Source organism: Cervus canadensis, chromosome 4, assembly GCF_019320065.1.
Source record: "Cervus canadensis isolate Bull #8, Minnesota chromosome 4, ASM1932006v1, whole genome shotgun sequence".
In the NCBI taxonomy this organism is placed as follows: Eukaryota; Metazoa; Chordata; class Mammalia; order Artiodactyla; family Cervidae; genus Cervus; species Cervus canadensis.
The window spans coordinates 653,829-725,917 of NC_057389.1; the positions used below are offsets into that span (position 1 = coordinate 653,829).

Here is a 72,089-nt window from a genome sequence, read left to right on the forward strand (position 1 = left end):
TAAGGGATAACAAACATTTAATGAGCTAATGATTTTGATTGGGGTGACCTTGGAGAACAAAAGATCCTCCAAGTGACTTGTAAAGCCAAGACCTCCCAGTCAAATCAAATGATCACTTATTGATCCAAGAAATTGATCAACGAAACAAGTAACCCTAGGGATAACAGCACAGACCTATTTTAGAGTTCATATTAACAACAGTGTTTACAACCTTGATGTTGGATCAGGACACCCGAATGTTGTGACCAGTATTAAAGGTTTGTTTTGTTCAACAATTAAAGTTCTACATGATCTGAGTTCAGACCAGAGTCATTCAGGTCGGTTTCCATCTATTATACAATTTTCCCAGTATGAAAGGACAAGAGAAATAAGGCCAACGTTAAATAAGTGCCTTAAAATAATGAATAACTTTATATTAATTAATAAGTAAAAATTTCCACCCAAAAACAGGCCTTATTTAAGGTGGCAGAAACTGATAATTGCATAAAACTTGAACCTGTATGATCAGAGATTTAAATTCTATCCTTAACAAACTGTTCATAATATTCTAATAGTTATTATGCCCATCCTCCTAGCTATACCATTCTTACCACTAGTAGAATGAAAAGTTCTAGGCTATACACAATTCTGAAAAGGCCCAAATGTAGGGCCATACAGCCTACTCCAAACTATTGGCGATGCACTCAAACTATTTATTAAAGAAGCCCTATGACCAGTCACATTCTCAGTTTCTGTACGGATCCTTGAACCTATCTTTGCCTTGAGCCTAGTTTAACCATATGAATCCCTCTACCCAAACCATCAGTTAAGTCGTTCAGTCATGTCTGACTCTTTGTGAGCCGATGGGCTGCAGCACGCCAGGCCTCCCTGTCCACCACCAACCCCGGGAGTTTGCGCAAACTCATGTCCATGGAGTCAGTGATGCCGTCTAATGCTCTCATCATCCTCTGTCGCCCCTTTCTTCTCCCGCCTTCAATCATTCCCAGCATCAGGGTCTTTTCCAATGAGTCACTTCCTCACATCAGGTGGCCAAAGTATTGGAGTTTCAGCTTTAGCATCAGTCCTTCCAATGGATATTCAGGACTGATTTCCTTTAGGATGGACTGGTTGGATCTCCTTGCAGTCCAAGGGACGCTCAAGAGTCTTCTCCAACACCACGGTTCAAAAGCATCAATTCGTCAGCTCTCAGTTTTCTTTATAGCTCAATACTTACATCCATACATGACTACTCTATAGTCCAACTCGCACACCCATACATACATGAAAAACCATAGTTTTGACTAGACAGACCCTTGTTAGCAAAGCAATCTCTCTGCTTTTTAATATGCCGTCTAGGTATTCTTTTCTTCTTTTCTTTTCTTCCAAGGAGTAAGCGTCTTTGAATTTCATGGCTGAACTCAACATCTGCAGTGATTTAGGAGCCCAAAAATATAAAGTCAGCCACTGTTTCCACTGTTATCCCATGTACTTGCCATGAAGTGATGGGACCAGATTCCATGATCTTAGTTTTCTGAATCTTGAGTTTTGAGCCAACTTTTTCACTCTCCTCTTTCACTTTCATCAACAGGTTCATTAGTTCTTCTTCACTTTCTGCCATAAGGGTGGTGTCATCTGCATATCTGAGGTTACTGATATTTCTCCCATCAATCTCGATTCCAGCTTGTGCTTCATCCAGTCCAGGATTTCTCATGATGTACTCTGCATATAAGTTAAATAAGCAGGGTGACAATATACAGCCTTGACATACTCCTTTTCCTATTTGGAACCAGTCTGTTATTCCATGTCCAGTTCTAACTGTTGCTTCCTAAACTGCATACAGATTTCCCAGGAGGCAGGTCAGGTGGTCTGGTATTCCCATCTCTTGAAGAATATTCCACACTTTGTTGTAATCCACACAGTCAAAAGTTTTGGCATAGTCAATAAAGCAGAAGTAAATGTTTTTCTGAAATTCTCTTCCTTTTTCAATGATCCAATGGTTGTTGGCAATTTCATCTCTGGTTCCTCTGCCTTTTCTAAAACCAGCTTGAACATCTCAATGTTCACAGTTCACGTACTATGGAAACCATTATATCTACTACTGTGGGCAAGAATCCCTCAGAAGAAATGGAGGAGCCATCATAGTCAACAAGAGAGTCTGAAATGCAGTACTTGGATACAGTCTCAAAAACGACAGAAGGATTTCTGTTCATTTCCAAGGCAAACCATTCAATATCACAGTAATCCAAGGCTATGCCCTCACCAGTATTGCTGTAGAAGCTGAAGTTGAACAGTTCTATGAAGACCTGCAAGACTGGAATGCAAAAGAAGGAAGTCAAGAAACACCTGGAGTAACAGGCAAATTGGGCCTTGGAGGACAGAATGAAGCAAGGCAAAGGCTAATAGAGTTCTGCCAAGTGAATGCACTGGTAAAAGCAAACGCCCTCTTTGGAAAAAAGTGTACTTAAAACTCAACAATCAGAAAACTAAGGTCGTGGTTTCTAGTCTTATCACTTCATGGCAAATAGATGGGAAAACAATGGAAACAGTGACAGAATTTTGGGGGGTGGGGCTCCGCCAGGCTTTAGCAGTTCATAAACTGTGAACTTCGAGATGTTCAAGCTGGTTTTAGAAAAGGCAGAGGAACCAGAGTTCAAGTTGCCGACATCCGCTGGATCATTAAAAAGCAACACAGTCCAGAAAAAGGTCTATTTCTGTTTTATTGACTATGCCAAAGCCTTTAACTATGTGGATCACAATAAACTATGGAAAATCCTGAAAGAGATGGGAATACCAGACCACTTGACCTGCCTCCTGAGAAACCTATATGCAGGTCAGGAAGCAACAGTCACAACTGGACATAGAACAAAAGACTGGTTCCAAACACGAAATGGAGTACATCAAGGCTGTATATTATCACCCTGCTTATTTAACTTATATGCAGAGTACATCATGACTAATGCTGGGCTGGAGGAAGCATAAGCTGGAATCGAGATTGCCAGGAGCAATAACAATAACCTCAGATAGGCAGATGACACCACCCTTATGGCAGAAAGTGAAGTAGAACTAAAGAGCCTCTTGAAGAGAGTGAAAGAGGAGAATGAAAAAGCTGGCTTAAAACTCAACATTCAGAAAACCAAGATCATGGCATTTGGTCCCATCACTTCATGGCAAATAGATGGGGAAACATTGGAAACAGTGACAGGCTATTTTGGGGGGCTCCAAAATCACTACAGATGGTGACTGCAGCCATGAAATTAAAAGATGCTTACTATTTGGAAAAAAAAAAAAACTATGACACACCTAGACAGCATATTAAAAAGCAGTGACATTACTTTGCCAACAAAGGTCTCTCTAGTCAAAGCTATGGTTTTTCAGGTAGTCATGTATGGATGTGAGAGTTGGACTATAAGGAAAGCTGAGTGCCGAAGAATGGATGCTTTTGAACTGTGGTGTTGGAGAAGACTCTTGATGAGTCCCTTGGACTGCAAGGAGATCCAACCAGTCCATCCTAAAGGAGATCAGCCCTGGATGTTCATTGGAAGGACTGATGATGAAGCTGAAACTCCAATACTTTTGTCACCTGATGTGAAGAACTGACTCATTTGAAAAGACCCTGATGCTGGGAAAGACTGAGGGCAGGAGGAGAGGGGATGACAAATTATGAGATGGTTGGATGGCATCACCGACTCGATGGACATGGGTTGGGTAAACTCAGGGAGTTGGTGACAGACAGGGAGGCCTGGTGTGCTGCACTTCATGGGGTCACAAACAGTCAGACACGACTGAACAACTGAACTGTACTGAACTGAAAATCACTGCAGATGGGGACTGCAGTCATGAAATTAAAATAGGCCTGCTCCTTGGAAGAAAAGTTATGACTAACATAGACAGCATATTAAAAAGCACAGACATTATTTGTCGACAAAGATCTGTCTAGTTAAAGCTATGATTTTTCCAGTAGTCATGTATAGATGTGAATATTGGACTATAAAGAAAGCTGAGCACTGAAGAATGGATGCTTTTGAACTGTGGTCTTGGAGAAGTCTTGAGAATCCCTTCGACTCCAAGGAGATCCAACCAGTCCATGCTAAAGGAAATCAGTCCTGAATATTCATTGGTATTCATTGGAAGGACTGATGCTAAAGCTGAAACTCCAATACTTTGGCAACCTGCTGCGAAGAGTTGACTTATTTGAAAAGACCCTGATGCTGGGACAGATTGAAGGCGGGAGGAGAAGGGGAAGACAGAGGATGAGATGGTGAGATGGCATCACTGACTCAATGGACATGGGTGTAGGTCGACTCCAGGAGTTGGTGATGGACAGGGAGGCCTGGAATGCTGCAGTCCATGGGGCCACAAAGAGTCAGACAGGACTGAGCAACTGAACTGAACCAAATCACTATTATTAACAGTCTCTTTCCTATCAATTTGAGCATTATACCCCTGATTCCAATATGACCAATGAATACATTTACTCTCAAATATTTTCTATCCCTAACACTAAGCCCTATACATATGACACATATCCTTATCCATCCTATTATCAAGTACTCTTCCACAAGCATAAGAAATGTGTCTGACTAGAGTTACTTTGAGAGAGTAAATAATAGAGGTTTAAATCCTCTTATATCTAGAATTATAGGAATTGAACATACCCCTAAGAATCGAAAGCTCTTTGTGATACCAATTTACACCACATTCTATAAGTAAGGTCAACTGATTAAACTATTGGGCCTGTACCCCAAAAATGTTCATTTATATCCTTTCTGTACTAATAAGTCCCACCATCTTTATCATTATCCTATCAACTATTTTCTCAGGATCTATTGTCATTATAATTATCTCCATTGATTACTTATCTGATTTGGCTTTGAAATAAATATATTAGGCATGATCCCCATCATAATAAATAATTCAACCCAGGAACAACAGAAGCATCAACTAAATACTTGACACAATCCACCACATCAATATTACTCATGATAACTGTCATTATTTATTATTCTCAGGCCAATGGACTGCTGCAAAACTATTTAATCCAACAGCATCCATAATAATAACAATAGCATTAAGAATAAAACTGGAAATATCTGCATTTCACATTGGAGTACCAGAAGGTATACAAGACATTTTACTAACATCTCGCTTAACCCTATGAACATGACAAAAACTTGCACCCCTGTCTGTGCTATACCAAACTTCACCATCAGTTAATTTAATAGTGAATTGTGTGCTGTGCGGAGTCGCTCAGCCGTGTCCAACTCTTTGCAACCCCATGGACTGTAGGCTGCCAGGACAAAGCATGCCCATGGGATTCTCCAGGAAAGAATATTGGAGTGGTTTGCCATTTCCTTCTTCAGGGAATCTTCCCAACCCAGGGATGGAGCCCAGGTCTCCGAAAGTCTCCTGCATTGCAGGTGGATTCTTTTACCACCGAGTGAGCAGGGAAGCCATAAAACAGGTACTGAAGGGCTCTAAATAGTCACAAGTTTGACAGAGCTTTAAATGACATCTGCCCTCAAGAAATGTCCTGGGGTATTTCATCAGAAAAGAATTCCAAACAAGGCCAAGTTGCAAGAGGCCAGTTTCAAGAGATAAGTTGTACTCACAAAGTGTAAAATAATAAAGCACATGGATAGATAGTCCACACCAATAATTATTAAATCAATGCCAATCAAAACTACAATAAGGTATCACCTCACGCTGGTCACAGTGGCCATCATCAAAATGATCTACAAAGAATAAAGATTAAATAAATAAATAAAATAAAACATCTGCAGAGAATATGCGGAAAATGAAATCCTCCTACAATCTTTTTCGGAATGTAAATGGTGAAGGCACTATGGAAAACAGCATGGAGCTTCCAAGAAGTACAAGACATAGAGGTAACATATGACCCTGCAATCCCACTCATGGGCCTAGGTCCTGAGAATGTGAAGTGAAAGTCACTCAGTCGTGTTCAACACTTTGCAACACTATGGACTATACGGTCCATGGAATTCTCTAGCCAGAACACTGGAGTGGGTAGCCTCTCCCTTCACCAGGGGATCTTCCCAACCCAGGGATCAAGCCCAAGTCTCCCACATTGCAGGCAGATTCTTTACCAGCTGAGCCACAAAGGAAGCCCAAGAATACTGGAGTGGGCAGTCCATCCCTTCTCCAGCGGATCTTCCTGTCCCAGGAATCGAACTGGGGTCTCGTGCATGGCAAGTGGATTCTTTACCAACTGAGCTATAAAGGGAAGCGTGGTCCACAGAAAATCACCATTCAAAATGACACGTGCACCTTGATTTACAGGGCAGCACTCTTTCAATAGGCAAGACATGGAATCCACCAAAAGGTCCAGTGGAAGAAAAGTGAGGACAAGGCGGTACATCTACACAGGAACACCACTCAACCATAAAACAGAGTGAAACAAGGATGCTGTCAGCAGCATGGGTGTGCTAAGAAATCATCACACCAGGTGAGGGAACTCAGAGACAGAAAGAAAAATATCATGAGATATCACTTATGGGCACAATTTATAAATTCATACCAATGACCTAATGTACAAAACGGACTTCACAGCCTGTGAAAATCAAATTATGAGTATCAAAAGAAAGAAAGAACAGATAACGAGTTTAAGATTTACATACACACTAAGATCTAACAAATTGATGAGCAAATAGGACCTAGTGAAAACAACAGGGAACTCTACTAGAGAGACTGTAATAATCTATATGAGGGAAAAAATGGAAAAAGAATAGATTCACTTCTATGTAAAATCAAATTCAGCTCCTGTACAGCTAAAACTAATAAAACAATGGAAATCAACCTGACTCCAATAGAAAATCAAAATTAAATTACAGAAAATCCATCTAGGGGACCCCAGACAGTGGCGACCCTACAGATTAGGTCTGTGATACACTATGATGTTAATATGACACCGCCAAAGGTTTTCACCCAGCAGAACACAGAGCAGCAACCCATTCAAAGGTGCCTGACCTCATGTGAATGTCACAAGATGAAGCGAAGAAAGACCACAGGTTAATCAGGGCAATATCCTCCATTCAGATGTTGGGAATCTCCAAGGGGCAAGACACACAGAGGTGAAGAGCAGACACGGGGTCTCTGGGCACAGGATCCGGACCCGTGTGGATGGGGTGAGACCCACACGGTCCCCAAACCCTGCATCTGGGGCTGCGTGACTCTTGGTTAGGACACCAGGTCCCTGATGGCTGGGCCCTAACGGCGGAAACGAGTCGGGGGTTCCTAGAAACTTCTCTCATCCCAGAGAAGTCCCCCTCTTCTGCCCTTTCGTTCTGTCTGATACTGTTTTGACAGCTGTCACGATAATGTTGAACACACTGCCTTGGTTCCAGCAAGCTCTGTTCTTTGTTTTCCCACTGAGGTATTGAGAAAACACACCAGGCGCGGGGCTAGAAGACGAGGGGCAGGCCTGGTCTCTGCTAAGCAGGGACGGCCAACGGGAAGGCGATCACATAGCAACCTCACCTGCTGCCCATCTGTTTTTTGCCTGATTCTTGTACCCTGGAATCAATTAGCCAGGTGAACCTGCCTCCCTACTCTAATTGAATCCGCTGAAAAACTGGAATAATTACCAAGTAGCCCACCTGAGGAGTCTCCATGAGCCTCAGGGCAGGTGAGCCTGGCAGGAGGAAAGACTAAGAGCCCTACTGCAACACTGACCCCTGGGAGGGCCATGGAACCCCACTCAGAGGAGGGCACATTACCCAGAGAAGCCCACCTCAGCTCCAGGCCCCAGACCTCTGAGCACTGACATTCAGACACAGGCACGGAGTTTTCCAGGACGGAGGCCAGGCCCAGTCCGCACCCAGGTCTCCACGTCCTCGTGCACACAGAACATGGTCAGGTGTCAATATTCTCATTGCAGAAAGCAAGCAGTCTTGTCTAAACATAATCAGTGCAGACAGGATTGAAAAGTCAAAGTGTTCATCGTTCAGACATGTCTGACTGTTTGTGACCACATGGACTGTAGCCCTCCAGCCTCCTCTGTCCATGGGATTCTGGTGGCAAGAATACTGGATTCAGTTGCCATTCCCTTCTCCAGGGGATCTTGCTGATCCAGAGATGAATCCAGTTCGCCTGCACTGCATGCAGATTCTTTTACCATCTAAGCCACCAGGGAAACTCCCAGACAAGACAGAGAGGTCTAAATCTACCATGCAGACAGAACTTGGTCAGGTTTAAACTAGCTTAAAGTTGCTCTCCCTGGAGGCACAGGTCATACACAAGCAGGGTCTCTCATCCCTGGACAGGGGCCTCACCCTCATGTGGGAACTAGCAAGTAAGTCTCTTAAAGAAAAAAATCACCACTGGGTCCCACATGTCACCCACATCAGGAAACCGAAAGAATCTTTGCCATTAAACACTTTAACAGGCAAAACAAAACTGTTACCAGTATCTTTGGCCATGTAGTGGTCAGGATCCAGGGAAGATCCAGGGATTTCTTAGAGTTGAGTCCAGTGTCTTGTAAAGACAGACAGACAGTGCCCTGATTCCTTCTCCCATGCTTCTAGCAGGAGGCAGCCACACTAGAGGTCTTCTAGAAAAAGATATTCTTGATCAGAATAAGAATTGTTGAAATGGAAAGCATACTAGTTAGTATTTGCCAACCTAAAATATTCTTAAAAGCTTTGCCCCCAGATCTCTGCAGTTCCCACTGGTTCCTTTGTGTTCAGATTGTCAGGGTAGAAACAATCTGTTGTTTCAAATTGATTTCTTTCAATTCTGTTATTTGCTATTATATGAATGAAAGGTCACACTTGAAAAAATACATAAGAAAATTCTTGTAAAAACAAAATTGAGTCAAGGAGCCCATAAGCTGTATGAACTCTGCCTTCTAACAATTTAAATTTCAAAGACTGAGGGCAGGAAGAGAAGGGGATGACAGAGGATGAGATGGTTGGATAGCATCACCAACATAATGAACAGGACTTTGAGCAAACTCTGGTAGATGGTGAAGGACAGGGAAGTCCAGCATGCTGCAGTCTATGGCGTTGCAAAGAGTTGGACACGACTGAGCAACTGAACAACATCAAGCTTCAATTTTCTGCCTGGAGAAACCTGATAAAATAGGCACCCTGATTTTGTCACTTCTCTGTTTAAACTCTGCTAAAATGAAATTGATATTGATATAACATGTAAGAATTTCTGAGTTTTGAGATGTCACAGCAAGGTAACAGGTGCTGGTGAGAATAGAACGCTGCTGGTGGGCAAAATGTTCTTCAAATATAGCTCTGTTTCAAACTGGATTGAAATACAACACTACATGGGTACATGAAGTATGAACCAAGAGCCTAAACATAGCAGGAAATATGTAAAAACAAATTTGATATCCCATATGTGAGAGTAAAAGCTACTGGTTTTTGCAGTAGTCATGTACGGACGTGAGAGTAGGACCACAAAGAAGGCAGAGCACTGACGAACTAACGCTTTTGACCTGTGGTGCTAGAGAAGACTCTTGAGAGTCCCTGGGTCTGCGAGGAGATCAAACCAGTCAATCCTAAAGGAAATCAGTCCTGAACATTCATAGGAAGGACTGACGCTGAAACCAAAGCTCCCATCCTTTGGCCCCCTGATGTGAAGAGCCGACCCACTGGAAAAGACCCTGATGCTGGGAAAGACTGAAGGCAAATGGAGAAGGGGATGACAGAGGAAGAGATGGTTGGATGGCATCACTGACTCAACTGTCATGAATTTGAGCAAGCTTCGGAGTTGGTGATGGGCAGGGATTCCTGGCGTGCTGCAGTCCATGGGGTCACAAAGAGTCAGACACAACTTAGCCACTGAACAGCAACTACAACATGAGAGTGAATGTTTCTTGTCAGACCTGCAGCTGGTACGCACACATTGGTTTAGAACACTCTCCAACTCAGATTGTCTCTAAGCTGATGAAGTGTGTCACAAGTGCATGAACCAAAAGGTAATGGATTCATTCCAGGATGGAAGAGAATGTAACTTTGAACAGTCTGTGAAACTTACAGAGTCTGTAATCCACTCAAGATTTCAAATAATAAAACATTCACCTGAAATTTAAAGCCTCTTGGAAAGTTGCATTCTATCTATGAAAACATTCCATAGATTTCTTTTCATAATCATTTTTCACAGTGATAACACTTTAACTCTTCAGTTGCTGATATTATTACCAAGATAAACTTGTCCTCATGGGTGTGGGAGATGAAGTGGATCCATTGTGATTGCTCTCTGGTCAAGTGACTCTCGCAATTTCTAATTATGTTCTATATCCACAATGTTTATTTTTACATCCATCGAAGTCTACTTCTCAGATCTTTATGTACACCAAACAATAGATACCTGGTCAGTTCAGATTATATTAAACACTCTTTCCATAACTTTTCCAATGTCAACTGAATCAGAACAAGTTGAAGCAGGGAGAAGTGTTGAAATTTTAAATGATCTCTAAGGACCCTAAAAAAAAAAAAAAAAAAAAATTTAGACAGAAATCCTAACCATTACTGGTCTATACAAAAGAATCACAATGTGTCTTTTTCATGAAACTCCAACAATTGACTAACTAGAGTTGAAACAAGTTGGAGTTATGCTTGATTTGAGTTGAAACAGTATGGATATGGGCATAGGAGGATATATAGGTGATACATACTTAAGGAGGTAACAAGTATGAATCCAAAAATTTATAAGGTGTACTTTGTAAACAAAGGTGAAACATTTAACTTGTTTTCACTAACTCACCCTTCAAGACTTTGCCATCATCTACTGACCCCCTGTGGACTTGTTGGTTTAGTGCCCTCAGATTAAAACTAGTCACATGCATCTTGCTTAGCTGTGTTCTCTTTGTTTGGAATTGTTTATGTTCTCTCCCCTAGTATGCTCTTATAAATGCCACTATCTGTATCACTTATTTTATCTATAAGGTGGTCTCCTTCATTGTCCACTGTGTAACCATCCTCCGTGTATACAGATATTTACATGTCTATGTATATAGATATCTATGTCTATATGTATCTATAATAGATATTTATATCTGTATATACATAGATAGTTATGTCTATATGTACATATACATTTATATGTCTATGTATATAGATATCTATGTCTCTATGAACTTAATTATTTATACATCTATGTACCTACATTGTATATTTCTATGCATATGGACATTTGTATATCTACATACCTAGACATTTATATCTCTATCTGGATATTTACATATCGATGTACCTAGATATTTACATTTATGTACACTTATGCATGTACAAATAGATGTCTTACCAGTATAACAGGGCCTGTAGAAAAGGGAGCGCTCCTACAAAAAGATCTGACTTGGCAACTGAACAAAAACAAAATAGAAAATACACTCGGTTCACCTGCCACCAACTACACATGGTATATCAATGTTACTACAATATGAAATAAAGTTTACTTTAAAAAAATAATGCTTAGGGGGACTTCCCTGCAGTCCAGTGGTTAAGATTCTGTGCTTCAAATGCAGGGGGTGAGGGTTCGACACTTGGTCAGGGAACTAAAAACCCCACATGCCACATGGACCTGCCAGTAAATTTTAAAAATTATTAAAATAAATAAATAAGAATGTTCAGAAAGAACACACAAGGTTTTGGGTGTTTCTTCAGGTACATTCCATATTGAATTACACTCTTGGGTTAAAACTTGAAAGTTTTCACTTTCAAGGCAATCACAACTGGGAATGAAAAAGTCCCAACGCCTTGTGGCCATTTCCTGCAATAGCACCCTTAAAACTTATGCTTAAGATTTGCATTTCTCTGATAATGAGTGATGTTGAGCATCTTTTCATGTGTTTGTTAGCCATCTGTATTTCTTCTTTGGAGAAACCCACTACAATATTGTAAAGTAATTAGCCTCCAACTAATAAAAATAAATGGAAAAAAAATAACTTATGCTTATGAGAACATTTCATGCAAAGATGGGGTCAGTAAAGGACAGAAATGGTATGGACCTTAGAGAAGCAGAAAATATTAAGAAAGGGTGGCAAGAAAACACAGAAGAACTGTCCAAAAAAATATCTTCATGAACCAGATAATCATGATAGTGTGATCACTCATCTAGAGCCAGTCATCCTGGAATGTGAAGTCAAGTGGGCCTTAGGAGACATCACTACAAACAAAGCTAGTAGAGGTGATGGAATTCCAGTTGAGCTATTTCAGATCCTAAAAGATGATGCTGTGAAAGTGCTGCACTCAATCTGTCAGCAAATTTAGAAAACTCAGCAGTGGTCACAGGACTGGAAAAGGTCAGTTGTCATTCCAATCCCAAAGAAAGGCAAGGCCAAAGAATGCTCAAACTACTGCACAATTGCACTCATCTCATACACTAGCAAAATAATGCTCAAAATTCTCCAAGCCAGGGTTGAGCAATACATGAACTGTGAACTTCCAGATCTTCAAGCTGGTTTTAGAAAAGGTAGAGAAACCAGAGATCAAATGGACAGCATCCACTGGATCATCGAAAAAGCAAGAGAGTTCCAGAAAAAATATCTATTTCTGCTTTATAGACTATGCCAAAGCCTTTGACTGTGTGGGCCACAATAAGTGTGGAAAATACCCAAAATATGGGAATACCAGACCACCTGACCTGCCTCTTGAGAAATCTGTATGGAGGTCAAGAAGCAACAGTCAGAACCAGACATGGAACAACAGACTGGTTCCAAATCGGGAAAGGAGCATATCAAGGCTATATATTTTGTCACCCTGCTTATTTAACTTCTATGTAGAGTACATCATGAGAAATACCGTGCTGGATGAAGCACAAGCTAGATTCAAGATTGCCAGGAGAAATGTCAATACCTCAGATATGCAGATGACACCACCCTTATGGCAGAAAGTGAAGAACTAAAGAGCTTCTTGAGGTAAGTGAAAGAGGAGAGTGGAAAAGTTGGCTTAAAACTCAACATTCGGAAAACTAAGATCACGGCATCTGGTCCCATCACTTCATGGCAAATAGATGGGGAAACAGTGACTGACTTTATTTTCGGGGGCTCCAAAATCACTGCAGATGTTGCCTGCAGCCATGAAATTAAAAGACACTTACTCCTTGGAAGAAAAGTCATTACCAACCTAGACAGTATATTAAAAAGCAGAGATATTACTTTGCTAAAAAAGGTCTGTTTAGTCAAGGCTATGGTTTTTCCAGTGGTCATGTATGGATGGGAGAGTTGGACTATAAAGAAAACTGAGTGCTGAAGAATGGATGCTTTTGAACTGTGGTGTTGGAGAAGACTCGAGAGTCCCTTGGACTGCAAGGGAATACAACCAGTCCATTCTAAATGAGGTCAGACCTGAGTGTTCATTGGAAAGACTGATGTTGAAGCTGAAACTCCAATGCTTTCGCCACCTGATGTGAAGAGCTGACTCATTTGAAAAGACCCTTATGCTGAGAAAGATTGAGGGCAGGAGGAGAAGGGGACGACAAAGGATGAGATGGTTGGATGGCATCACCGACTCAATGGACACGAGTTTGGGTAAACTCCGGGAGTTACTGATAGACAGGGAGGCCTGGCATGCTACAGTTCATGGGGCTTCAAAGAGTCAGACACGACTGAGTGACTGAATTGAACTGATAAGGGGAAAGAATATGAAGAAGAATAGATATCTATATCTATATCAAGAATAGATAGCTATATGTATACCACACCAGCTGGAATGTAAGGCATGCTGATGGTGACTGCTTCTGACTCTCAAGACTTCAATCAACTGAAGCGTGGAGTCTCCCACAGCCCAAGACCCTTAATGAACATGTCTGTAAAGTTAAAGTGTTATTCACTCACTCATGTCTGACTCTTTGCAACCCCATGGACCACCAGCCTCCTCTGTCCATGGGATTCTCCAGGCAAGAATACTGGAATGGACTGCCCTGCCCTCCTCTTGGGATCTTCCTCATTTAGGGGTTGAACACGGGTCTTCTGCTATGCAGAGATTGTTCACCATCTGAGTCACCACAGAAGCCGGAACATGCCTGTACTCATAGACTAAAGCTTACCCAACTTTGTGGTTTACAGAGACACTGCTCTGGAAAGCTCCATGGTGTTCTCCATGGTTCTGCAAGTAATACACTTTTCCTTCCCATGAGCTTTGGCTGGGTTGCACCTTCTGGCTCTACACCCACCAAGAGGTAAACTCGCTTTTCTGGTAATATTTCTCCATCCAGACTCCCAACCACCACTTGACACTAATTCTACAGTCAGTCACTTTGCTTCCAATACATGGAAATCACATTATTTTTCTGTGAGCAAAGCTACCTAAGGGCCAGGAACAGTGTCCCTATTTTATCTTGTGAAGCCAGTAGGTGTCAGGCAATGTCAGCTCAGTGGATCCACAGTCCTCCAGATCGATGCCTTAGCTTACAGAAAACACTGGCAAGGGCTTGAGGTTCTACTTATACCTCATTTCTGAAGGCTTTTCATACCCACATTATATATACAGATGGCTCATCAGTGACACTTCTACTTTGAGGTTAAATATACTCCAAGTGTTTTCTAACATCCTTATTCCATGCGTTGTGTTTAAATCTTTGACCACACGGTGTTTATCTTGTGTCTCATCAAAATGCAGCTAATTACACCGTTTCCCTTGAACAATGCAGCAGTCAACACATAGAGTTCTTGACAAAACTGGATTTGATAGGGTAGGGCACAGGTGGGCCTAGGATAAACTCCGGGAGCACGGTTACACTCTGGTGGAGCAGATATACCAGTTGAGGGCACTGGAAAAAAACATTCAGCCTGAGGACAACCCGCCCACTTGAGGTTCCAGGCCTAAGAGGCCATGCCTGAAAACAAAGAAACCAGCCAAGATGCGCCTGCGCACTGGAGGCTTGACAGACATGCCCACAGAGCAGCCAATCCCCGAGCGGTGGGGCGGGGCTCCATCACGCTCCCCACCCTCCGGCCGCCTATTGGCCAGACTGCCTCAGTCACAACGCCGATTGGTCGCTTGTGCCTGACAGGGTACAGGCAGGCTGCTGGCCCTTCACTTCACCTCAGCTTGTCAGGACTGGACGTCGCTGAACCTCTAGCTCTCCCGGGGACAGGGTGGGCAGCGCGGCAGGACAGCCGGGAGGCTGACGGGAACGCGCCCTGCGCAGCCCTCATAAACCCTTAGCCTGATGGCTTCAAATTCCAGGGTGGGAGGCCCGAAATCCTGTCAACTTTGAGTAACCTGAGTCCTAATCTGAAGGGGGCTTGCGTCTCGTCAGCTTCAGGGATTACAAGTCCCTTCACCCACAGAAACACCAAACCCCTTAGTGCTGCGACCCTCAAATACCTAGATTAACCCCAGTTCCCCTCAGCCTGAGGCACCCTAAAAATACCACCCGCAGAGACACCAAATTTCCTCAACTTCGCAGACCCTGAATCCCTCCGCCTGGGAGCCCTTAAAACTCTTCCTCCTCAAGAGCATAACTGTCCAGCCTGTCGGAGACTTCACGTCCCTTAATAAGAAACCCCCGATTTCCTCAGCCTCACAGATCCCAAGTTTTCTCACCCTGCGCATTCTACGTCAGCCAAAAGATCCCCAGTCCCATCTCTCTGAGGACCCCAGTTACTTCAGCCCGTGGGACCCAGATCTGCTCAAGCTGAGCGACTTGTCCCTTAGACGTAGAACCTATGTTATGCCCAGATTTTTCTGAGTGTCCAGGAGGAGATCCTCAAAACCCTTCTTGGAGAAACATTCCCTCTGCTGCACTGGAACAGAGCCCTGATTTCAGCCTGACCCCAGTCCAGCGGTTAGGGGTTTCCGGGTCTCCTCAAGAATCCCTCCGTCACCCCAGACACATCCCTCCCAGTGCCTTCCCTCAGAGGGGCTGAATTGTAGGGAATGAAAGAAACCAAATCTAGTTCACATTAGGCTGATCTGTCATATCTAGTCAGGATCCGTCCATCCCACCAATACCCTCACCCTGACTTTCCCCTCACCTTCCTGCCCTGAATACTCCACCCAAGGAAGACAGACCAGGCTCTGGACACTGGTCTGGGCTCTCTCAGCACCTTCTTCTTCCACAGGCACCTTGGCCTTGAGCACTCCAATGGCCATGAGGCCGAACAGGTCTCCAGAGGAGAGCACTGAGGGAGATGCCGGGAGAACAGAGCGGAAGCCCACGGTGAGAGGTGGAGGCGGCAAAGCTGGGCTCTAAGCCAGCTCTATAGGAAGGGCATGGCGCTGGTCCCTGAAGCACCACAGACTGCTGCCTGGGCAGCTGAGTGAACTTCCCTGTGACTGTACACAGGATGGGAATGCCTGGTCCTGTCTGAGATGGTGGGGTGGAGTGGGGCAAAACAGGACACTAGCTTCGTCAACTGCTCTGTGTCCAGGGAGAGTTAGGAAAATGCTCAGTGTTTGTTCAGGTAAGCAGGACACAGTCGGGAAGGAAAGTCTTCATCCCTGTCTCACACAGACCATCCTGCAGCTTCAGGCTACTCCCTGCACAAAAGGTGGAGGAGAAGGCTCCTAAGGTCTGACTTAGATTAGTAAATCACTGATGGAATCTATTATTTTCCTTAGGCCAAAGATGCTTTCAAAGACATCTCCGTATACTTCTCCAAGGAACAATGGGAAGAGATGGGAGAATGGGAAAAAATCCGATATAGGAATGTGAAAAGAAACTACGAAGCGCTGATTGCTATAGGTAACAGGAAGTGCTGGGTGCCTGTGAGCCTGGGAAACATGAAACAGGTCTTCACCCTCAGTGTTCACTTGGCCCGCTCTTAGGTGGCTTCATCTGCTCACAGTTCCCTTTTGTGTGCAGACTAAACTGGAGGAAATGTTCACAGTTCTGTAGCAGAGGGAGGTTGACTCTCTTGCCTTATTCTACATTCCCCCAGCCCATCCTACAGATTTCCTTGACTTTGTGACACTCCCCATTGCTTCTATGCATTGTTTCTCTTTCTTAGGACAAATATTTTGCTTCTTTCCAGGTTTCAGAGCCACTCGACCGGATTTCATGCATCACCGCAGGCAGGTCGTCAAACCCCAGGTAGATGACACTGAGGATTCTGATGAAGAATGGACACCAAGGCAGCAAGGTGAGAGGCCAGGAGGATGTGGAGGTGTCTTCCTGAAACCAGCCTGGGCTTAGGTCTCAACTACATCTCAGCCAGTAGGAGGGAAAACATAATTTTCAGCATTCCGAAGTAGTTGTGGCTGAATATTGACATTAGCCTGAATGAAGATGAATGTATAGGTTTTCCAGTGTAATTCTCAAAAAATTTATGGTTAAAATTTATCATTCTTTTTACAAAGAATTATTTTTGCTAAACATTCTTAGTGAAAGGCAGTTAAAGAAACCTTAGAAATAAATTCACCAAACAGATTTAATACTAATCTCATTGGTTATTTGATTAAATCTCTTCAAAGAGGAAATGATTAACATATTATGTCAAGATATTTTATTTATGTATGTATATAAAACAAAACCCATGATCTTCTTACCCTAAGGTTAAATTAATTCTATATTTTGATTCTGGGAAAGGGTTGGAGAGAACTATTTATTCTCCATGATCTTTCCCACATTTCACTGACCAGAGATGGCATCAGGTAAATAAAATGAAGTACACTTATTATAAAATAGAAGTGAGCAGCTCACTTCCTCTTCTGCTGCTCAAAGAGTTTAGAAGAGTTAATCTGCCTAGACTGGAGAAAACAATTTAGACAGTTCTATGATTCTCCATCTATGGATTTCTGTTCTCCCAGATTTTTAAAAATTATTTATTTAGTTTTGGCTGCACTGGGTCTTTGTTGCTGTCCATGGGCTTTCTCTGGTTGCGGTGAGTGTCTTCTCATTGCAGAGCATATGCAGGCTCTGTAGTTTGAGACACACAGGCTTAGCTGCTCCGCAGAAAGTGGAATCTTCCTGGACCAGCCATCGAACCTGTGTCCTCTGCATTGGCAGGCAGATTCTCATCCACTGTGCACCAGGGAAGTCCCTCTGTTCCCTGAGGTTATTAAAACTAGTGAAAGGGACATGAAAAACAAACATTTGGTTGTCTGCAAAGGTTTTGACATAAGGAGAGATTCTTCATAGGGAATACATAGGCCTCGGTTCACCATACGCCTGCACGTCTTTATTTACCTTTTTACCAATTTCTGAGTGTATGGCACACTGTTGCTAACTATGTGCACGTTAGTGTTAGTGGCCATAGTGCTAATCGCTCAGTCATGTCTGACTCTGCGTACCCATAGACTGTAGCCCACCAGGCTACTCTGTCCATGGGATTCCCTAGGCAAGAATCCTAGAGTGTGTTGCCATCTCCTGCTCCAGGTGACCTTCCCAACCCAGGAACAGGGCCTGCATCTGTTGCATCTCCTGCATTGCAGGTGGATTTTTTACCGCTGAGCCACCGGGGATATATATACACATTGATGTACAACAAATCTGTAGAAATGTTACATCTTGCATAACTGAAGCCCTAACCCACTGAGTAACAGTTCTCCAATCCTTCCTCCTCACAGCCCTTGGCAACCACGATTATATTTTCTGTTTCCATGGATTTGATTAATTTAGACACCTCATCGAATTGGAATCAGGCAATATTTCTCTTTTTTGATTGGTTCATGTCACTTAGTAAAATATCATCAAGGCCCATCCATGATGTAGCATATGACAGAATTCGTGTTTAAGGCTTCAAAACATTCCGTTGTGTGGATATAAGAGCTATAACATATATCTTTTATATAATCTTTATCTTTTATCCACCAATGAACATTTAGGTTGCTTACACATCTTGCCCATTGGGAATAATGCGGCAGTGACCATACATGTGCCCACTATTTATTCAATGTCTTGCTTTCAATTCTTTATGGAAATACACTCTTGACTGGGATTGCTAGATCATACAGCAGTTCTAACTTTCTGTGGAAACTCCATACTGTTTTCTAGAAAGCTTGCAACATTTTACATTGCCAACAGTAGTGTATAAGTGTTCCAATTTATCCATATCCTTACCAAGCTTGCTATTGTCTTCTTATAGATATTGCCCATCACAGAAGGTTTCAATTTGTATTTCCCTTTTGATTAGTAATATTGAGTATCTTTTCATATGTTTGTTGGCCATTTGTGTATTTTCTCTGGAGAAATGTCTATTCAATTCCTTCTCTCACTGTTAGTCAGCTCAGACTGCCATAACAAAGCAGACTGCATTCCTTAAACCAGAGAAATTTGTTTTCTTACAATTTGGAGTGTGGAAATTTGATATCAAGGTGCCATCATGGTTAATCAGGGTCTCTTCCTGGCTTGTAGGTAGCCTTCACACTGGTGTATGCTTAGTAACCCCTTATCAGATGCATATTTTACAAATATTTTCTACCATCCTATAGGAGGCCTTTTCAACTCTGTTCACTGTGTCATTTGCTGCACAGAGGTTTTAAGATTAATCTCATTTGTCTATTTGTACTTTGTTACTAATACTTGTGCACTTGGTACCATATCTAAGAAATCATTGCTGATTCAATGTCCTGAAGCTTCACCCTTGTTGTCTTCTAAGAGTCTTATCAAGTCTTGCATTTAGGTCTTTCATCCATTCTGAGTTGATTTTTCTTCAAGATGTGAGATGTTCATTATTTTGCACATGGTTATTTTGTTTCCCCAGCACCATTCATTACAGGGATTAAACTTTCCCCATTATCCTGACACCCTAGATGAAGATCATTAGACCATGTATCCAAGAGTTTATTTCTGGCTGTCTATACTGTTCCATTGATTGACATATCTGTCTTTATGCCAGCCAGCCTCCTCAGTGGCTCAGCAGGTGAAGAATCTGCCTTCAGTGCAAGAGACACAGGAGATGTGGGTTCACTCCATGGGTTAAGAAGATCCCCTGGAGAAGGAAATGGCAACCCTGTCCAGTGTTCTTGCCTGAGAAATCCCCTGGACAGAGGAGCCTGGTGGACTACAGTCCAAAAGGTCACAAAAAGTCAAGAAGACTGAGTGACTAAGCACACATTTTTTGACAAATCTACCTTCTTTTGGTTCCTGTACCTTTGTAGTATGTTCGGAAATCAGAGGCTTCCAGCTTTGCTGTTCTTTCTAAGATTGCTTTGCCTATTTCGGGTGCTCTGAGATTCCGTGTTAACTGTTGGATGGATTTCCTATATTTGAAAAAGCTTCCATTGAGATTTTAATATGAATAGCATTGAATCTTTAAATTGCTTTGGGTAGTATGAACAGCTTAATAATATTAAGCCTCCAAATCCATAAACATGAGACACCTATCTATTTATTTATGTCAGATTCCTTTCAGCAATACTTTGTAGTTTTCAACATATAAGTCTCTCATCTCCTTAAGTTTATTCCTAATTACTTCATTCTTTTCAATGCTATTATAAATAAGATTATTTGTCCAGTGGCTAAGACTCCACATTCCCAATGCAGAGAACTTGGGTTCAGTCCCTAGTCAGGGAACTAGATCCCACATGCTGCAACAAAGACCTGGCACAAACCAATAAATAAAAAGAAATATTTTTTTTTCATTTAGCTCTTGACTATAGCTTTAAAAAAATAAAAAATAAATAGGATTGTTTTCTTACTTTCCTTTGTGGAATGGTCATTCTTCATGCGTGGAAAAATATTTGAATGTTGATTTTGTACAGTGCAACTTTCTGTGCAGGATTTTTGTCTGTGTGGATTTAAAGATCTTTCTGCACATAAAACCATGGCCCTGGGACCAGACATAATTTTTCTTCCTTCTTGCCAAATGGAAGCCTTTTGTTTCCATTTCTAACCTAAAGCCCTGGCTAGGAGTTCTAATATTATGTGAACAGAAATGTTGATAATGGGCATCCTTGGCTTTTTTTCTTGATCTTTTTCACTGATGACTATGATGTTAGAGGTAGACTTTCAATATATGACCTTTATTATATTGCAGTCACTTCCTCCTATTTCTACAGTGTTGAGTACTTTTGTCATGAAAGACTAGTAAATTTATTAGATACTTTATGAACATCAGATAAGGCACAGATGAAGTTTCATATTTTTTTTTTATTTTTAAGATAATTATGTAATGCTCCCAGTGGAACCATGGGAGGTGATGATACAGAAATCATCTTCCATTCCTCCTTCAGTAATCATTGTCTTTGTCACTCTCTAGCTTAGAATTATGTGTCCTTAATTAGAATACCCAGAGTTTGGAAACATTTCCCAACCAAAACACTGATTCTCATCATTTTTTAGGTAAACCTTCTTCAATGGCCTGCAGAGTGGAGCACAGTAAACACCAGAAGGTGAGTATTTCCCAAATCCTGTTCCCAAAATATCCTCCTCATGGATCCAGTCACAGGTGAGAATAGGAGAAAACACAGAGATCCTGGAGATGGCTGCCTTCCTGTCCTGGATCTTTAGCACACTGTCTGATATCCTCACCACCTTTACAGTTAGTAAGAACAACAACAGTAGTGGGCGGTTCTGCTGTTACATTATTTTCATAATATTTCAGACTTTAAGCATTTTATGTGAATAAACTTACAAGTAGGTATATAGCTATCACCATTATAAAACCAAAAAATGAGGTAAAAAACATTTGATTATATGCCTGAGATCACAGTATCACTGCTAGTGCAATCTAAACCAATGCATGTTCTCTAAACCCCTTACAAACTGATTAAAACTTCCATGGTTCTAAGAAGCTTATTCATACATCTTTATATCATTCATCTGAGAGATGTTTTCAACCTCAGTTCTTTTGTGCTGTGCTAGGGAGGGATATGCTAAGACATCTGATGAAGGGAAACTTAAGGACATGCTGGGCAGTTTGTAGAGTGGACAGTCCAAGATGAAGAAGCTTAAGGACATGCTGGGCAGTTTCTAGAGTGGACAGTCCAAGGTGAAGAAGGAGACAGGATCCCTACCTCAGAGCCTCCCACTCCAATAAGAGGAAGCAACTCGCAACCCTGAGAAGCCTCAGGTTTATGACTGAAAAGCAACAAATAAGAAAATAACAGAAGGACTTCACATAGATTACACACTTTTGAGTAGAAACTCATCATCTGGGCATCATTTCAAATGCTCATTCCTGTAGGAGGGAGTAACAGCTCCTCCTCTGAGCTCTAATAGGCAACTCTCCTGTTTGGAATCATTTGTTTAGCCTACCCCTGTGTTGTGAGCTTTGAGAGCCTAGCCCACACCCATTCATTCTCAGAAGTCCAGGCCCAGCTCAAAGCCCCTGAGGGAACACTGAATGTTTTGTGAATGAGTGACTCCACATTTAAGGATTCATCTAGGAGTAGAAAGGTCAAAGAATGCTGAAGATAGTATCTGTGAGCTAGACTTCAAATATAGATGCAGTTTAGGGAATAAATTGATACCAGGGATGTACGCAAATGTTCTTACTGTATTAAATAGCTCACAAAACAATTTGTTGAAGGTTATTAAATTTCATGTCCACTATAATATTAAGAATTAGCCTGAATACCAATTCAAGGATCAGGAAACTGAGGAGAATCAGCTAGTCATACAGCCTTGTTCAAGGAGAACTGATGTGACCAGCTACTTTAATTCCAAACCATGTCTCTAGGACATGGCAACCTGCAACTTTCATCTCATTTTCTTTATTGTCTAAATGTGTTTCTGCCGATCGTCTTTTCTCTTCTTAATCTCACTGCTTTGTCACCTTATTTTCCAGATGTGTTTTGTCCCCTCTGTAATTTTCCATACTTCCTTGTCCATCAAAGGGCCAAATTAATACAATCCCCCCGGATCTCTCTACGAGCACTTACCCTCTTCTTTCCCTGACCTCCAGCTATTCTCCCTGCCTTGCTCTCACTTTTATGCAGAAAGTTGCAGGGGAAGAACCTTAAGATATGAATTCTAGTTTTGATTCACTATCCACATAGGTCCTTTTGTTACATTCCAGTGTTCAGGCCTCCCCATCACCCCCCCGCCCCGGCCCCAAATCAGGTATTTCCAAGAATTGTCAAAGTATTAACTAAAGTCATGCATGTGAAAACACTTCATAAAGTCCTAAAGAACTAAAGAAATGCCTGTTGTCTTTTACTCACATGGAAGAGAATGTCCAGGGCACCATTAAGTAAGGAATCTAGTTTGAAGGAATTGCCTGGAGTAGCAAAATTGCTGAAAACAAGTGGCTCCAAGCAGGCTCAGAAACCAGTGCCCCATCACAGAAAAGCAAGGACCCCTGGACAGCACCCCAGACAAAAAGGCGGTGAGAGAAATTTGGGGAGTTCCTCTAATTACTTCCTCTAATCCCTGTAGAAAAGCTAATAAGTGTGACCTAGGTGTGTGGCATGGACTTTGGGTAGGCGGGGGTTTAAGCTGGATGGATCTGAGTCATGATGTTAGCACTGGGGCCTTGGGAAAATCTTATACATTTTCTGATGTCCTGATTGCTATGTGTAAAGTGAAGATAAGGATACATAACTCATACAGTGCTTCAAAGCCTTACATTAAATGCAAAAGTCTGACACCTAAAAGTAGTTCGATAAACCCAGCTGTGATAATGGGAACCGAGCTTTGTTAGTGTTTATGCCCAGACCTCTGCTCAATGCCTTACATGTCATGTGCCCTTAACATGTATTTTCTGAGTAGATGTGTCGGTGAACTATTTCCTAAGTAAGAAGGTTCGGAAGTTAAACCTACTAACGGGAAGTGCAGGAAGCTATCACTGAACTGGGCATCTGTGGTCAGTGGAGCCTCAGTCTCCTGAACCAGTAGTTAAAGGGAAATTAAAAAAAGTATAGAGAATGGACTTCCTGGGGGTGAAGTGGTTAAGACTCCATGCTTCCACTGCAGGAGTTGTGGGTTCCATTCCTAGTCAGGGAACTAAGATCCCACAAGCCATGCAGTGTGGAGAAGAAATAAATAATGTATCATTAAAAAATAAAATTACAAAAGTAAAAGTTTGAAAAATACATGTAAGAAAGTTTTAACAAAGTGCATAGATGGACAGGTAGGAGATCTCACACTTTCCAATAAAACAGGGACTAACTCCCCAGACCCCACCAGCCTTGCTTAGCTTCTGTTCTCCATCTTAGAACTCAGAAGAAAGGAGACTGGAGTGAAGAGGTACAGTTTACGAGAAAGAAAGGGCCACGTGTACCAAGAGGTCAGCGAGCCCCAGGATGACGACTACCTCTGTGAGTGACCCCGCTGGCCCACTCATGACGCAGGGGCTACGGCGCCTTGGTCCACTAACCTCACCTCACCATTTGGTCCCCGGCCATCCCCTTCCTCTATGACTTGGGGTGCAGGATCGAGGCCAAATGCCATGAATGCCCCAGTTCTTTCTGAAGGTCGTTATGACCAGCAACATCACTATACCTCCTCTCATCCCTGTTCTCACCTCCAGATTGTGAGGAGTGTCAGAACTTCTTCATCGACAGCTGTGCTGCCCATGGGCCCCCAACCTTTGTAAAGGACTGTGCAGTGGAAAAGGGGCATGCCAACCGCTCAGCCCTCACGCTGCCCCCTGGCTTAAGCATCAGACTGTCGGGCATCCCTGACGCTGGGCTTGGAGTGTGGAATGAGGCGTCCGATCTGCCGCTGGGCCTGCACTTTGGCCCCTACGAGGGCCAGATCACAGACGATGAAGAGGCCGCCAACAGTGGATACGCCTGGCTGGTGAGAAGCACCCCTTTCCCTGTCCTCTGGGCTCTAATGGCTTGTATGTGGTGGGGGGTACTTCATGTCTACATGTGAGGATGCAGATGGTGATAACACGGTCGGCAATGACACAGTCAGCCCTGTGTACTGTGTGCCCTGGGCGTGAACACAGGACTTCCCTCTAAAGGTCAGAGGAGAGGTGGGACCACAGTGTACAGACACTCAGGACCTCTATCTAAAGGTCAGAGCAGAGGTGGGACCACAGTGTAGAGACACGCAGGACCTCTACCTAAAGATCAGAGGAGAGGTGGGAGCACAGTGTACAGACACTCAAGACCTCTATCTAATGGTCAGAGGAGAGGTGGGACCACAGTGAACAGACACTCAGGACCTCTATCTAAAGATCAGAGGGGAGGTGGGAACACATTGTACAGACATTCAGGCCTTCCATCTAAAGGTCAGAGGAGAGGTGGGAACACAGTGTACAGACACTCAGGACCTCTATCTAAAGGTCAGAGGAGAGGTGGGAACACAGTGTACAGACACTCAGGACCTCTATCTAAAGGTCAGAGGAGAGGTGGGAACACCGTGGTACACATTCACAGGTCTTCTATCTAAAGGTTAGAGGAGAGGTGGGAACACAGTGTAGAGACACACAGAAGTGACTCCTCCCTTGTGGAGCCCTTGCCTTCAATGAGGAAAGGAATCAGACTTGGAATGATGAGTAAGGGGCTTACCGTGGGGTCCGACTGGCAGGTGAATCCATGCAGGCTGAAAAGGACCAATGACTACACAGGGAAATAGCTCTTCTATATCTTCCTACCAAGAAAAAATAAAAGAAAGAGGAAAGCTTGTAACTCTTTCTCTGACACTCAGATCACCAAAGGGAGGAACTGCTACGAGTATGTGGATGGAAAGGACACGTCTTGGGCCAACTGGATGAGGTGAGGGCAGTGAGCCTGCAGTGTGTAGACACTGAGACTCCCTCCATCCCACGCCCCTTTCCTTCTCAACCCGGCTCCCTCCACAGCTTTCACATCTTCCTTCCTCTTTTCCCTCCATATCATGCTCTTTCATTTCAAAAGACACTAGAAAGAAGGAAATAAAAATATGGCATGTGCCGTCAAGATACAAGTCTATATGCTGAACAAAACTGGTGGACTTGAAAACAACTTGAGGAGTCTAGATTCACCAGGGACACTTTAACTCACTTAATGGACACTTACCACGCACTTTATGTTTCAGTTTAGACAGTGAACTTCGTTACTGAAGCAGATCACACAACCCATGTCCTTTTGGAGAACATACTGCAAACAGACATTAGCCAATTGATTTTAGGAACAGTAACCTTATTTTTTCTATCTTTGGGTAACTACACAGTGCCAGGATAACCGAATACAGGAGACCTTGACTCTATGTGGGCAACAACCTCTTCAGGCTTGGTTCCAGTGAGAAGTGGGCCCTGAGGCCTCATAAGGAATGGGGGGCAGGATGGCCCTAGGTGGGGCCATTCTCTGAGGGCCTCCCTTTCATCAGGACAGGCAGACAGTGAACAAACTATTAGTGTTCCGTGTCTCAAGCTATATCAGAGCTCTCTCCAAGTGTCTGTGGGAGAGGGTGGGCAAGCGAATAGGACCCTGGATACACGTGGGGAGATGGGAGAAAGCCTCGGGGGAGAAGGCAGGCTGGGGTGAGTGCTGAGGGCTGCGTGTTAGCCAAGGAGCACCAAGTCCTGTGGATGGAAGAGAACTTAACTCAGAGTTTAGAGGAGCTGGAGGTCACCAGCCTCACAGACAGTCCAGGTGGAGATGAGTCTGGAACTGGGCTCTGGAAAATGGCTAATTAGGTAAGGAGAGAAAGGCATGGGAATTCACATGGCCTGGGCGAAGGTGTGAATAGAAGGTCCACATGAGGGGCGGCCTCGGAGGCGGAAGGCAAGGAGCTGGGCATGGTCGGAGAGTGGAGGACACTCATCACCTGAGGTTTCTTTCCCCTTCCCGGCCTCGCCCCCAGGTATGTGAACTGTGCCCGGGACGACGAGGAGCAGAACCTGGTGGCCTTCCAGTATCACGGGCAGATCTTCTACCGAACCTGCCAGGTGGTCAGGCCGGGCTGTGAGCTGCTGGTCTGGTACGGGGACGAGTGTGGTCAGGACCTTGGCATCAAGCGGGACAGCAGGGGGAAGAGTGAGCTCGCGACCGGGAGAGGTGAGTGTCAGCCCTCTTCCAGCACCACACCCCATCCTGGGAGCCTCCGTGGTCCGATTTCGAAGCAGAGTACAATCCAGTCAAAGTCAGTTGAGTTGCAATTAAAATGCCTCAGAATTTTATTCTTGTCATATGATTGTTAGGAAAAATTATTATATTAAAAATGCTACTTCTAATTTTTAATATTTCATGCAAAAAAATGGGTAACATCACCTTCTGCTGAAAGGCTTAGAAGCAAAAAGCAAGTTTTCTAGCAACTACCAGCTCTCTGCCCTTTACCTCTTTCTTCCTTATTCCCTCCGATTTCTTTTTTTTTTTTTTCACTAAAATAAAGACATTTTATTTTAAAATATTAATAGGACAAAGATATTTAAAGAGTCACACTAGGTTATTTATGAATGACATCTACCAATTTAAAGAAAGTAACTGGAATTCCTTAGTCATTAGTATTTTTTACATTTATTTATTTATTTCATTTACTTTTATTAGTTGGAAGCTAATCAGTTTACAATATTGTAGTGGTTTTTGTCATACATTGACATGAATTAGCCATGGATTTACTTGTATTCCCCATCCCGATCCCCCCTCCCACCGCACTCTCTACCCGTTCCCTCTGGGTCTTCCTAGTGCACCCAGCCCGAGCACTTGTCTCATGCATCCAACCTGGGCTGGTGGTCTGTTTCACTCTAGATATTGTATATGTTTTGATGCTGTTCTCTTGAAACATCCCACCCTCGCCTTCTCCCACAGAGTCCAAAATTCTGTTCTATACATCTGTGTCTCTTTTTCTGCTTTGCATATAGGGTTATCATTACCATCTCACTAAATTCCATATATATGTGTTAGTATGCTGTAATGGTATTTATCTTTCTGGCTTACTTCACTCTGTATAATGGGCTCCAGTTTCCATCTCATTAGATCTGATTCAGATGAATTCTTTTTAATGGCTGACTAATATTCCATGGTGTATATGTACCACAGCTTCCATATCCATTTGTCTGCTGATGGGCATCTAGGTTGCTTCCATGTCCTGGCTATTATAAACAGTGCTGCGATGAACATTGGGGTGCACACATGTACAGTGATGTGCATTCAGTTACTGTTCCAGTTTATTGTCATGTGAGTTCACACTCTGTGCCAGACGGGGCTCCACACACCGAAACAGACAGACCCACTGCCCTGGGGCAGCAGGGGCTTCGTACCAGACAGGGGCTGATGCTCTGAGGGAAACCAGCGCAGGGAACGTGCCTCGGGTCGGCGTGAGCAGAGGGTGGGGTGTGGTGCGGGACAGTGCGGCAGGGTCTCTGCAGAGATAACGCCTGCGGGGAAGGATACCAGGCAGGGGAGCAGCCAGTGCTGCAGCCCCAGGGCCGGGAAGAGATGCCATGCCAGGGGTCGCGGGAGGAAACACAGAGGGAGAGGAAGGAGGCTGGACGGGACACGGAAGCCTCAGGGCATGTGTCCACATGCAGGCCCCAGGGGTCCTCCTGGGTGACACAGAACAACCGCGCGGCTTTCTGCTGCAGGCGGTATGTTCTCTGTGCCAAGACGATGCTTTGGTTCATTTTGGGGACGAGACATCAGTGGGGAGCCCCCTCAGAGGTCAGTTCATTGCCAGACATGAGGGGAGAGTGGGCTGTCTGAAGATGCTTGGGACTGAGGGTGTGAAGAATCTGGCTGGAGATGTATTTTTAAATAGGGCTTCCTAGTGCACGTTAAATGGACTAAGCCTGAATGAAATAAATGAGGTATGAGTACTGCTGAGGCTTGAGAAAGGATATGCCTTTATTTTATGATCTATGGGAAACTGAGAGAGGAGTAATTTGTGAACCTGTTTGGACAGCAGGGGCCAGAGACCTGTAGTCAGTGGGACCTGGGGCGCTCAGTCTCCTCCAGTCTCAAACCCACTTCCTGCAGAGATCAGCACAAAGGCTGCTCTTTGAACAAGGAGCCACAAAGTCAGATTTACCCACACCTGCTGTAACCACCCCCTGTGCTGCCAAGGGGGAATGGCACACTTTCTTGTACAAATTTAGTTACCCAATTTATTACCTTACCCAGTTCCATCTGCTGTGAAATCCTATCCCCCCCTCACCTGAGGCAAATTTCTTGACACCTGTTTTATTATGGGAGGGGGCCTCCCATACACAATTTCATATGGAGAATAGCCTTGGGACTGTGGGGTCATCCTGAGTCTGAGCAGAGCCATCGGAAGTAAGTCTACCCAGGAGCAGTCAGTCTCTCTGATCCACTTGGAGAGTCTCTAAGTGTCCGGTTGGTTCATTCCACCATCTCAGAACTCTGGGCCTGTATGCAGTGTGCAGTTTCCATTTGATGTTTAAAGTTTTGCTTACTTGTTGTACTAAATCAGCTACCAAAGCCGGGCCATTGCCTGAACTAATGCTGGAAGTCCAAATTTGGGAACTATTTCCCCAAGCAGGCACCGGGCTACTTCTGGTGCTCTTTCAGTCCAGGTAGGAAAAGCTTCTACCCATCTCGAGAACGCACATACCATGACCAGCAGGTAACAGTAGTGTCGGTGAGGTTTCATTTCAGTGAAGTCCATTCCCAGGTGTTCAAAGGGCAGCATACCTTTCAGCTGAATACCTGGAGTTTTTGTCTGAATCCCCAAGAGGCAGCATTCACCTGTGAGCAGGCAGCATGGCCTAGGTGGGTCGCTTGGTGTGTTTGGCTTACCAGAGTGTGTGCCAGCTCTTCTAGTACCAATAATTTGCCACTTGGCAATTCCCACCATCCCTTTTCAGTCTTGATGGCCCCTTCCGCTCTGGCTAACCTGACAGGCGTTGTCCTTGTTTTATCAGGCTAGTGCAATCAGTATATGGGACCCAATTAGGGTCTAGAACCTTGAGCCCTTCTTTAAAACAAACCCCAGATACCTTACCTCCTCCTTGCAGATCTGCGCCTTCTTTGACACCCGGAAACCTACTTCCATCAGCAGCTGGAGCAGTGCATTTGTCCCTTTCCAGCATTTTTCCTTGGTCTCGGCAGCCAGCAGCAGGTCATCCCCATATTGTAGGAGCCAACATCTATACTCCATCGGATGGAATGAGTCCAGGTCAGAAGCCAAGGCTTCCCCAAAGATGGCTGGGGCGTTCTTAAACCCTTGTGGGGGAGTCCAGATGAGCTGTTGTTTGGTGCTCCCCACTGGATCTTCCCATTCAAAGGCAAAGATGGGCTGTGATGCTAGGGCGAGGCGTACGCAGAAGAAGGCATCCTTGAGATCTAGGCAAGTGTAAACTTTAGTCCTCAGCGGGAGGAGGCTAAGTAAGGTATAGGGGTTTGGAACAGTGGGGTGTAAAGTCACAGTAGCCTGGTTGACTAGCCTGAGATCTCGTACAGACCTATAGTCCTGTCCTCCTTCCCTTTTGACTGGCAGGATTGGCGTATTCCAAGCCGACTGGCACTCTACTAGAATGCCTGCTTGTTTCAATCTATTGATGTGGGGCAGTATGCCGGCCCAGGCCTCCATCCATAGCGGGTACTGGCGCTTTGTAACCGGGATGGTGCCTGGTTTGAGCTCTATTATCACTGGGGCGTGATGTTTAGCCACGGCCAGGTGAAGTTTCTGCAACAGCCACTGCTCCTCCACCAGCTTTCCCAGAGTTCGTAGAGCCGCCATTTGGGCAGGGGGAGCAGGGGTTTTCTTCCGCCCAGACCTCAGGGAATAATTGAGTTAGCTCTCTCTCATGTTCTTCCGGCCCACCCGGTTCTTCCTTCGGAGGCTCACGCAACCTTCACTCATCTTGGAGATGAGAGAGAGGGCAAATAAGCCAAAGAGTCCATCCAGAAGGTGGGCCTCTCCTCAGGGGAGAAAGTCACCTGTGCTCCTAGTTTGGAGAGCAAGTCTCTTCCCAACAGGGGTACTGGGCACTCAGGAATGTAGAGGAATTCATGAATCCCTTGGTGCCCCCCACCTGACATTTTCTGGGCTGGCAAAACGATTTAATCATCTCTTCTCCCGATACCCCAGTTACAGCGGTAGTCTTTTTGGACAGTGGGGCCACAGGTTTTGTTACTACCGACAGTTCTGCTCCTGTATCCACCATGAAGTCAATGTTTTGGTCCCCCACTTTTAAGGTTACCATGGGCTCTCGGGGACCTGATATCTCTGAGCCCCAGCAGCCCTAGTTAATTTCCAAGTCAGCAAGCCCCACAACTGAGGGAGCTTCCTCTTCCTTCCTTGCCTTAGGGCATTCATTCTTCCAGTGGCCAAAAGCTCGGGCACACTGGTTTGGCTGTAATGGGACCCAGGGCCTCTGTTGGGACTGGTTGAAGGACTGTCCTGTCCCTGGGGCAGATGAGGTTTTCCGGAGGGCCCGAGACAGACTTTCCCAGAGCAGCAGCTTGCACTGTAAGTCTCTTGTCTGTTCTCTTTCATTCCCTCCAGCTCTCTGGCAGAGTGCAGTCTCTGCTTAATTCCAGCGTCTCCCTCCCCTTCTTGTCAGTACTCACTGGGAGAGGTGGGTATAGCTTGGACGGTTTGGCTGGAGCCGGATCTTGGAAGTGTTGGCCAGAGGCTTCTGTCACCGGGCTCAAAGCCTGCCCAAACGGCGGCTCTATGAACTCTGGGAAAGCTGGTGGAGGAGCAGTGGCTGTTGCAGAAACTTCTCCTGGCCCTGGATCGGGCATTAAGGCGGCCTCAGGTCCTAGTGAAGCAGGCATGTCATTATCCAGCATGGGGGAAGGGTCAGGTTATCCCCGTCCAAATCCTGTAGAATTTCCTTTTTTATCATCAGTCAATTTTTGTGCCATTAATATTTTTCCCTTTCCCTTCTGGATACAGAACCTTGTCCAAGTAGGAGGGTCTCAAGCTAACCCTAGCCACGAGTCAATAGATGGATATTGATCCAGGTGTCCTGGCTCTCCTGTGACCACTGTATAGATTGCTTCCACTATTTTTGAGTTCATGGTGTTCTCTGGTGGCCATCCTGCTCCCATAGGGGTCCATTCGACCTCACAGAGTATGTAGAGGCAGTTAGGCTTCATCTTCACCCCATAGTCTCCTCCTAATCCTTTCTTTAAATTTTTTCACTCCAATACAGTTGCCTTAGATTCACTTCCCCCCATCTTGCTTACCTTCTCAGGCCTTCTTGTACTTTTCCTTTTTGTTCTGTCTATGAAGTTCTCAATACCCTATGTACTTCTCATATTTCCACTCAGTGACACTTAAATTGCCATTCTGCCTCCTTCCTAATTGGGATGAGAAGAGCCTTACCTGCCACATCCCAGAGGGAGAAGGGGGATCAGCGTGTCTTCACCTGCCAGTCAGCATAGCTGAACCAGAACATCACATGGTCCAAGACTGTTTCTCCCTTAAAGTCCGTTCTGCCTTGGTGGGCTTAATCAGGTGCGGATGAAAACACAGATGGGTTAAATATCCCATGTCCCAGGCCATCTCCGGAAAAGCCAATTCATACTCACTTCTGTTTCCCCCTCCTTCTAGCCTAACAATTCCGAGGGGGTCAAGAATTTCACAGCAGACAGGACACCTCCTGGGGGAGGGCAGAATACGAGCATACAAGGACCAGTTTCCTATCCTAAAAATCCCCTGGCGATCGCTTGGCAATAATATTCCCTGAGACAGCGTGGACACACCTCCTAAATGACCATCACAAATTTCCTTCCTAAACCCTAGCACGCTCGTCAACCTGTGTACCAAGCAATCGCCGCCTGCCTATTCCAGGCTCCTGTGGGTCCCCGCTCCTTCTAGTCCCTCCCAGGGGGGCGATCAGGCCCCCTCTTCCACCCTGCCGGGTGGGTTCCTCCTCACCTGAGCGCTCAGTTCCCCTGCTGCCGTCCACTACCTGCTAACGTGAAAGGTCCGGCGTTGAAAAGCAGAATCCTTCCAGAGGGGCGAGGCGCCTTCCCCCCTCTAGGAGATTCAAGCTACAAAGCCTCGGGGTGGCCTCAAACGAGACCTGTCTCCTCAAAGTGAGGAGTTTCCCGGCCAACACACCAAATGTTATAGCCACGCTTTCCGGGAAACAGACTCACTCAGAAGGACAATGCAGATAGTGGAGTGCGGTTTATTACACCGGCGGGCCCAAGGCAGAGTCTCCTCTTAGCCAAGGACCCCGTCCAGCATTTGTGAAAATCTTTTATACCCCATGTGTACGTGTCCAAACCCACCACCCCAATCCCTTGATGCTTACAAAGGAAGGGTAAATACAATCACAATAGCCCCATCATTCACGTGTTATGTGTTCAAACAGTTAATAATCCATAAGCCCACAGTTACATTCCAACCAGTTAATAACCGATAAGCCTGTGTTTACATTCTGATAGATAGTGTCCAGAGGCAGGGGTGATTAGTGTCTGTTTTCTCTTAGGTGATGAGTAACCTGGATATGATCTTCAAGGTTCCCCTGTCCGGAGGGGGTCTTATCCTTCCATTGTTGTTCCCACAGGCACTAAGCAGAGAGTTCAGAGTCCACTGGAGAGGTGGCCGAGCCTGAGATGGAGTCCAGACCCTATGAATTCCTTCTTCATCGTCTCTGGCCCTGGATTGAATTTGTCTCCTCCTGAGGCCAAGAATTCCGGCGTCTTATTGTTCAGCAACAACCTTTCAACACTTTAACTCTTCAGTTGCTGATATTATAACCAAGATAAACTTGTCCTCATGGGTGTGGGAGATGAAGTCGATCCATTGTGATTGCTCTCTGGTCAAGTGACTCTCGCAATTTCTAATTATGTTCTATATCCACAATATTTATTTTTACATCCATCGAAGTCTACTTCTCAGATCTTTATGTACACCAAACAGTAGATACCTGGTGAGTTCAGATTATATTAAACACTCTTTCCATAACTTTTCCAATGTCAATTCAATCAGAACAAGGTGAAGCAGGGAGAAGTGCTGAAATTTTAAATGATCTCTAAGGACCCTAAAAAAAAAAAAAAATAGACAGAAATCCTAACCATTACTGGTCTATACAAAAGAATCACAATGTGTCTTTTTCATGAAATTGCAACAGTTGACTAACTAGAGTTGCAACAAGTTGGAGTTATGCTTGATTTCAGTTGAAACAGTTTGGATGTGGGTTTTGAGGATATATAGGATGATACATACTTAAGGAGGTAACAAGTATGAATCCAAAAATTTATAAGGTATACTTTGTAAAAAAAAGATGAAACATTTAACTAGTTTTTACTCTCTTACCCTTCCAGACTTTGCCATCATCTACTGACCCCCTGTGGACTTGTTGGTTTATTGCGATCAGATTAAAACTAGTCATATGCATATTGCTTAGCTGTGTTCTCTTTGTTTGAAATTGTTTATGTTTCTTTCTCCTAGTATGCTCTTATAAATGCCACTATCTCTATCACTTATGTTGTCTATAAGGTGGTCTCCTTCATTGTCCACTGTGTAACCATCCTCCGTGTATACAGATATTTACATGTCTATGTATATAGATATCTACATCTATATGTATCTATAATAGATTTTTAAATCTGTATATACATAGATAGTTATGTCTATATGTACATATACATTTATATGTCTATGTATATAGATATTTATATCTCTATGAACCTAGGTATTTATACATCTATGTACCTAGAATGCATATGTCTATGCATATAGACATTTGCATATCTATGTACCTAGACATTTATATCTCTCTCTGGACATTTACATATCTATGTACCTAGATATTTACATTTATGTACACTTCTGTATATACAAATAAATGTCTTACCAGTAAAACAGGGCCAGTAGAAAAGGGAATGCTCCTACAAAAAGACCTGACTTGGCAACTGAACAACAACAAAATAGAAAATACACTCGGTTCACCTGCCACCAACAACACATGGTATATCAATGTTACTACAATATGAAATAAAGGTTACTTTAAAAAAATAAAGCTTAGGGGGACTTCCCTGCAGTCCAGTGGTGAAGATTCTGTGCTTCAAATGCAGGGGGCGAGGGTTCGACACTTGGTCGGGGAAGTAAACATTCCACATGCCACATGGACCTGCCAGTAAATTTAAAAAATTATTAAAATAAATAAATAAGAATGTTCAGAAAGAACACATAAGTTTTTGGGTGTTGCTTCAGCTACATTCCGTATTGAACTACAGTCTGGAGTTAAAACTTGAATGTTTTCACTTTAAAGGGAATCACAACTGGGCATGAAAAAGTCCTGACGCCTTGTGGCCATTCCCTGCAATAGCAACCTTAAAACTTATGCTTATGAGAACATTTCATGCAAAGATGGGCTCAGTAAAGGACATCAATGGTATGGACCTAACAGAAGCAGAAGATATTCAGAAGGGGTGGCAAGAAAACACAGAAGAACTGTACAAAAACGATCTTCATGAACCAGACAGTCATGATGGTGTGATCACTCATCTAGAGCCAGACATCCTGGAATGTGAAGTCAAGTGGGCTTTAGGAGACATCACTGCAAACAAAGCTAGTAGAGGTGATGGAATTCCAGTTGAGCTATTTCAGATCCTAAAAGATGATGCTGTGAAAGTGCTGCACTCAATCTGTCAGCAAATTTGGAAAACTCAGCAGTGGCCACAGGACTGGAAAAGGTCAGTTTTCATTCCAATCCCAAAGAAAGGCAATGCCAAAGAATGCTCAAACTACTGCACAATTGCACTCATCTCATACACTAGCAAAATACTGCTCAAAATTCTCCAAGCCAGGCTTGACCAATACATGAACTGTGAACATCCAGATCTTCAAGGTGGTTTTAGAAAAGGCAGAGAAACCAGAGATCAAATTGCCAACATCCACTGGATCATTGAAAAAGCAAGAGAGTTCCAGAAAAAAATCTATCTCTGCTTTATAGACTATGCCAAAGCCTTTGACTGTGTGGGTTCACAATAAACTGTGGAAAATTCCCAAAAGATGGGAATACCAGACCACCTGACCTGCCTCTTGAGAAATCTGTATGCAGGTCAAGAAGCAACAGTCAGAACCAGACATGGAACAGCAGACTGGTTCCAAATCGGGAAAGGAGCATATCAAGGCTATATATTGTCACCCTGCTTATTTAACTTCTATGCAGAGTACATCATGAGAAATACCGCGCTGGATGAAGCACAAGCTGAATTCAAGATTGCCGAGAGAAATATCAGCAATGCAGATGGCACAACCCTTTTGGCAGAATGTGAAGAAGAACTAAAAAGCCTCCTGATGAAAGTGAAAGAGGAGAGTGAAAATGTTGGCTTAAAGCTCAACATTCAGAAAACTAAGATCATGGCATCTGGTCCCATCACTTCATGGCAAATAGATGGGGAAACAGTGGCTGACACTATTTTGGGGAGCTCCAAAATCACTGCAGATGGTGACTGCAGCCATGAAATTAAAAGACACTTACTCCTTGGAAGAAACGTTATTACCAACCTAGACAGTATTTTAAAAAGCTGAGATGTTACTTTGCTAACAAAGGTCTGTCTAGTCAAGGCTATGGTTTTTCCAGTGGTCATGTATGGATGGGAGAGTTGGACTGTGAAGAAAGCTGAGTGCGGAAGAATGGATGCATTTTTTAATTTAATTTTATTTTTATTTTTATTTATTGATTTATTTATTTATTTTATTAGTTGGAGGCTAACTACTTCACAACATTTCAGTGGGTTTTGTCACACATTGACATGAATCAGCCATAGAGTTACATGCATTCCTCATCACGATCCCCCCTCCCACCTCCCTCTCCACCCGATTCCTCTGGGCCTTCCCAGTACACCAGGCCCGAGCACTTGTCTCATGCATCCCACCTGGGCTGGTGATCTGTTTCACCATAGATAATATACATGCTGTTCTTTCGAAACATCCCACCCTCACCTTCTCCCACAGAGTTCAAAAGTCTTTTCTGTACTTCTGTGTCTCTTTTTCTGTTTTGCATATAGGGTTATCGTTACCATCTTTCTAAATTCCATATATATATATATGTTAGTATACTGTAATGTTCTTTATCTTTCTGGCTTACTTCACTCTGTATAATGGGCTCCAGTTTCATCCATCTCATTAGAACTGATTCAAATGAATTCTTCTTAACGGCTGAGTAATATTCCATGCTGTATATGTACCAGAGCTTCCTTATCCATTCATCTGCTGATGGGCATCTACGTTGCTTCCCTGTCCTGGCTATTATAAACAGTGCTGCGATGAACATTGGGGTGCACGTGTCTCTTTCAGATCTGGTTTCCTCAGTGTGTATGCCCAGAAGTGGGATTGCTGGGTCATATGGCAGTTCTATTTCCAGTTTTTTAAGAAATCTCCACACTGTTTTCCATAGTGGCTGTACTAGTTTGCATTCCCACCAACAGTGTAAGAGGGTTCCCTTTTCTCCACACCCTCTCCAGCATTTATTGCTTGTAGACTTTTGGATAGCAGCCATCCTGACTGGTGTGTAATGGTACCTCATTGTGGTTTTGATTTGCATTTCTCTGATAATGAGTGATGTTGAGCATCTTTTCATGTGTTTGTTAGCCATCTGTATGTCTTCTTTGGAGAAATGTCTGTTTAGTTCTTTGGCCCATTTTTTGATTGGGTCATTTATTTTTCTGGAATTGAGCTTCAAGAATGGATGCTTTTGAACTGTGGTGTTGGAGAAGACTCGAGAGTCCCTTGGACTGCAAGGGGATCCAACCAGTCCATTCGAAACGAGATCAGAGCTGAGTGTTCATTCGAAAGACTGATGTTGAAGCTGAAACTCCAATGCTTTGGCCACCTGATATGAAGAACTGCCTCATTTGAAAAGACCCTGATGCTGAGAAAGATTAAGGGCAGGAGGAGAAGGGGATGACAGAGGATGAGAAGGTTGGATGGCATTGCCGACTCAGTGGACACGAGTTTGGGTAAACTCCGGGAGTTACCGATAGACAGGGAGGCCTGGCGTGCTACAGTCCATGGGGATGCAAAGAGTGAGACATGACTGAGTGACTGAATTGAACTGATAAAGTGAAAGAATATGAAGAAGAATAGGTATCTATATCTATATCAAGAATAGATAGCTATATGTATACCAGACCAGCTGGAATGTAAGGCATGCTAATGGTGACTGGTTCTGACTCTCAAGACTTCAATCAACTGAAGCTTGGAGTCTCCCACAGGCCAAGACCCTTAATGAACATGCCTGTAGAGTTAAAGTGTTAGTCACTCACTCATGTCTGACTCTTTGCAACACCATGGACCACCAGCCTCTTCTGTCCATGGGATTCTCCAGGCAAGAATACTGGAGTGGTCTGCCCCGCCCTGCTCTTAGAATCTTCCTCACTTAGGGGTTGAACCCGGGTCTTCTGCTATGCAGAGATTGTTTACCATCTGAGTCACCACAGAAGCCAGAACATGCCTATACTCATAGATTAAAGCTTACCCAACTCTCTGGTTTACAAAGACCCTGCTCTGGAAAGCTCCATGGTGTTCTCCATAGTTCTGCAAGTAATACATTTTTCCTTCCCATGAACTTTGGCTGGGTTGTACCTTCTGGTTCTACACCCACCAAGAGGTAAACTCACTTTTCTGATAATATTTCTCCATCCAGACTCCCAACCACCACTTGGTACTAATTCTACAGCCAGTCGCTTTGCTTCCAATACATGGAAATCACATTATTTTTCTGTGAGCAAAGCTACCTAAGGGCCAGAAACAGTGTCCCTATTTTATCTTGTGCAGCCAGTAGGTGTCAGGCAAACTCAGCTCAGTGGATCCACAGTCCTCCAGATCGATGCCTCGGCTTACAGAAAACACTTGCAGGGCTTTGAGGTTTTACTTCTACCTCATTTCTGAAGGTACATTAAATATACAGATGGCTCATCAGTGCCACTTCCACTTTCAGGTTAAAAATCCTCCAAGTTTTTTCTAACATCCTTATTCCGCGCGTTGTGTTTAAATCTTTGACCACACGGTGTTTATCTTGAGTCTCATCAGAATGCAGTTAATTACACCGTTTCCCTTGAATAATGCAGTACTCACCACATAAGTGTTCTTGCCAAACCTGGATTTGACAAGGTAGGGCACAGGGGGGCCTAGGATACACTCCGGGAGCACGGTTACAGTCTGGTGGAGCCGATATACCAGTTGAGGGCACTGGAAAGAAACATTCAGCCTGAGGACAACCCGCCCACTTGATGATCCAGGCCTAAGAGGCCAGGCCTGAAAACAAAGAAACCAGCCACAATGCGCCTGCGCGCTGGAGGCTTGACAGACGCGCCCACAGAGCAGCCAATCCCGGAGCGGTGGGGCGGGGCCTCCATCGCGCTCCCCACCCTCCGGCCGCCTATTGGCCAGACTGCCTCAGTCACAACGCCGATTGGTCGCTTGTGCCTGACAGGGTACAGGCAGGCTGCTGGCCCTTCACTTCACCTCAGCGCTGAAGGACGGGACTTCGCTGAACCTCTAGCGCTTCTTGGGACAGGGTGGGCACCGCGGCAGGACAGCGGGGAGGCTGACGGAACGCGCCCTGCGCAGCCCTCATAAACCCTTAGCCTGATGGCTTCCAATTCCAGGGTGGGAGGCCCGAAATCCCGTCAACTTTGAGTAACCTGAGTCCTAATCTGAAGGGGGCTTGCGTCTCGTCAGCTTCAGGGATTACAAGTCCCTTCCACCCACAGAAACTGCAAATCCCCTAGTGCTGCGACCCTCAAATACCTAGATTAAGCCCAATTCCCCTCAGCCTGAGGCACTCTAAAACACCACCCTCGGAGACACCAAATTTCCTCACCTCGGCGACCCTGAATCCCTCCGCCTGCAAGCTCTTAAAACTCTTCCTCCTGAAGACCCTAACTGTCCTGCCTGTCAGAGACTTAAAGTCCCTTAAAAGAAACCCCCGATTTCCTCAGCCTCACAGATCCCAAATTTCCTCACCCTGCACATTCTACATCAGACACAAGATCCCCAGTCCCCTCTGTTTGAGGACCCCAGTTACTTCAGCCTGTGGGACCCATATCTCCTCAAGCCGAGCGACTTCTCCCTTAGACGTAGAACCTACGTTATGCCCAGATTTTTCTGAGTGTCCAGGAGGAGATCCTCAAAACCCTTCTTGGAGAAACATTCCCTCTGCTGCACAGGAACAGAGCCCTGATTTCAGCCTGACCCCAGTCCAGCGGTTAGGGGTTTCCGGGTCTCCTCAAGAATCCCTCCGTCACCCACAGACACATCCCTCCCAGTGCCTTCCCTCAGAGGGGCTGAATTGTAGGGGAACCAAAGAAACCAAATCTAGTTCACATTAGGCTGATCTGTCATATCTAGTCAGGATCCGTCCATCCCACCAATACCCTCACCCTGACTTTCCCCTCACCTTCCTGCCCTGGATACTCCACCCAAGGAAGACAGACCAGGCTCTGGACACTGGTCTGGGCTATCTCAGCACCTTCTTCTTCCACAGGCACCTTGGCCTTGAGCATTCCAATGGCCATGAGGCCCAACAGGTCTCCAGAGGAGAGCACTGAGGGAGATGCCGGGAGAACAGAGCGGAAGCCCACGGTGAGAGGTGGAGGCAGCAAAGCTGGGCTCTAAGCCAGCTCTATAGGAAGGACCTGGCGCTGGTCCCTGAAGCACCACAGACTGCATGCCTGGGCAGCTGAGTGAACTTCCCTGTGACCGTACACAGGATGGGAATGCCTGGTCCTGTTTGAGATGGTGGGGGTGGAGTGGGACAATACAGGACACTAGCTTCGTCAACTGCTCTGTGTCCAGGGAGAGTTAGGAAAATGCTCAGCGTCTGTTCAGTTAAGCAGGACACAGTCGGGAAGGAAAGCCTTCATCCCTGTTTCACACAGACCACCCAGTAGCTTCAGGCTACTCCCTGCACAAAAGGTGGAGGAGAAGGCCCAGCTCTAAGGTCTGACTTAGATTAGTAAATCACTGATGAAATCTATTATTTTCCTTAGGACAAAGATGCTTTCAAAGACATCTCCGTATACTTCTCCAAGGAACAATGGGAAGAGATGGGAGAATGGGAAAAAATCCGATATAGGAATATGAAAAGAATCTACGAAGCGCTGATTGCTATAGGTAACAGGAAGTGCTGGGTGCCTGTGAGCTTGGGAAACATGAAACAGGTCTTCACCCTCAGTGTTCACTTGGCCAGCTCTTAGGTAGCTTCATCTGCTCACAGTTCCCTTTTGTGTAGAGACTAACCTGGAGGAAATGTTTACAGTTTTGTACCAAAGGGAGGTTGACCCTACAGTGCAGAGCTCACCTCTTGCCTTATTCTAGATTCCCCCAGCCCATCCTACAGATTTCCTTGACTTTGTGACACTTCCCATTGCTTCTATGCTTTGTTTCTCTTTCTTAGAACAAATGTTTTGCTTCTTTCCAGGTTTCAGAGCCACTCGACCAGATTTCATGCATCACCGCAGGCAGGTCATCAAGCCCCAGGTAGATGACACTGAGGATTCTGATGAAGAATGGACACCAAGGCAGCAAGGTGAGAGGCCAGGAGGATTTGGAGGTGTCTTCCTGAAACCAGCCTGGGCTTAGGTCTCAACTACATCTCAGCCAGTAGTAGGGAAAACATAATTTTCAGCATTCTGAAGTAGTTGTGGCTGAATATTGACATTAGCCTGAATGAAGATGAATGTATAGGTTTTCCAGTGTAATTCTCAAAAATTTTATGGTTAAAATTTATCATTCTTTTTACAAAGAATTATTTTTGCTAAACATTCTTAGTGAAAGGCAGTTAAAGAAACCTTAGAAATAAATTCACCAAACAGATTTAATACTAATCTCATTGGTTACTGGATTAAATCTCTTCGAAGAAGAAATGATTAACATATTATGTCAAGATACATTATTTATGTATGTATATAAAACAAAACCTGTGATCTTCTTACCCTAAGGTTAAATTAATTCTATATTTTGATTCTGGGAAAGGGTTTGAGAGAACTATTTATTCTCCATGATCTTTCCCACGTTTCACTGACCAGAGATGGCATCAGGTAAATAAAATGAAGTACACTTATTATAAAATAGAAGTGAGCAGCTCACTTCCTCTTCAGCTGCTCAAAGAGTTTAGAAGAGTTAATCTGCATCACTGGAGACAACAATTTAGATAGTTCTATGATTCTCCATCTATGGATTTCTGTTCTCCCAGATTTTTAAAAATTATTTATTTAGTTTTGGCTGCACTGGGTCTTTGTTGCTGTCCATGGGCTTTCTCTGGTTGCTGTGAGTGTCTTCTTGTTGCAGGGCATATGCAGGCTCTGTAGTTTGTGACACACAGGCTTAGCTGCCCCGCAGAAAGTGGAATCTCCCTGGACCAGCCATCAAACCTTTGTCCTCTGCATTGGCAGGCAGATTCTCATCCACTGTGCACCAGAGAAGTCCCTCTGTTCCCTGAGGTTATTAAAACTAGTGAAAGGGACATGAAAAGCAAACATTTGGTTGTCTGCAAAGGTTTTGACATAAGGAGAGATTCTTCATAGGGAATACATACGCCTCGGTTCACCATACGCCTGCACGTCTTTATTTACCTTTTTAACAGTTTCTGAGTGTATGGCACACTGTTGCTAACTATGTGCACGTTAGTGTTAGTGGCCACAGTGTTAATTGCTCAGTCGTGTCTGACTCTGCGTACCCATAGACTGTAGCCCACCAGGCTCCTCTGTCCATGGGATTCTCTAGGCAAGAATCCTGGAGTGGGTTGCCATCTCCTGCTCCAGGTGATCTTCCCAACCCAGGGATTGAGCCTGCATCTGTTGCATCTCCTGCATTGCAGGTGGATTTTTTACCGCTGAGCCACCGGGGATATACATACACATGGTTGTACAACAAATCTGTAGAAATGTTACTTCTTGCGTGACTGAAGTCCTAACCCACTGAGTAACAATTCTCCAACCGTTCCTCCTCACAGCCCTTGGCAACCACGATTATATTTTCTGTTTCTACGGATTTGATTAATTTAGATACCTCATCGAAGTGGAATCAGGCAATATTTCTCTTTTTTGATTGGTTCATTTCACTTAGTATAATATCATCGAGGCCCATCCATGATGTAGCATATGACAGAATTCGTTTTTAAGGCTTCAAAGCATTCCATTGTGTGCATGTGGATATAAGAGCTATAACATATATCGCATATATAATCTTTATCTTTTATCCACCAATGAACATTTAGATTGCTTACACATCTTGCCCATTGGGAATAATGCAGAAAGGACCATACATGTGCCCACTATTTATTCAATAACTTGCTTTCAATTTTTTTATGGAAATACACTTTTGAGTGGGACTGCTAGATCATACAGCAGTTCTAATTTTCTGTGGAAACTCCATACTGTTTTCTAGAAAGCTTGCAACATTTTACATTACCAACAATAGTGTATAAGTGTTCCAATTTCTCCATATCCTTACCAAGCTTGCTATTGTCTTCTTAGACATATTGCCCATCACAGAAGGTTTCAATTTGTATTTCCCTATTGATTAGTAATATTGAGCATCTTTTCATATGTTTGTTGGCCATTTGTGTATTTTCTCTGGAGAAATGTCTATTCAATTCCTTCTCTCACTGTTAGTCAGCTCAGACTGCCATAACAAAGCAGACTGCATTCCTTAAACCACAGAAATTTGTTTTCTTACAATGCTGGAGCATGGAAATTTGATATCAAGGTGCCATCATGGTCAATCAGGTTCTCTTCCTGGCTTATAGGTAGCCTTCATACTGGTGTATGCTTATTAACCCCTTATCAGATGCATATTTTACAAATATTTTCTACCATCCTGTAGGTGGCCTTCTCAACTCTGTTCAGTGTCCTTTGCTGCACAGAGGTTTTAAGATTAATCTCATTTGTCTATTTGTACTTTGTTACTAATACTTGTGCACTTGGTACCATATCTAAGAAATCATTGCTGTTTCAATGTCGTGAAGCTTCACCCTTGTTTTCTTCTAAGAGTATTATCAAGTCTTGCATTTAGGTCTTTAATCCGTTCTGAGTTGATTTTTCTTCAAGATGTATGATGTTCATTATTTTGCATATGGTTATTTTGTTTCTCCAGCACCATTCATTACAGGTATTAAACTTTCCCCATTATCTTGACACCCTAGATGAAGATCATTAGACCATGTATCCAAGAGTTTATTTCTGGCTGTCTACTCTGTTCCATTGATTGACATATCTGTCTTTATGCCAGCCAGCTTCCTCAGTGGCTCAGCAGGTGAAGAAACTGCCTTCAGTGCAGGAGACACAGGAGATGATGGTTCAATCCACGGGTTAAGAAGATCCCCTGGAGAAGGAAATGGCAACCCTGTCCAGTGTTCTTGACTGAGAAATCCCCTGGACAGAGGAGCCTGGTGGACTACAGTCCAAAAAGTCACAAAACATCAAGAAGACTGAGCGACTAAGCACACATTTTTTGCCAAATCTACCCTCTTTTGGTTCCTGTACCTTTGTAGTATGTTCTGAAATCAGAGGCCTCCAGCTTTGCTGTTCTTTCTAAGATTACTTTGCCTATTTGGGGTGCTCTGAGATTCCGTGTTAACTGTTGGATGGATTTTCTATATCTGAAAAAAATTCCATTGGGATTTTAATAGGAATTGCATTGAATCTTTAAATTGCTTTGGGTAGTATGAACAGCTTAATAATATTAAGCCTCCAAATCCATAAACATGAGACACCTATGTATTTATGTCAGATTCCTTTCAGCAATGTTTTGTAGTTTTCACCATATAAGTCTTTCATCTCCTTAAGTTTATTTCTAATTACTTCATTCTTTTCAATGCTATTATAAATAAGATTATTTGTCCAGTGGCTAAGACTCCACACTCCCAGTGCAGAGAACTTGGGTTCAGTCCCTAGTCAGGGAACTAGATCACACATGCCACAACAAAGACCTGGTACAAACAAATAAATAAAGATAAATATATTTTTTTTAATTTAGCTGTTCAGTATAGCTTTAAAAAAATAAAAAATAAATAGGACTGTTTTCTTATTTTCCTTTGTGGAATGGTCATTCTTCATGCATGGAAATATATCTGAATGTTGATTTTGTACCATGCAACTTTCTGTGCCGGATTTGTGTGTGTGTGTATTTAAAGATTTTTCTGCACATGAAACCATGGCCCTGTGAACAGACATAATTTTACTTCTTTCTTTCCAAATGGAAACCTTTTGTTTCCATTTCTAACCTAAAGCCCTGGCTAGGAGTTCTAATATTATGGTGAACAGAAATGTTGATAATGGGCATCCTTGGCTTTTTTACTTAATCGTAGAAGTTTTCAGCTTTTCACTGATGACTATGATGTTAGAGGTAGACTTTCAATATATGACCTTTATTATATTGCAGTCACTTCCTCGTATTTCTACACTGATGAATACTTTTGTCATGAAAGGCTACTAAATTTATTAGATACTTTATGAACATCAGATGAGCACAGATGAAGTTTCATAATTTTTTTTTAATTTTAAGAAAATTATGTAATGCTCCTAGTGAAACCATGGGAGTTGATGATACAGAAATCATCTTCCATTCCTCCTTTGGTAATCCTTGTCCTTGTCACTCTCTGGCTCAGGATTATGTGTCCTTAATTAGAATACCCAGAGTTTGGAAACATTTCCCAACCAAAACACTGATTCTCATCATTTTTTAGGTAAACCTTCTTCTTTGGCCTTCAGAGTGGACCACAGTAAACACCAGAAGGTGAGTATTTCCCAAATCCTGTTGCCAAAATGTCCTCCTCATGGATCCAGTCACAGGTGAGAATAGGAGAAAACACAGAGATCCTTGAGACGGCTGCCTTCCTGCCCTGAATCTTTAGCACACTGTCTGATACCATCACCATCTTTACAGTTAGTAAGAAAAACAACCATAGTATCCTGTTCTATTGTAACATTATTTTCATAATATTTCAGACTTTAAGCATTTTATGTGAATAAACTTACTTAAACCTTAAATCAATCCTACAGTACCTATAAGTAGGTATATAGCTATCACCATTATAAATCCAAAAAATGAGGTAAAAAACATTTGATTATATGTCTGAGATCACAGTATCACTGGTAGTGCAATCTAAACCAATGCACGTTCTCTAAACCCCTTACAAACTGATTAAAACTCCCATAGTTCTATGAAGCTTATTCATACATCTTTATATCATTCATCTGAGAGATGTTTTCAACCTCAGTTCTTTTGTGCTGTGCTAGGGAGGGATATGCTAAGACATCTGACTAAGGGAAGCTTAAGGACATGCTGGGCAGTGTGTAGAGTGGACAGTCCAAGATGAAGAAGGAGACAGGATCCCTACCTCAGAGACTCCCACTCCAATAAGAGGAAGCAACTCGCAACCCTGAGAAGCCTCAGGTTTATGACTGAAAAGCAACAACTAAGAAAATAACAGAAGGACTTCACATAGATTACCCACTTTTGAGTAGAAACTCATCATCTGGGCATCATTTCAAATTCTCCTTCTTGCAGGAGGGAGGAACAGCTCCCCCTCTGAGCTCTAATAGGCAACTCTCCTGTTTGGAATCATTTGTTTAGCCTGCCCCTGTGTTGTGAGCTTTGAGATCCTAGCCAACACCCGTTCATTCTCAGAAGTCCAAGCCCAGCTCAAAGCCCCTGAGGGAACACTGAATGTTTTGTGAATGAGTGACTCCACATTTGAGCATTCATCTAGAAGTAGAAAGGTCAAAGAATGCTGAAGATAGTATCTGTGAGCTAGACTTCAAATATAGATGCAGTTTAGGGAATAAATTCATACCAGGGATGTACACTCACGTTCTTACTGTATTAAATAGCTCACACAACAATTTGTTGAAGGTTATTAAATTTCATGTCCACTATAATATTAAGAATTAGCCTGTATACCAATGAATGGATCAGGAAAATGAGTAGAACCAGCTAGTCATACAGCCTTGTTCAAGGAGAACTGATGAGACCAGCTACTTTAATTCCAAACATTGTCTGTAGGACATGGCAACCTGCAACTTTCATCTCATTTTCTTTATTGTCTAAATGTGTTTCTGCCGATCCTCTTTTCTCTTCTCAATCTCACTGCTTTGTCACCTTATTTTCCAGATGTGTTTTGTCCCCTCTGTAATTTTCCATACTTCCTCATCCATCAAAGGGCCACTAATTAATAGAACACCCCCGATTCTCTCTACGAGTTCTTACCCTCTTCTTTCCCTGACCTCCAGCTATTCTTCCTCCCTTGCTCTCACTTTTATGCAGAAAGTTGAAGGGGAAGAGCCTTAAGATATGAATTCTAGCTTTGATTCACTATCCACCTAGGTCCTTTTGTTACACTCCAGTGTTCAGACCCACCCCCCTCCAAATCAGGTATTTCTAAGAATTGTCAAAGTATTAACTAAAGTCATGCATGTGAAAACACTTCCTAAAGTCCTAAAGAACTAAAGAACTGCATGTTGTCTCTTACTCACATGAAGAGAATGTCCAGGGCACCATTAAGTAAGGAATCTAGTTTGAAAGAATTGCTAGGAGCAGCAAAATCGCTGAAGACAAGTGGCTCCAAGCAGGCTCAGAAACCAGTGCCCCATCACAGAAAAGCAAGGACCCCTGGACAGCACCCCAGACAAAAAGTCGGTAAGAGAAATTTTAGGGAGTTCCTCTAATTAGTTCCTCTAATCCCTGTAGAAAAACTAATAAGTGTGACCTAGGTGTGTGGCATGGACTTTGGGTAGGCATGGGTTTAAGCTGGACTGATCTGAGACATGAAGTTAGCACTGGGGCCTTGGGAAAATCTTATACATTTTCTGAGGTCCCGATTGCTATCTGGAAAGTGAAGATACGGATACATAACTCATATGATGCTTGAAAGTCTTACATTAAATGCAAAAGTCTGACATCTACAAGTAGTTCAATAAATCCAGCTGTGATGATGGGAACCGTGCTTTGTTAGTGTTTATGCCCAGATCTCTGCTCATGTGCCCTTACATGTCATGTGCCCTTGACATATGTTTTCTGAGTAGATGTGTCGGTGAACTATTTCCTAAGTAGGAAGGTTTGGAAGTTAAACCTACTAACGGGAAGTGCAGGATGCTATCACTGAACTGGGCATCTGTGGTCAGTGGAGCCTCAGTCTCCTGAACCTGTAGTTAAAGGGAGAAGAAAGAAAGTATAGAGAAGGGACTTCTTGGGGGTGAAGTGGTTAAGGCTCCACACTCCCACTGCAGGAGGTGTGGGTTCCATTCCTGATCGGGGAACTAAGATCCCACAAGCCATGCAGTGTGGCCAAGAAATAAACAATGTAACATGAAAACATAACTACAAAAGTAAAAGTTTGAAAAATACATGTAAGAAAGTTTTAACAAAGTGTATAGATGGACAGGTAGGAGAAATCACACTTTCTGATAAAACAGGGACTAACTCCCCAGACCCCATCAGCCTTGCTTAGCTTCTGTTCTCCATCTTAGAACTCAGAAGAAAGGAGACTGGAGTGAGGAGGTACAGTCTACGGGAAAGAAAGGGCCACGTGTACCAAGAGGTCAGCGAGCCCCAGGATGACGACTACCTCTGTGAGTGACCCTGCTGGCCCACTCACGGAGAAGGGGCTACGAGGCCTTGGTCCACTAACCTCACCTCACCATCTGGTCCCCCGGTCATCCCCTTCCTCTATGACTTGGGGTGCAGGATCGAGGCCAAATGCCATTGTTGCAGGAAGGGGAACCCCTTCCAGGGCCCGAAACTGGGCTCTTGTCTAACACTCGGAAATGAATTGTCCAAGGAGACACATGCTGACAACGCAAGAGATTTTATTGGGAAGGGCTCCCAGGTGGAGAGCAGTAGGTAAGAGAACCCAGGAGAACTGCTCTGCCTCCTGGCTCACAGTCTCAGGTTTTATGGTGATGGGATTATTTTCCGGGTGGTCTTTGGCGAATCATTTTAATTCAGAGTCTTTCCTGGTGGCGCACGAATCTCTCAGCCAGGATGGATGCTAGCGAGAGGGATTCTGGGAAGTGGACAGACATGCGGTGTCTCCTTTTGACCTTTCCTGAACTCTTCCGGTTGGTGGTGGCTTATTAGTTCTGTATTCCTTATCAGGATCTCCTGTCATAAAACAACTCATGCAAATGGTTACTGTGGTGCCTGGCCAGGGTGGGAAGTTTCAATCAGTGTGCTTCCCCTAACAACTCCCCCCCGAGAGACTTTATACTCAAGATGCTTCTTGGGAATTGGGGTGGAGGTCTCTTTCTTCTGTAAATTTTTCCTGCTGTGCCTGGGCATAGGCCTGCCTAGCAGAGCAGAAGTCTCTCTCTCCCTGATCTAAGATGGGGTGTTCTATATCTGAAACCAGCTTTTACTCTTGTAATAACAGCAATTTAGTTTGAAACTGTTGGCGCCTCTCAGAGATGAAATAGACAGGGGCCAAACAGGAGACCTTACAGGATGGTCATCACTGGTCCCCAGAAATAGGAGGCAACATTTGGAGTGAGGGCTGCAGGGTTTGTGACTTTTTTTTTTTTTTTGGTTGGCTGGTGGTGAAGGAACAGAGCTGTGCTCCAGGAATCTTGTGTTTAGTCTGAAGTTACCATCTTCCACCTGGGTGTTGGCTCCAGTTCTGTAGAAGAGCTCAAAAGACATTGTTATGCGTATTTCTTTGAGTAGGAACCAGGACCCTGTCTCGAGGCTGTACCACCATTTGATTGTTTCTCCTGTTTCTGTATTCTCTCCCTTCCCTGATTTGCAATCGTTTGAATCCACCCTTTGGAACTCAGGGAAGGTCAAGGAGGCTGAATGAAGCCTGTATCTTACAGATAAGAAATGGAGAACCCAGAGCAGATCTGTACTCCAGAGTCGACACCCACAGAGTCCTGCTCAGTTTTAATTTAGGGAACAGGGCGACTATGACTGTGATAAGTTTTTGTCAAAATGGGGCATAGGACCGCCTCAGCTTGGAGAAGAGACACTGACTTGGAAGTATTCCTGAGTTCTAAGTCCTAGATCTGAGCCTTGTATGATTAAAATCTCAATCTTTTGGTCTGCCATTTTGTTGTAACAGACCCAATTAGTAGTAGCTGGAGGAGGGATAACTGGAATTTTAATAGACAAAATAAATCTCTTTTTTTTTAAGAATAGGCCTGAAACCCAGTCTAGTCCTGGCACTTCAGGGAGACTTTTAGCCAGGTGGCCAGTTGTCTAGTTTTATAAAAAGTAAGGTAGAAGTTATTAGCATCCAGCAGACATTGTTTTGAGAATGGTGGCATCTAAGCCTGACATGACTCAGAAAACTCAAGTGTTTAGCAATATAACGTCTAATCTGAAATTACACCCATAGCAACACCTGGTTATTTTCCAGGATGTCTGAACCATAGCTGAGTACTCTATTTTGACTTTTAGTTGTAAAATTTTCCTTAATAGCCAAAGCAGATGGCACCATTACTGACGTCAGTGTTTCTCTAGGTATGAGAAGATGCAAGAATTGGGACTCATAAAATCTCTTGAAAAGATCTAACTATCTGAAGGCCTGTTCTGCCAGTTTTTTTCAGAGCACCGAGTGCCTCATTCCTGATTTTCACCCTGAACTCCTTTCAGGGCTGTTGAAAGTCAGCAGTTGCACAGGCCGTGATTTAATCTCTGTAGATGTAGATGGCAAGTGTCAATCTTAAGTTGGCAGAGCCCCTTTTTGCTCATAAACTTGACCATGATTTTGAGGGGGGCATTTCATGACCATTTTACCCCATGGTGCTGAGAATGTCCATTTTCAGGCTTGGCAAAGATTTTATTGACAGGCCACTCAATGTGCTGTTACTGGACTAGGCCATTAAACAGTATCCAAAATTCTCTGGACCACCTGTCTTACTAGCCTCTTGGTCCAGGAAGACATTCCCTCTTGTTGCTTTTTTTCATATCTAGAGTTACACTGTTATCATCATCGATCTCATAGGGAACTATATATTATTTTATCAGAGGCCTCAGTCACACATTTGGCAGTGTAAGAAATAGCAGTTTTGTAAAACAGGTGAAATACAAAGAGCATAGCCAGCAGTATTAGTAAAGTCACAAGTAAGACTTAAGAGCTTCCATTAGATGTAGCCCAGTATATCCCAGGTCGTCTGACTTAGTCTACTCTGCACGAATCTTTATCTTGCACGGAAATTATCCATTGGCACCACCATCTATAAGGCACATAGCCCAGTATAACTCAGGTCGTCTGACTTAGTCTACTCTGTACAAATCTTTATCTTTCAGGGAAATTATACATTGGTACCACCGTCTATAAGGCACATAGCCCAGTTTTTTTAGTGTTACTAGACAGATTATCCTTAGTATGATTGAATTGTTTCCAACACAGAGGAGACTTTAAACCTAAATTACCATAGCATGGTGTTATCTATATAAATCCTTCTCATAATTGTGGGAGATTTTTTTTTTTTTTTTTTTTTTGCTGAAACTTTTCTTGTTGCTCTGATTAAGCCTGAGTGATAGAAAAAAGCTCAAATTTATGGCCAGAGTCAGAGCAGGCATTATTAATTGGCCCAGTGAGGGGATCCCGTCTAGTAGCATCACAGTGACCTGAATATGACTATAATTTTTTTTTTAAAGTAAATTTTTTCAGGGCCAACCAGTTAGAGTCTTATAGTAGAGAAATTTACCAAAGTAACCCAGAATTGGATACAGGTAATTGGCCACAAACCCAACAATTGGATTGATTTCTAAAACTAGCATAGGATCAGGCCTATGAAAGAAAAGCATTTGATTTATATGCAAAGGTCTAAGAAGTCAAGAAAACATTACAAATGATCATACGAAGCAGATCCAGCATCTTGGGCAAGCTGCCTACCTCTGATGTAGTTGTCTTTTCATCCTGGTGTAGTGTAGTTTTTCCTGTTTGAGCATCATTTGAAGGTGAGATCAGGTCGGCTGTCTTTTCTATAGACCAATCCAGTGTAGGGGCCTTTGGAAGTGGGAATTAATCTAAGAGTTAATTTTCCTTCAGTTTCATTGTGCATGAGCTAGTTAAGAGTACCTGATAAAAAGCCCTTCTATCCAGGTTGGAGACAGTCTCCTAAATTATGTCTTTTTCTAGTCCTGGTTGCAGGTCATGAGGCATCTGATCTTCATCCAAAGATAGATTACTGAGATAAGCTTCAGAAACAAACTTAGGGTGTTCTTTAAGAATTCAATTAAATTTTACATTAATATCACAGAACAGCAAAGAACTATCTAAGAAATGAGTCTTACTACATGCAGACCTCCATTAACTGAGATTTAACATTTTTTGAAATATCTTTTTTTTTTTCCTAAAGTTACCCTCATTTTTATCAAATATAACCAAATTAAGGCTAGTTTGTTTGCAAAACAGGTCTGTTCTCACTAATTTTGGTCTAATGATTTATATAACCATAAATGTTAATAGACTTTTTATTTTGCTGAAACATTTATAGAATCTCAGACTGAACTTTTAATATAAAACAGGGCTGGGAAACTCACACCAAAGGCTTCTCACAGATTTTGTCTAACAAATTTAGGTGAACTCTTCCCTTTTTAAGGTCTCAAAAATTCCTTGATATTTTTCTACCTGTTAGTGAGATAAACTTCCTAGCTCATTTGATAAACTTACTGGAAACCTAAGAGTTCCAAATTTCTGGAGGAGCCAGAGAGAGAGAAAATATAATTGTTTTGTTCATAACATATAATTTTACCAAATTATTTTCATAATTAGTTTGAGAGGAAGGTTTTCCTTACTCCCAGAAAACACAAGATTCAAACCTGTAATTTTTTTAGATAGAAACCATAAGTTATAAGCATATTCGCTGGTTCATTCAGTCCTTTGTTAACTTTTCTGAAGTCATCAGGTTTCTAATTAGAACACCAAGACATATCAAAAGGTTAAGAACTCCATATAATTTCTAGGATATCTGTATTAGTAATTTTATCATACATTATAACATGAGCAGATTTATTACTCATTTGATAATCTTTTTCATGTAATTTAACCAACCAAATAAACACAGTTTAATATCTCTCTTTGGGATGTTTCAGGGGCCCTCTGAAGCACCCCAAAGTTAGCTAGATGTCAAAGGAACTTCAAAAGAATTCGATTTAGGAAGTTTCATTGAAAAGATCAATTAAAAGCGTTTAGAACATTTGGTCAGATTTAGTCAATGTTGATGGGTGTATCATTTAGCTTGTTGATATGTCACAATGGGCGTAAATACCAAGGCTCAAGGTCTAGTGAAAGTCAGCTCCGCCATCTTGGACCTAAGTGGCTCTAACCAGTTTTCTTATGACCCTGTCATTCCTAACAAAATCCATTTATCTAACTAATTGTAATCCAATTTTAGAAAATCCTGATCATGCATAACTCTTTTTAGTATTTTTTCATACTTTTTTACTGAAAGCACACTTCCTGCTTTCCTTTAGCAACCAAGAGCTAACTTTTATATTAGCATTTTATAGATTGGTGAGCATAAATACCAGTGATAATTTCTAAAACCCTTGCTTTCTTAAAACATTTTAGGATGGCATCAAACATTATTCATTTATAGTCCCAAATCTCTTTAGTTTTTCTGTAAAAGGAAATCAGTGTTTAGTAGTAAATGTTTCAAAAATCTTATTTCATTTGGAAATGACATAATTATTTAATAGACTTCCAATACTTAGTTTAGCACGACACATAGAAATTCAGTTTACGCCAATCTGGAGAGACTATTGTAGACAGATATTTTTAAAGAATAATTATTCTTAATAGAGTTTATATACAAACTCATACCTCATTTACATTTTTTAGAAGTTTTTTCACTCGAGGTAATTTCCTTGTTGACAAACTTGTAACAGGTATAATATTTAACTTATATTAAACCTAGGTACAATGAAAATATTCTACTTGATGTTAATTACTCTAAGACATGTCTATATTAGATAGGTCAACAAAAAACATTAATATCAGGTATTTAGTACTGAATATTTCCCAGTTCACCTAAACCTGGAATTTATTGTTTAATTTAGAATTATTTGATTTGTAAGCACTTACCTTTTTTTAAGCCAATTAAATAGAGCTAATTTACAAATAAACCTAAAAAAATATTACCCAGAGACAAAGACATACCAAAACATATTTAGACAGACACAGTGCAAGATCTAGCTTCATTTTCTAAGTTAGGTCATGAATTAGATATTACAATATAAAATTTACTAGTTTATAAAAAAGTTGAAATAAATAACATTTTTAAAGGCTTTTTTCCTTTTTCTCTCAGTCTCATGAGTTAGAGATGGTCTATATAAGTGTTCCTGAGAGCCCTGGTCTTAAGGCACAGGGAAAGAAAATCAAATTCTAACAAAATGGCAGCAGGTCTAAATGGTGGCCAGACAAAGCAAAATGGCCATCACAAATCACAACACAGAGCAGAGTTAAAACACACACATATAAACCTGGCAGTCCTCATCAGACACTCCCTTAAATACAAGAATACAGTCTCTCAGAAAACCTTCCATAGAGACACCAAACTTCAGATGTCTTCAAAGATTTCAAAAGGAGGAAAGGAAGCCAGGTTGAAAGAAGAAGGAGGAGGAGGCGGGAAAGGGGGACAAAAGGGGTGGCCTTACAGACGTCTCCTGCCACCTGCAGACACCCAGGCGTTACGGGACTTTTCCCTGGGCTTCCAGAAAAGGGAGGACTGGAACCCGGCCCTACCAGAAACCAGACCAGAAAATTCGAGTTCTCTGCCAAGAGGAGGTGATAGGTCTCCAATCCTCAGCTCAAGCTGAGGCCCTTCAACCAGATTCCTGCGTCCAGGACCAGGGGACTAGAAAAATGGGAAGGATAGGAAGGGCTAGGGAGAGGAAAGAGAGAGGGAAGGGGAGAGGTCAACAAAGTCTCTTGTTCCTTACCGGTCGGGGCACTCTGGCCAGTTGTCTGCATCAGGAGAAGACCAGGGACAAAAAGGTCCCAGTTGCAGCCGCTGGGTCTGGCCCATTGGCAGACAAGCTGACCCCTGAGTACCCCGAGTGGTCAGGATATCAGTCTCAGCAAAGAAGAGTCCCACCAGAGTCGCCATTTGTTGCAAGAAGGGGGACCCCTTCCAAGTCCCAAAACTGGGCTCTTGTCTAACACTCAGAAATGAATTGTCCAAGGAGACACATGCTGACAAAGCAAGAGATTTTGTTGGGAAAGGGCACCTGAGCGGAGAGCAGGAGGTAAGGGAACCCAGGAGAACTGCTCTGCCTCGTGGCTCACAGTCTCAGGTTTTATGGTGATGGATTAGTTTCCGGGTGATTTTGGCGAATCATTTTAATTCAGAGCCTTTCCTGATGGCTGACGCATCCCACAGCCAAGGTGGATGCTAGAGAGAGGGATTCCGGGAAGTGGACAGACATGCGGTGTCTCCTTTTGATCTTTCCCGAACTCTTCCGGTTGGTGGTGGCTTATTAGTTCGGTATTCCTTATCAGGATCTCCTGTCATAAAACAACTCAAGCAAATGGTTACTATGGTGCCTGACCAGGGTGGGCGGTCTCAACCAGTGTGCTTCCCCTAACACCATGAGTGCCCCAGTTCTTTCGAGGAGGTCGTTACGACCAGCAACATCACTATAACTCCTCTCATCCCTGTTCTCACCTCCAGATTGTGAGGAGTGTCAGAACTTCTTCATCGACAGCTGTGCTGCCCATGGGCCCCCAACCTTTGTAAAGGACTGTGCAGTGGAAAAGGGGCATGCCAACCGCTCAGCCCTCACGCTGCCCCCTGGGTTGAGCATCAGACTGTCGGGCATCCCTGACGCTGGGCTTGGAGTGTGGAACGAGGCGTCCGATCTGCCGCTGGGCCTGCACTTTGGACCCTATGAGGGCCAGATCACGGACGATGAAGAGGCCGCCAACAGTGGATACGCCTGGCTGGTGAGAAGCACCCCTTTCCCTGTCTTCTGGCCTCTAATGGCTTGTATGTGGTGGGGGGTACTTCATGTCTACATGCAAGGACGCACATGGTGATAACATGGTCAGCAATGACACAGTCAGCCCTGGGTACTGTGTGCCCTGGGCGTCAACAGAAGACTTCCCTATAAAGGTCAGAGGAGAGGTGGGACCACAGTGTAGAGACACTCAGGACCTCTATCTAAAGGTCAGAGGAGAAGTGGGACCACAGTGTACAGAGACAGAGGACCTCTATCTAAGGATCAGGGGAGAAGTGGGAACACAGTGTACAGACACTCAGGACCTCTATCTAAAGATGAGAGGAGAGATGGGACCACAGTGTACAGACACTCAGGACCTCTATCTAAAGATCAGAGGAGAGGTGGCACCACAGTCTACAGGCACACAGGACTTCTATCCAAAGGTCAGAGGAGAGGTGGGACCACAGTGTACAGACACTCAGGACCTCTATCTAAAGGTCAGAGGAGAGGTGGGAACACAGTGTACAGACACTCAGGAACTCTATGAAAAGGTCAGAGGAGAAGTGGGACCACAGTGTAGAGACACTCAGGACCTCTATCTAAAGGCCAGAGGAGAGGTGGGACCACAGTGTAGAGACACTCAGGACCTCTATCTAAAGGTCAGAGGAGAGGTGGGAACACAGTGTACAGACACTCAGGACCTCTAAAGGCCAGAGGAGAGGTGGGACCACAGTGTACAGACACTCAGGACCTCTATCTAAGGGTCAGAGGAGAGGTGGGACCACTGTGTACACACACTCAGGATCTGTATCTAAATGTCTGAGGAGAGGTGGGAACACAGTAGTACAGACACACAGAAGTGACTCCTCCCTTGTGGAGGCCTTGCCTTCAATGAACCAAGAGACTCAGACTTGCAATGATGAGTAAGGGGCTTACCGAGGGGTCCAACTGGCAGGTAAATCCATGCAGGCTGAAAAGCACCAATGACTACACAGGGAAATAGCTCTTCTATATCTTCCTACCAAGAAAAAATAAAAGAAAGAGGAAAGCTTGTAACTCTTTCTCTGACACTCAGATCACCAAAGGGAGGAACTGCTATGAGTATGTGGATGGAAAGGACACGTCTTGGGCCAACTGGATGAGGTGAGGGCAGTGAGTCTGCAGTGTGTAGACATTGAGACTCCCTCCATCCCACGCCCCTTTCCTTCTCAACCCGGCTCCCTCAACAGCTTTCACATCTTCTTTCCTCTTTTCCCTCCATACCATGCTCTTTCATTTCAAAAGACACTAGAAAGAAGGAAATAAAAATATGGCATGTGCCATCAAGATACAGGTCTGTATGCTGAACAAAACTGGTGGACTTGAAAACAACTTGAGGAGTCTCGATTCACCAGGGACACTTTAACTGACTTAATGGACACTTACCACGCACTTTATGTTTCAGTTTAGACAGTGAACTTCGTTACTGAAGCAGATCACACAACCCATGTCCTTTTGGAGAACATACTGCAGACAGACATTAGCCAATTGATTTTAGGAACAGTAACCTTATTTTTTCTATCTTTGAGTAACTACACAGTGCCAGGATAACCGAATACAGGATACCTTGACTCTATGTGGGCAACAACCTCCTCAGGCTTGGTTCCAGTGAGAAGTGGGCCCTGAGGCCTCGGAAGGAATGGGGGGCAGGATGGCCCTGAATGGGGCCATTCTCTGAGGGCCTCTCCTTTCATCAGGGCAGGCAGACAGTGAACAAACAATTACTGTTCCGTGTCTCAAGCTATATCAGCGCTCTCTCCAAGTTTCCGTGTAAGGGGATGGGCAAGCGAATAGGACCCTGGATACACGTGAGGAGATGGGAGATAGCCTGTGGAGAGAAGGCAGGCTGGGGTGAGTGCAGAGGGCTGTGTGTTAGCCAAGGAGCACCAAGTCCTATGGAGGAAAGAGAACTTAATTCAGAGTTTAGAGGAGCTGGAGGTCACCAGCCTCAAGGACAGTTCAGGTGGAGATGAGTCTGGAACTGGACTCTGGAAAAATGGCTAATTAGGTAAGGAGAGAAAGGCATGGGAATTCACATGGCTTGGCCGAAGGTGTGAACAGAAGGTCCACATGAGGGGCGGCCTCAGAGGCGGAAGGCAAGGAGCTGGGCATGGTCGGAGAGTGGAGGGCACTCATCACCTGAGGTTTCTTTCCCCTTCCCGGCCTCGACCCCAGGTATGTGAACTGTGCCCGCGACGACGAGGAGCAGAACCTGGTGGCCTTCCAGTATCACGGGCAGATCTTCTACCGAACCTGCCAGGTGGTCAGGCCGGGCTGTGAGCTGCTGGTCTGGTACGGGGACGAGTATGGTCAGGACCTTGGCATCAAGCGGAACAGCTGGGGGAAGAGTGAGCTCGCGCCCGGGAGAGGTGAGTGTCAGCCCTCTTCCAGCACCACACCCCATCCTGGGAGCCTCCGTGGTCCGATTTCGGAGCAGAGTACAATCCAGTCCAAAGTCAGTTGAGTTGCAATTAAAATGCCTCAGAATTTTATTCTTGTCATATGATTGTTAGGAAAAATTATTATATTAAAAATGCTAGTTCTAATTTTTAATATTTCATGCAAAAAAATGGGTAACATCACCTTCTGCTGAAAGGCTTAGAAGCAAAAAACAACATTTCCAGCACCTACCAACTTTCTACCCTTTACCTGTTTCTTCCTCATTTCCTCCCATTTCTAAGCAACACATGTACAGTGATGTGCACTCAGTTACTGTTCCACTTTGTTGTCACGTGAGATCACACTCTCTGCCAAACGGGGCTCCACGCACCGAAACAGACAGAACCACTGCCCTGGGGCAGCAGAGGCTTCATACCAGACAGAGGCTGGTGCTCTGAGGAAAACTGCGCACGGAACGTGCCTCGGGTCAGCGTGAGCAGAGGGTGGGGTGTGGTGCAGGACGGTGCAGCAGGGTCTCTGCAGAGATAACGCCTGAGGGACAGGATTCCAGGCAGGGGAGCAGCCAGTGCCTCAGACTCAGGGCCTGGAAGAGTGGCCATTCCAGGTGTCGTGGGAGGAAGCACAGAGGGAGAGAAGGAGGCTGGACGGGACACGGAAGCCTCAGGGCCTGTGTCCACATGCAGGCCCCAGGGGTCCTCCTGGGTGACACAGAACAACCGCGCGTCTTTCAGCTGCAAGCAGCATGTTCTCTCTGCTAAGACGATGCTTTGGTTCATTTTTTGGAAGAGACATCAGTGGGGAGTCCCCTCAGAGGTCAGTTAATTGCCAGACATGAGGGGAGAGTGGGCTGGCTGAAGATGCTTGGGAGTGAGGGTGTGAAAAGTCTGGCTGGAGATGTATTTTTAAATAGGGCTTCCTAGTGCACGTTAAATGGACTAAGACGGAATGAAATAAATGAGGTATGAGAACTGGTAAGGTTTGAGAAAGGATATGTCTTTATTTTATGATTTATGGGAAACTGAGAGAGGAGCAATTTATGAACCAGTTTGGGCAGCAGGGGCCACAGACCTGTAGTCAGTGGGACCTGGGCCGCTCGGTCTCATCCAGTCTCAAACCCACTTCCTGCAGAGATCGGCACAAAGGCTGCTCTTTGAACAAGGAGCCACAAAGTCAGATTTACTCACACCTGATCTAACCACCCCCTGTGCTGCCTCCCATATGCAGAGAGCTCCAGGCCAGGCGCCCCTAACTTAATAGACCCTTTCCCCTCACAGGGAGCCACTCAGGAGATTTCACCTGAGTCATCAAGTCTTATCCCTCAGTAGGGTAAATACCTGTGGCCACTGTGATGTGACATTTCAGACACTTACACGCAGGGAAATTCCCTACAGATCCACCTCTATCAGGAGAGATGCTGCCTCTGATGCTGCTCGAAGTTCCCTATCTGGTGATATGTAGAAAAGGCCCCTGAGACCAACTTCCTGGATTTCTGTAGATGTAGAGAATAAGAGTGGAGTGGAAAAGTGGACTATAAAGACACACTCGATGGGAGACAAATCGTGCACTGTCAACCCTTAGATAATTAGTGAAGCAGGCCTGAACACGGCAAACCAGCTACCAGACCAAAAGCTTCCTCTTTCAGCAGAACCGAAGCCCAAGATCTACCCATGTGCCTCCTGCTCTCTGGCCTTCTCCAATCAGAAATTCCTCAGCCAACACACCCAACGCAGTCACCCCTCTCAGACCCTCCTGAGACCATCCGAAAGAGATCTCGTGCAACCAGAGGATCCCTGCCCAGGCAATCAAAATCAGCGATATTCAGATCCACACAGCCCGAGCGACAAACCTGAGGGTCAGGGGGCCAAGGACAGGCCCCAACCTTTGCTGAAAAGCGTAAGGCTGAAGAGGATTTCAAGGGTCTCTTCCTACACACCTGGAGGACAAATGCGGGGTCCTGGGGTGCATGAGAGAATGAAAGAAGAGCCCAGCACACGCCAGAAACTGAATCCAGAGGACACAGGCACATTGCTCACGGGGGCAAGGGTCTCAGGGATTATGAGGGTCACCTATGGAGAGTGTGGGCAAACCTCCAAGGACAGGTCAAGTCTCAGCACACACGAGAGGACACACACAGGGGAGAAGCCCTATGTTTGCGGGGAGTGTGGGCGAAACTTCAGTCAGAAGTCCGTCCTCATCAGACACGAGAGGACACACACAGGGGGGAAGCCCTATGTGTGCGGGGAGTGTGGGCGAAGCTTCAGTAAGAACTTCAACCTCATCACACACGAGAGGACACACACAGGGGAGAAGCCCTATGTTTGCGGGGAGTGTGGGAGATGCTTCAGTCACAAGTCCGTCCTCATCACCCACCAGAGGACACACACAGGGGAGAAGCCCTATGTTTGCGGGGAGTGTGGGCAAAGCTTCAGTCGGAAATCCGTCCTCATCACCCACCAGAGGACACACACAGGGGAGAAGCCCTATGTTTGCGGGGAGTGTGGGCGAAGCTTCAGTCAGAAGTCCGTCCTCATCAGACACCAGAGGACACACACAGGGGATTAGCCCTATGTTTGCGGGGAGTGTGAGTGAGTCATGACCAACAAACCACACCTTAGCCACAGGAGGATTACTGCAGCCACCCCATGCCTCAGCTATAAGTGGGCCTAAGAGGAGGTCTGTGACCCGTTACTGTCCCCAGGAGTATGAGGAGAGACTTCCCAGGTGGTCCAGTTGCCAAGACTCCAATGCAGAGACCCACGTTCAATACCTGATTGGGGAACTAGCTCCCACATGCTGCAACTAAGACACAGCACAGCCGAATAAATAAAGATATGATAAATATTTTAAAGAAAGAGTGTGATAAGCACAGAATTACTTGTTAAATAGACCTTCCACTTTCATGACAGGAGAGGAGGTAGATAAACAGCAGAGGGTTTCTTAAGTGTTCTAGACGTGTTCATGCCAATTGCCTTCGTGGTTTTTTAGGTCTCCTCTTCTAATAAATTTTGTCTCCAAACAAATCTGAATCCCAGACTATGTACTCATTCCCCCCTTATCACTGACAGTAGTGGGGTCCAGCCATAGCTGAACCCCTGGGAAGGCATAATTCTGGAGCCAACTCAGTTAGGTCACTGGACTGTTAGTTCTTGGGTCCAGGGAGAGGAATGTAGGGGTTGAGACAGACTCACCAGGAAAGGGATTCCCCCGCCTCCTGGGAAGTGTGGCTTCTTCTCCTTATAGACCCCGACTCTCCTTTGATGTCTCCTGGTGGACCTCTGGTCCCCTCTGACTTCTGTAGCCGCAAAGGTGAAGGCCACGTGCACGTGTGTGTGTGCGCGTGCCTGTCTCAGCATGGGCCATCTGGTCTCTGCCGCCCCCTCAGGGTCATCACAGCATCTGGACTCCAGAGTCGACCACAGGGGTCCAGTTCTCAGCCCTGCCCTCAGCAGCTATGTGAGCTGGGGCAAGATACTCAACCTCTCTGTGTCTCTATTCTCGCTATTCTCTCTCTCTTCATCTGTGATACGAGGTGGGAACACCAGCATTTTGGTCTGATGCGGAACTACAGGCAGAATCTGGCTTAGGCTGGCTGAGAACGCAAGCCCCACCTTTGCTGTCCTTTGTGTTTTTTCTTTAATCTTTTTTATTTTTTAATAGAAGGATAATTGCTTTACAGAATTTGTTTCTTGCATGTCGTCCAGCCCCCACACCTTCCAGGTCTTCAGAGCTAGACGAGGAAGGGGCTGTTTAGGCACTGGGCTGCCCTGATGAGGGAGTGTGAGGTCAGGGGTGCTAAGGGAGGCCGACCTCCCTTCCCACCCCTGCCGTTCCTGCTGAGCTGGGCAGCCCCAGGGCCCCTCCACAGACAGGCAGTGCCCACAGTCTTCACCCTGCCGAGAACAGAGCCTGGAGCCGCGTTTGCAGGAAATCCCTGTCCGCCCCCATCCCACCCCCACACGGAGGGTCCTTGAAGCCCACACCGCGGCTTCTCTCTGCATGGGCCTCACACCTGTGCCCGTGCGCTCTGGGCAATGCTGTCACGACCTTGAAATTCTTAACCATGGAAAAGTTCATCCTTATACTTCCCTTTCATGAGTGAAGTCTGATGGGCCCCGGGGTGCGCTGTGAGCAGAGCAGATGCACACACAGCACGGGTCCCGGGCTGACCAGGCTGCACGAGGGGACAAGGTGGACACAAAGCCCCCCCACCCTGGGTGAGTGAGGGTGGGGACAGCACCAGGAAGCCACGCTTGCTCAGACCCGGAACTGAGCTCCGACACAGAGTGGGGGCAATGGGGTTCTTAAGGTCGACCACACCCTCCCCTCTGTGAATGACCTCTGCCCTGGCCTGATCCTTCCAGGAGGGGCTCAGGAGGCTGAAGTCCGCCCGGCCACCAGAAGACACCAAGGGGAGACTGGGCCACGGGGAGGGGGGGCGGAGGGTGCGAAGTCCTCGACTCCGGGCAACGGCCCTCAGTTCCCTCCATGTGCCAGGCTTGTGAAGCGTCTCTACGTGAACCGCGTCAGTGATAACCACCCACTATTATTTTCCGGTTTCTATGCTTTCTTAAAGGAACGTGTTTGTCTGTGGCTTCGTTTCCCTACAGGAAGGGAAGCCACGTAAACTCCCCATCTTCTGTGGCTTCAGGCCGGGGCCATGGGAGGGAGAGTTAGGGGTGGTGTAGGCAGAGGGGCTTCAACTGAAAAACGGTGGGGATCCAGAAACCTGCAGGGGCTTCTCACCTGCACCTCCCACCAGAGCTGGGCCTGGAATCCCCTGGAAGGCTGAGCAGGTCAAACCTTCTCCCTCCCCTCCCCTCAAAAAGCTGACTCCTGGGGCCGGCCCACAACACCCCCAAATTCCCCATCACCCACAGCCCCACACAGGCCCTCCCTCACAGAAGTGGGATGACCTGGATGGTGGCACAGATGGTGTGTGACCCCAGAGCTGGGGGTCTCAGCGGACCTTGAGCAAGGAGGCTGGTGCTTTACACAGCCTCCCAGCCCAGGGAGCTGCCAGCAGCCACAAGCCAGGATCTAAAGCGGAGCTGGGAGATGGGGAGTAGGGATGCGAGCTCTCTGAGGTCCCATCCTGTCCCCAGGACAGCGGCCAGGCCCCACCTGACACCGTGACTGCCCTGCACGGTCAGACAGGACACCAGCAGTCACGGGACGGACAGCCAGCTGCCTTCGCCGCACGCTCCACCCTGACCATGGCGGCCTCGTGGCTGTACCAGCCCCGCCTGCGCGCGGCTCTACTTGGCTGCCAGGGCTTGGGGACCCTGGGTGATTCGGTGAGGGCAGAGCTCCAGAGGCCAAGCCTGTCTTCAGCCACCAGACCTGCCCTGCTTACTGGACTCATGAGCCCAGCCAGTATCTGAAGCCAAGATGCCTTTGGGAGAATGACACCCAGACGCTGACCTCAGAGCTCAGACTCCTGAAAACTTACTAAACAGATTATTTATAGCCTTTTTTTAAAATGGGATGTTGGCAGGAAGCGGGGAGGGGAATGACTCCCTCGGTGGTGCTGTGGTTATGAATCCACCTGCCAATGCAGGAGACGCGGGTTCAATCCCTGATCTGGGAAGACCCCATGTGCCGTGGAGCAACTAAGTCCATTCACAACTACTGCAGCACAAGAGCCTGGAGTCTCTGCTTCCCCAGCAGAGCAGCCACCACAGGGAGAAGTTCAGCGCAGAAACGAGAGAGCAGCCCCCACGCCCGACAGCCAGAGAAAAGCCGGCAGAGCAGCGAAGACCCAGCAAGCCGAAATAAATAAATAACCTTGCTTTAAGTAGGAGATCGCAGCATTCTCTGCTGATACAGAGGCTAGGACTCTGAGCTCCCAACACAGGGGGCCACGTTCAATCCCTGGTAGGGCACTATTTCCCACATCTTGCAACTGAAGGCCCTGCATGCCACAGCTAAGACCCAGTGCAGCCAATTAAATGAATACTTAAAAGTAAGAGGCGGTTCATCTGTCACCATAAAAAACTGTGACATTTTAGGAAAAGGAAAAAAAATAAGAGCTTATTTTGCAAGTGCTCATGGTTGATTGCAAAAATTTTCTCATAATATGCAGCTGTTTAAAAAAAAAAGAAATTTTGAAAATACAGAAACTAAAACCCACCCATAAATGTGTGGGGAACACCAATTACTGCAGCATGCGGCCACCACACACGGGAACACACGTCCGTGTTTTTCTTCTACAAAGAAGTTTTCAGCCTCCACCCCTCTTCCCACCGGCCTCTGCTCTGCTCACCAAGAAGACTGCGCTTTGGCCTCGTGACCGGGGGGTTTCTGTTGAACTCAGGGAGGTGGAGGAGCAGGGCTGTGTGGTTGGGGGCACCGTCTGGCCTGCAGTGAGGAGAGAAGCGCGAGTGCTCCCCCTCTGGGTCCAGTAACTCCAGGGGCCTCGGGGAGCCGCCCGGGAAGAAGCCTCTCAAACACCTTCCCTGCAGTCTCCACAGTTACAGCACGTCCCACGTCTCGGGGTTCAGCTGTGGGTTAACAAGTCCTCTCTTGTTGGACAGAAAAGTGTTTCCACAGAGAATCTGCCTGGATCTGGCCTCGGTTGGTACAGATGTAACAGGCAGTACGTTCAGGGCTCAGGGAAGTTAGTTCTGAAGCTCTCTGGGTTTAGGGCTACAGCACCTCCTCACCTCCATCCCTTCCACGGTCATGGAGCCTTCTCTTCCAGGGGAAGGTGTTTGGCAACATCAGCCACAAAGACACATACTGAAGAGGAGAAAGCCCATGGCAGGCGGGGTGGGGTGTTCCTGGGGGAGCAGAGGGGCCTTGGACACTCCATGCTGGACCCCTGCCCCACCAGCTTCTCCTCCTTCTCGCTGGGCATGCAGCTTTCACCTGCTGGATGCCCACCAGTGAGGGGCTCCCAAGACACCAAGCTGGGGTTGGCGATGGGGGAGCTGGATGCCAGGGAACCCGAGACCCTGCAGCAGGTCAGTGCACTGTGGACAATGGCTGGCCTCACTGACCGGTTAGGTCCTGTGCATTCAGGACACCCTCTCTGGACCCCGGGTGGAGGTGCTGCTGCCCAATGCCCACCTGGGTCTCAGGAGGTGGAAGAGAGCCCGGGATGTCCTTCCTACCTCCTGCCCAGAGAATGACACAGGCCAGTTCCCAAAAGTCAGCAGGGTGGGCAGAGTGAGTCTTGGGTCTCACAGGGTCCCTGTGAAGAGGGGCTCACTGCTCCCTGGATCCCTCTTGGCTGGTTCTCCTTCTGTGTTGTCTTCACACCAAATCTCACAAGGATGAGGCAGTCCAGGTGCCCACAGCATCACTTGCCCAGGTGCTGACAACCCTCCTTATTTATTATGGGCAGGGAGACAGGGTGGCTGATGTGACGCTCCCCTGGACCAGAGAGGAGACTCCACAGGGTGTGTCTCTTCTACTCCTGAGACCCAGGTGGGCACTGGGGGCAGAGCACCTCCAGCTGGGGTCTGGAGAGGGTGTCCTGAATGGACAGGGCCTAACTGTCTACTGTGGCTTCAGGTGGTACGGACAAGTGGGGCACTAACTCCTTTCTAAATATTTCAGACAACCGCTGAGTTCCTTTTGGTTTTTGGTTTCAGATCTTTTTATATGGTCCATTTTCAGTGTCTTTATTGAATCTGTTACAATATTGCTTCCATTTTGTTTTCATTTTTTGACTGCAAGGCATGTGGAATTGTTACCAAGTCCAAGCTCACTCTGCATGCCTCACAACAGGCCGATAAACCAGAGGTGAAGTGCTGAGGCAAGTAATATGACTTTACTTGGAAAGCCAGAAGACTGAGAAGATAGCAGACTATCTTGAAGAAACCATCTTGTCAGGGTCTGGATGCCAGTGTCTTTTATAGAACACAGAGCTGGGAGGTGAGGAAATACAGTGAAAAGGTCATTAATCTGGCAAACATCTCCTGGAATGGCCAGTCTCGGGAGGAGATGTGTTACTTTCTCCCTGCTGTAGCCATCCACAGGTGGACAGGTCCTGGACAGAGGCAGAGGGGCGGGGTTTCCTGAGGCAGGCCATTATGTATGGACACCATCCCTGTAGCAACCAGACCAACAGGAAGCAAAGGTTAAAATAAAAGATATAATTTGGAAAAAAAATATTTTTTGGACATGGTGTCAGATTTTGTTCTTCCCTGTATAATTCCCCAGTCTCAGTGTCTATTCCACAATCTTATGGGAAAAGGGGTGATGATTGTTCTAATTGTTCCATCAGTTGCATCTTTTGGGGAGTGTCCACCATTGGTGCCAGTGTGGTGAATGTTGAGATTGTCTTCTTTTGTTGCTCTTTGGAAAGTGTCTATTTCATATGTGTAGATATAAAAATATTTATAATGTAGATGTTGAGAGTTAAATTTTATTCAGCAAGAATCTTTTAGGACTTCAAAAATGCAGGCAACATCTAAAGGTAAGGTATTTAGCATTTTTAATGTATGGGAAGGTGCAAGAGTCATCTCATTGAAATCATCCCCTTTGATACCCACCTCACCATCTGGGGCAAGTATCCTGTCTTCTCTTTCCTGAGTTTCCTCAGGGCTCACAGTGGGGAGTGGCTGAAGCCTGATGGCTGCTAGAAAGCAGGTATTCTTCTCCTTCCAGAGTTTCCTCAGGGCTTACTGTGGGCAGTGGCTGCAGCCTAGTGGCTGCTAGAGGGCAGGTATTCTTCTCCTTCCAGAGTTTCCTCAGGGCTTACTGTGGAGAGTGGCTGCTGTCTGATCGCTTCTAGACAGTAGGAGGGGGAACCTGGGTCCCCATTGAGATCATCTCAGCAGAGAGAGCAAGCACGTCCTGTGACTCCAGACAACCTTCCAACGTTCGGAGCTCAGCATTCAGCCTGCAGGATCCACAGCCGTCAGCTCAGCCACCATGCTCTGCACTTAGCTGCTATGTAGCCCTGAAACCTGCACTGCAGGAGGCCCTCTAAATGTGCCGTCCTGTCCAGCAAACTCTCGGTCACACCCTCCAAGCCTCACCCAGGCCCAGCTCTGCTGAGAGGGTCTCACTGGGGACCCAGGTTCCCCCTCCTGCTCTCCCACATTCCCTTCAGTTCTGTGTGATATTAACTGTTTTTACAGCCATCATAATAATGTTGAACACACTGCCATGGTGCTGGCATTCTGGGTCTTCTCTTATCCCACTGAGATTCTGTGAGAACACACCAGAAGCTGGACTGTAAGAGGAGGGGCAGGTCTGGTCTCTGCTGAGTGAGTATGGACGTCTACTGGAAGGAGATCACAGCTGCAACCTCACCTGCTGCTCATTGGCTTTTTGCTGGTCCATGTGCCCTGCAATCAATTGCCCAGATAAACCTGCTCCCTTCTCCCCATGCCCGTGCTGGTGAATTGGAATAATTACCAAGTAGTCACCTGAGGAGTCTCCAGAAGCCCCAGGGATGGGGAGCCGCTCAGGGGTAAAGAGGAAATAGGCAGAGATCTGTATAAAATGATACTGAAAAGCAGTGATTCCTAAACACAAGTCAAGTGAAGCTCACACGTGTTCTTCCCTTTTTCTTAACTTCGAGTGTATGGTCTCCCTCTGCACAGGATTCTGGCCCACGCAGATGGGGTGAGACTCAGTTCCCAGACCCCCCTACCTGGGGTCACACATTCCCTTGGTCAGGGCACCATGGCCGTGGTTGGCAGGCCCCTAATGTATAAACAAGCCAGGTCCATATTGTCAAAGCTGTGGTTTGTCCTGTAGGCATGTACGGATGTGAGGGCTGGACCATAAAGAAGGCTGAGCACTTGGGAGGGAGCTAAGATGGCAGAGGAATAGGACGGGGACACCACTTTCTCCCCCACAAATTCAGCAAAAGGACTCTTGAACGCACAGCAAACTACACAAAGCAACTTCTGATCACCAGCAGGGGACATCAGGCACCCAGAAAGCAGCCCATTGTCTTTAAAAGGAAGTAGGACAAGAGATAAAAAGACAGACAAAAGAGTTAGGGACAGAGATCCGTCCAGGGAAGGGAGACTTAATAGAGAAAGTCTCCAAACAACAGGAAGCCCTCTCACCGGCGGGTCTGGGGGAAGTTTTCGAATCTTGGAGGGCATCCTAACCGGGAGGAAAAATAAATAAAACCCACAGATTATATGCCTAAAAGCAACTCGCAGCAGAAAAGTATCCCAGACGCTCGCATCCGCCACCAGCAAAGGGGGGCTGAACAGAGAGAAGCGGGCAGCATTGCTTAGGGTAAGGACCGGGCCTGAATGCCCTGAGGGCCATCTGAGGGAGCTAACATGAGATAGCAACTTAAACTGTGGGATAGCAAGAGAGAGAGAGAATTAACCTGCGAAAAGCCCCAACCTAAGGCACAGCCAGCCCATTCACAGAACAAAGGGCTGAGCAATACCAGAGAAGACTAGCGGGCTGCGGACCGGCCCATCCCCCGCCGGAGGCAGCAGGGAGAGGGGCTCCAGGCAGAGCCGGAAAGGGGCAAACTCGGCCCCAGAGACAGCATCCCCTACCAAACTGCAAACTGGCTTCCAGTTTCTAACCAAAGACTTCCTGAGACTCTGGATGGCTGACATCCGCCAGGAGGGTCGCAGCCAGAGATCAGCTCCCCAGAAGAGACACAAGGCGCACCGGACCAGCGCGCCCGGAAACTGAGGCTGGGACCGTGGAGGGGAGACGTCGCGCTACACCTGGGGAGAGTGCGCTCGTCAAGCTCACGGTTCCCTGAGCTGCTCAGACGGGGAAGGCACAAAACGCAGGCCTAACCGAGTCTCCGCCTTCGTGGAGTACCCAAGAACCGGATCCTGAGCGGCTTGGGCCTGGCAAGTGCATGCAACTCAGGGCCCGCTCCCTGGAGAGCAACCAGGAGCCTGAGCAGTGTAGACCGGGAAAGCATTCACGCCGTGAGCGGGGGCAAACCCAGTGTGGCCAGAACGCTGCGAGTGCTCCCCACCCACGCCAGTGACATTTGTTTGCAGCGTTACTCCCTCCCCACAGCACGACTGAACAAGCGAACCTAAACAAGAGACCACCTCCGCCCACTTGTGTCAGGGCGGAAATTAGACACTGAAGAGGCCTGCAAACAGAAGCCAAATAAACACAGGGAACCGCTTCAGAAGGGACCGGTGCAACAGATTAAAATCCCTGTAGTTAACACTGGCTACACCGAAACGGGACTATAGATACGAGAAGTGCAAGCTGCAACAAGGAGCTATCTGAAACTGAACCGAACCCACACTGCCTGCAACGGCTCCAGAGAAATTCCTAGATACGCTTTTACTATTATTGTTTTTTTAATTAAATTTTTTTCTTTTTTTTAAGTCATTATTCCTTAATTTTCATTTTTATAACCCACTATAACCTTGCAAAAAAAAAAAGGACCCTATTTTTAAAACAAACTTCATATATATTTCTTAAATTTTTTTTTTTTAAATATTGTATTTTTAAGAGTCTAACCTCTAGAATTTTAATCTTTGTTTTTCAGTATTTGATACCAATTTTGGACATTTAAGAATCTAACCTTCAGTACCCATTTTTACTCAGGAGTGTGATTACTATATTGATTACTCATTCCCCCTTTTGACTCTCCTTTGTCTCCCCCAGATCACCTCTATTTCCTCCCTCCCCTGTCTCTTTTCAATTCAATTCTGTGAATCTCTGTGGGTGTTCTGGGCTATGGAGAACACTTAGGGAACAGAGTACTGTGTAGATCTATCTCTCTCCTCTTGAATCCCCCCTTTTCTCCTTCTGCTCACCTCTATCTCCTTCCTCCCTCTCCTCTTCTTCATGTAACTCTGTGAACCTCTCTGCGTGTCCCTCACTGTGGAGAATCTTTTCACCATTAACCTAGAAGTTTTATTATCAGTGTTGTATGGATGGAGAAGTCTTAAGGCTAACAGAAGAATAAGACTGAAATCCAGAGGCAAGAGCCCAAAACCTGAGAACACCAGAAAACTCCTGACTATAGGAAACATTAATTAATAAGATATCATCCAAAAGCCTCCATACCTACACTGAAACCAACCACCACCCAAGAGCCAATAAGTTCCAGAGCAAGACATACCACGCAAATTCTCCAGCAACGCAGGAACATAGCCCTGAGCGTCAATATACAGGCTGCCCAGAGCCACACCAAACCCATAGACCCATCTCAAAACTCACTACTGGGCACTCCATTGCACTCCAGAGAGAAGAAATCCAGCTCCCCCTACCAGAACATCGATGCAAGCTTCCCTAACCAGCAAACCTCGACAAGCCAATCATCCAACCCCACCCACTGGGAGAAACCTCCACAATAAAAAGGAACCACAGACTACCAGAATAGAGAAAGGCCACCCCAAACACAGCAATCTAAATAAGATGAAAAGGCAGAGAAATACCCAGCAGGTAGATGAACATGAAAAATCCCCACCAAGCCAAACAAAAGAGGAGGAGATAGGGAATCTACCTGAAAAAGAATTTAGAATAATGATAATAAAAATGATCCAAAATCTTGAAAACAAAATAGAGATACAGATAAATAGCCTGGAGACAAGGATTGAGAAGATGCAAGAAATGTTTAATAAAGACCTAGAAGAAATAAAAAAGAGTCAATTAAAAATTAATAATATAATAAATGAGATCAAAAACACTCTGGAGGAGCCAACAGTAGAATAACGGAGGCAGAAGATAGGATAAGTGAGGTAGAAGATAAAATGGTGGAAATAAATGAAGCAGAGAGGAACAAAGAAAAAAGAATCAAAAGAAATGAGGACAACCTCAGGGACCTCTGGGACAATGTGAAACGCCCCAACATTCCAATCATAGGAGTCCCAGAAGAAGAAGACAAAAAGAAAGGCCATGAGAAAATACTCGAGGAGATAATAGCTGAAAACTTCCCCAAAATGGGGAAGGAAATAGTCACACAAGTCCGAGAAACCCAGAGAGTCCCAAACAGGATAAACCCAAGGTGAAACACCCCAAGACACATATTAATCAAACTAACAAAGATCAAACACAAAGAACAAATATTGAAAGCAGCAAGGGAGAAACAACAAATAACACACAAGGGGATTCCCATAAGGATAACAGCTGATCTTTCAATAGAAACTCTTCAGGCCAGAAGGGAATGGCAGGATATACTTAAAGTAATGAAAGAGAATAATCTACAACCCAGATTACTGTACCCAGCAATGATCTCATTCAGACATGAAGGAGAATTCAAAAGCTTTACAGACAAGCAAAAGCTGAGAGAATTCATCACCACCAAACCAGCTCTCCAACAAATGCTAAAGGATCTTCTCTAGACAGGAAACACAGAAAGGTTGTATAAACGTGAACCCAAAACAACAAAGTAAATGGCAATGGGACCATACCTATCAATAATTACCTTAAATGTAAATGGGTTGAATGCCCCAACCAAAAGACAAAGACTGGCTGAATGGATACAAATGCAAGACCCCTATATATGCTGTCTACAGGAGACCCATCTCAAAACAAGGGACACATACAGACTGAAAGTGAAGGGCTGGAAAAAAATATTTCACGCAAACGTAGATCAAAAGAAAGCAGGAGTCGCAATATTCATATCAGATAGAATAGACTTTAAAATAAAGGCTGTGAAAAGAGACAAAGAAGGACACTACATAATGATCAAAGGATCAATCCAAGAAGAAGATATAACAATTATAAATATATATGCACCCAACATAGGAGCACCGCAACATGTAAGGCAAATGCTAACGAGTATGAAAGGGGAAATTAATAGTAACACAATAATAGTGGGAGACTTTAATACTCCACTCACACCTATGAATAGATCAACTAAACAGAAAATTAACAAGGAAACACAAACTTTAAATGACACAATGGACCAGCTAGACATAATTGATATGCATAGGACATTTCACCACAAAACAATCAATTTCACCTTTTTCTCAAGTGCACATGGAACCTTCTCCAGAATAGATCACATTCTGGACCATAAATCTAGCCTTGGTAAATTAAAAAAAAAAAAATTGAAATTATTCCAGTCATCTTTTCTGACCACAGTGCAGTAAGATTAGATCTCAATTACAGGGAAAAAAAAAAAACTATTAATAACTCAAATATATGTAGGCTAAATAATACACTTCTGAATAACCAACAAATCATAGAAGAAATCAAAAAAG

The 72,089-nt window shown here is 44.8% G+C and overlaps 1 protein-coding gene, 1 long non-coding RNA gene and 1 pseudogene across 2 annotated transcripts in view; 2 read left to right on the forward strand and 1 right to left on the reverse strand.

The window, feature by feature from the left end:
- The first annotated feature begins 16,044 nt into the window (after window positions 1–16,044).
- Window positions 16,045–29,595, forward strand: LOC122439404 (probable histone-lysine N-methyltransferase PRDM7). Its single transcript, XM_043464456.1, has 10 exons — window positions 16,045–16,120; window positions 16,522–16,638; window positions 16,928–17,035; window positions 21,178–21,227; window positions 23,008–23,164; window positions 23,994–24,095; window positions 24,308–24,579; window positions 25,438–25,505; window positions 26,575–26,768; window positions 29,591–29,595. The coding sequence occupies exons 1-10, from the start codon at window positions 16,045–16,047 to the stop codon at window positions 29,593–29,595; spliced, it is 1,149 nt and encodes a 382-aa protein (XP_043320391.1).
- Window positions 29,596–40,158: 10,563 nt separating this feature from the next.
- On the forward strand, window positions 40,159–60,558 carry LOC122439456 (annotated as a pseudogene).
- A 5,081-nt stretch (window positions 60,559–65,639) lies between these two features.
- LOC122439459 overlaps window positions 65,640–72,089 on the reverse strand; it is a 17,632-nt gene continuing 11,182 nt past the window's right edge. The window contains exons 3-5 of the long non-coding RNA XR_006268866.1: window positions 67,350–67,431; window positions 66,468–66,817; window positions 65,640–66,022 (exon numbers count right to left, since the gene is read on the reverse strand). This is a non-coding gene — a long non-coding RNA (uncharacterized LOC122439459). The remainder of the gene's footprint in view (window positions 66,023–66,467; window positions 66,818–67,349; window positions 67,432–72,089) is intronic.

Bases quoted from the DNA above. Each gene is read 5' to 3' on its own strand.
- LOC122439404 (XM_043464456.1), top strand. From the start codon at position 16,045: ATGAGGCCGAACAGGTCTCCAGAGGAGAGCACTGAGGGAGATGCCGGG. The intron at 16,121-16,521 runs GTGGAGGCGGCA...CTTAGGCCAAAG, and splicing joins GCGGAAGCCCACGGTGAGAG to ATGCTTTCAAAGACATCTCC. The intron at 24,096-24,307 runs GTGAGTGACCCC...TCTCACCTCCAG, and splicing joins CCAGGATGACGACTACCTCT to ATTGTGAGGAGTGTCAGAAC.